Source organism: Onychomys torridus, chromosome 8 (assembly GCF_903995425.1).
Source record: "Onychomys torridus chromosome 8, mOncTor1.1, whole genome shotgun sequence".
NCBI lineage: Eukaryota > Metazoa > Chordata > Mammalia > Rodentia > Cricetidae > Onychomys > Onychomys torridus.
In genome coordinates, this window is record NC_050450.1 from 85,136,575 (window position 1) to 85,203,824 (window position 67,250).

The 67,250-nt window shown below is 51.8% G+C and overlaps 5 protein-coding genes across 8 annotated transcripts; 4 read left to right on the plus strand and 1 right to left on the minus strand.

Moving 5' to 3' along the window:
* Positions 1-10,238: 10,238 nt before the first annotated feature.
* Positions 10,239-15,004, plus strand: Sp6 (Sp6 transcription factor). The gene is made up of 2 exons (XM_036197423.1): positions 10,239-10,348; positions 12,476-15,004. The coding sequence occupies exon 2, from the start codon at positions 12,533-12,535 to the stop codon at positions 13,661-13,663; it is 1,131 nt and encodes a 376-aa protein (XP_036053316.1). The 5' UTR covers positions 10,239-10,348; positions 12,476-12,532; the 3' UTR covers positions 13,664-15,004.
* Positions 15,005-20,689: 5,685 nt separating this feature from the next.
* Scrn2 (secernin 2) lies at positions 20,690-24,646 on the plus strand. 2 transcript variants are annotated; one of them, XM_036196439.1, is made up of 8 exons: positions 20,690-20,799; positions 21,150-21,326; positions 21,618-21,799; positions 22,786-22,985; positions 23,403-23,618; positions 23,714-23,879; positions 23,968-24,148; positions 24,327-24,646. In XM_036196439.1, exons 2-8 carry the CDS (start codon positions 21,153-21,155, stop codon positions 24,483-24,485), a joined length of 1,278 nt encoding a protein of 425 aa, XP_036052332.1. In that variant the 5' UTR covers positions 20,690-20,799; positions 21,150-21,152; the 3' UTR covers positions 24,486-24,646. The 2 variants fall into 2 exon arrangements, with proteins under 2 accessions (XP_036052332.1, XP_036052330.1); XM_036196437.1 differs by having other exon boundaries at positions 21,153-21,326.
* Positions 24,647-25,418: 772 nt separating this feature from the next.
* On the minus strand, positions 25,419-30,822 carry Lrrc46 (leucine rich repeat containing 46). Its single transcript, XM_036197796.1, has 8 exons — positions 30,431-30,822; positions 30,234-30,342; positions 28,734-28,842; positions 27,347-27,393; positions 26,966-27,075; positions 26,736-26,805; positions 26,277-26,431; positions 25,419-25,841 (listed from the first exon to the last, which is right to left on the minus strand). The coding sequence occupies exons 1-8, from the start codon at positions 30,450-30,452 to the stop codon at positions 25,480-25,482; spliced, it is 984 nt and encodes a 327-aa protein (XP_036053689.1). The 5' UTR covers positions 30,453-30,822; the 3' UTR covers positions 25,419-25,479.
* Positions 30,823-30,870: 48 nt separating this feature from the next.
* Mrpl10 (mitochondrial ribosomal protein L10) lies at positions 30,871-37,331 on the plus strand. Its single transcript, XM_036197797.1, has 5 exons — positions 30,871-30,993; positions 33,705-33,874; positions 34,877-35,041; positions 35,271-35,415; positions 36,434-37,331. Exons 1-5 carry the CDS (start codon positions 30,942-30,944, stop codon positions 36,685-36,687), a joined length of 786 nt encoding a protein of 261 aa, XP_036053690.1. The 5' UTR covers positions 30,871-30,941; the 3' UTR covers positions 36,688-37,331.
* A 2,030-nt stretch (positions 37,332-39,361) lies between these two features.
* Positions 39,362-56,734, plus strand: Osbpl7 (oxysterol binding protein like 7). Of its 3 annotated transcripts, none has more exons than XM_036196570.1 (23): positions 39,362-39,532; positions 40,760-40,913; positions 41,020-41,145; positions 41,298-41,351; positions 42,214-42,327; positions 42,668-42,763; positions 42,882-42,999; positions 43,575-43,678; positions 43,897-43,989; positions 44,073-44,205; positions 44,325-44,419; positions 44,609-44,704; positions 45,673-45,810; positions 46,254-46,347; positions 47,602-47,834; positions 48,013-48,150; positions 53,211-53,274; positions 53,372-53,450; positions 54,771-54,915; positions 55,020-55,164; positions 55,247-55,373; positions 55,486-55,608; positions 55,767-56,734. In XM_036196570.1, exons 2-23 carry the CDS (start codon positions 40,839-40,841, stop codon positions 55,873-55,875), a joined length of 2,499 nt encoding a protein of 832 aa, XP_036052463.1. In that variant the 5' UTR covers positions 39,362-39,532; positions 40,760-40,838; the 3' UTR covers positions 55,876-56,734. The 3 variants fall into 3 exon arrangements, with proteins under 3 accessions (XP_036052463.1, XP_036052464.1, XP_036052465.1); XM_036196571.1 differs by having other exon boundaries at positions 40,819-40,913; XM_036196572.1 differs by lacking the exons at positions 39,362-39,532; positions 55,486-55,608; positions 55,767-56,734 and having other exon boundaries at positions 40,819-40,913; positions 55,291-55,367.
* The last annotated feature ends 10,516 nt before the right edge of the window (positions 56,735-67,250 follow it).

Below are 67,250 nucleotides of genomic sequence, written 5' to 3' on the forward strand. Positions count from 1 at the left end.
TTGTCCCAGGTCGTTAGATCCTTCTTTCTGTGACTCTCAGGTTTCCTGAGACTGAACAATAGACCTGACAATGACTAGGAAACATCAACCTCATTTCCCAGAATGGCTGGGAAGTTCTTTGATAAGTCTAACTTCCGTATGCTTTACTAGCTTGTGAGAAATTGCTTGGACTTTTGGGGTTACTTTACTACCCAATTCTCATCTAGCTCCAATTCCTGTTTCAATTCTGCAGGTTAAGGGTCTTCTTGCCGGGCAGTGGTGGTGCACTCGAGAGGCAGAGCCAGGGGGATCTCTGTGAGTTCGAGGCCAGCCTGGGCTACAGAGTGAGATCCAGCAAAGGCGTAAAGCTACACAGAGAAACCCTGTCTCGAAAAAAAAAAAGGGGTGTGTGTGTGTCTTCTTATACTTTGAAGATACTGGGGACCCATTAAATCAGCCCTACAACAGTGTGAATATGTCCATCATGGTATCCATTAAGATGGCTGCCCCGGGGTTGGGGATTTAGCTCAGTGGTAGAGCGCTTGCTAGGCAAGCCCTGGGTTCGGTCCTCAGCTCTGAAAAAAAAAAAAAAAAAAAAAAAAAGATGGCTGCCCCGTGGGTGGTAGGACCCGGGCAGACTCCAGACAGGCCCCCACCCCGGCCAGAGGGGCAGCCTGTGCCACCCCCAGAGCTCCAGGTAATAACCTAGGGGCCACGCCAGGCTCGCCAGCACCTGAGCCACCGGCAGCAGATAATGACGGGGGAGCTGGGCAGGCAGAGCCAACCCCTCAATCAGGAAGCAAATTAAAAAGGGGAGGAATCTCCCAGACAGACCACAACAATGAGGCCGGCCCCCTTTGCAGGGCATTGCCCGCTCTCCCCTCCCTGGCCCATTCTGCCTGCCATCTCTTGATACCCAACTCCTTCCTCTTTAATTGATCTTGCATGGGATCCAGCTCAAGGGGCTCTGAGTGGACCCTGGATGCAGGTTAGCGGCTCTGCCTTGCTGTTGAGGATGGCGGACTCTTACGAAGCCTTGTGTGCCAGACAGGCTTGGGAGTGGGCACCACATGGGATGAAAAACTACGCGTGGCTGACGCTTAAAGAATCATAGAGAGACCGCCAATCTCTGGTTTTGCAGTCTCTTATCCTCTACAAAGGAAGCCATTAAACCCAAAGCAGCTCATAGCCATTAACTACGGACCCAGTATCAGAGTCATTGAGACACCAGGGAAAGCCAATGGTAGCAGAAAAAAAACAAACACTCCAGTCCCTCAAGCTCACTTCTGTCTGATCAGCCATCAGACAGCTCAGAGACTGGAAGACTTCACAGAAGGAGGGTGTATGGGCATGAGTTGAGTTTCAAAGGTTCTACCTAGGCTCATCCAACAGAGATCTGGAGAAAAATGGGGAAGAGCATTTCAGACAAGGGGCAATGCAAGGAACGGAAGCATGTGGTCTGTAAATGTGGAGCCTGTGTTCCCTGTGGCCAGGCACTGGACAATCAGAGGGAATATGACTGGAAAAATAGCCTGGAGGCAGATGGGGGAATGGTACTTAAATTCCAGGCCAGAGAGCATGGCTTTTCTCTTGTAGGTAGTCGGGGGATATTGAATGACATGAACAGGGTATAGGAAAAATTAGGAGAAGAGTTTTAGCTTATCCAGAGGGGGAAAATGATTTTATTTCTGCTTCTGCCTTTTTCTGTGGCTGCTACCCAGCCATCCTTTACCCCAGATCCCATTCCCTCCACTCTTGGCTGAATCAGACCGACAACATGGAAGCTTTCAACTTCCTTCAATTCTCAGCCAATGCTTTCTGCCCCTGAATGCCTCTGACTCCTTCCACCTCCATCAGGTGATACTATCCTGCTAAAGGAGACAGGGAAGCTATTTGTCCACACTCATGATAGATCTTTGGGGTTCAGAACCTCTGCTGTGTCCCCCAGACTTCTAGCTTAACTGCCAGAGGGGCTTTTAGAAGCTTGGGTGGCAAGGAGACCTTTCTCTTTCTCTTGGCCATGGCTTCTCCACTCCCTTCACTAAGGAAGGCCCTGGAAGCAGGCCTGTGTGGTGTAAAGAGATAGTTCTTGCCCCCAAGGAGCTGCAACCAGCCGGGGAGATAAGACAGCAGCCCTGTGGAAACAGAGCATGGGGCAATTCAGCTAGGGAAATTCCAGAAGCAGGCTACTGATGTTTGGATAAGAGCAGATTCCTAGAGAAGCAGAGCCTGGAGCTTGGAGGATGGTCGAGGTAGCCTGAGCCACAGAGCTAAGACCAGGTGCATGGAAGAGCACCAGGGGATCCAGGCAGCTGGGGCCATGGGTTTTTAGAGGAAGCAGAGGAAGCAAAGACTGCAGAGGTTTTAAGGTCAAACCTTAGAGTCTGTGGTGTCACAGCAGAGCAGAGCACTGGCTGGGTTTGTTAGTAGGAAGGGAGTGGCATCTTAGGATGATGAATCTGTTTTTGGTCTGCAGGACAGCTTAGGGTAGGCAAAGAGGTGGCGGAAAACCCATAGGAGGGGTTAGGGTGGTAGCGCAGTGGTTGAGAGTATGATCAGACCTCATGTTCTGTGGGGGTGGGTGGGTGGGCAGACAGACAGACAGACAAACAGACAAAATGACATAGGCAACCAAGAACCCCCCCATCAGGCAACTAAAGTTCTTCTAGCAGCAAGTTGGCACTTCCCTAGAATTTTCCCAGGACAGTGCCCAGTTCTTCTTCATTTGTTCATTTAAAAATAATTAAGAAATACAAAATGCCGGGCACTGTTAGCTTTCTTTACTTCTAGCCATCTGAGACCAGGTGAGAAGACAAAGACTTTCCCCACTCACACCTGGGGGACTTCAGCACATACCCCACTGCCCACCAGCTAATCCAGCAGCTCCTCCTTAGGAGCTGGCCTGTGGAAGAAGCTCTGAGAAGTGCAGGCAGTAGGGAGCTTTGGGGGCAGGAAGCAGTCAGGGCAGGAAAGCAGAAGGGACCGCAGGATGCAGGAAGAACCTGTAGATTGTAGATCATAAGGGCTTGAGAGCAAGGAGAGAGGGGGATGTTAGAGATAGGCCTCTGGGGCTGATGTGGGGGGGGGTTGAAGGGAGGGAGGGGAAGAGGATGGACAAATTAGAGATCTGGAGAAGGAAGCAGAGTCTTAGCAGGTGGGGTGGAGGGAGGGGGACAGGAGGCAAGCTCAGAGGAAATGGGCCCAGGCTCTGGAGACAAGAGTCTGGGTGTCTGAGCTGCCTAGGAGCCACCTGGAAGGTGTAGGCAGCAACATCAAACTTGAGTTGGAGGGTTGGCTCGGGGAGCGAGCTGGGGCTGGCTCCAGTGGGAACTGAAAGCCAGCTCCAGGGACCTGACTAGACCATTAACCATGCTGGTCTTCTAGCTGCTTCTCGGTTCTTTCCTTAAGACCGGGATGGGACTGAGGGTAAGGGCTGACTCCAGGGTATTATCAATGCCTCACTCTATAGCTCTGAGCCCCACGGAGCCCATCCTACCTCATCCCATTGGTGGTGGGAAAGCACATTATTAGGAGTTGAGGATAGAAGTGGGAAGGTAGAGGTCCTCTGACTATCAGGGTCCTGGTTGACTTCACCCCTCGCTCCCCTCCCCACCAGGCAGGCTGGCTTCACACCTCTTCTCCTAGTCCACTGGCCCTGGGGGAAGATAAACAGGCCCTGCAGGTCCACATCCAGAGCTGTGTCCTTTTCCTCTTTCAAATTCCCCCAGCCCCAGATTCTCCTGTCTTCTGGACTGGACCTGCTACCTAAGCATATGGAACCGATTGAAAGAATTTGTATGCTCACCTTATAATTTATGCAAATCAACTCTGTAATTAACTATAATTTGGAGGCATCCTTTGGTATTTCAGACATTTATCCATGAGGAAATGCCCTGGTGATAATACTCCTGTATTAACATTATTTACTCCACCTGTGTGGTCTCCTGAGCGCCATCCCCCCCTCACTGGGATTTTCTGGGCTGGAAGGTGGGGAAGGACAGGGAAGCCCCTCCTGGGAGCCGGCTTGAGTCTCGCCCCACAGTCCCCTCTGAGCCGGCCCTGTCCTCTGCATTTTGTGGAGGACTGAAGGTACGGCTTTGCCTCCCAAGTCCCCCCCCATCACTTTCTTCTCTCCTGCTTGATGGGTGGCTTTCTGCCACCTCAGTTTTCTCATCTCTGAAATGGGGAGAGGAAGAACCTGTTGGGGCCTTTACTCGATAATTACTGAAAAGCTAATGAAAAGCACTGGGAATCCCCAGTCTGGAGATGGCTGGGAGGAGATGGAGGAGGAGTCAGGGTGAAGGTTCCCTGGTTCACCTGTGGGAGGGAGGTAGCAAGCTAGCTTTGAGATACTGGGGGTTCTGTGTGGGGGTGGGGTGCACTGAATGGGGTGCACTGAAGCACCTGTTCTCAATGTTGAGCGCGCGCGCGCGCGTGAGTGTGTGTGTGTGTGTGTGTGTGTGTGTGTGTGTGTGTGTGTGTATACCCTGCATGCCTATTCCCCGTGGTTGGGAATGGGTCATGTCCTATGGTAATGCTCTCCTGTGTGGGTCAGAAGGCCCAGCTTCAGAGACCTTCAGGACGACATCCTTAGGTTTCACACCCATTCATCTTCCTGTCTCTCTGCTCCAGGATGGGCTCCAGTCAGCCAGTGGGGCATCCTAAATCAGGCTCCTCTAAACATCTGGATTCACCTCTGGGCCCTTGCTCCCTTTCCAGTCTCAATCTCTCAGCTCCCCTGTGGATCAGGGCCCACTGTCTGTAAAAGTCTATGGAAGACTTCAGTCTTACTTAGGGGGCCCTTTGTCTATCCCAAGCCACCCAGTCAGTCTATGGGGCCTCTGTCCCCATTTGAGAATGAGAGGTTCCAGGCCCAAAAAGTTTTCCATTGGCTCTTCCTAGGGTCTCCAAGTTGGGATTTGAACAAAACCGATGTAAAACACTGCAGAGGTGTGTGTGGAGGGGATCGGGGAGAACAGGCTCCTAGAGGTGTAAGCAAGACTTGTTGGAGTAACCAGAACTCTGTGGCTAGGAGCTTTTTGGGAAAGCCTGACTTGGAACTCTGTGTGTGTGTGTGTGTGTGTGTGTGTGTGTGTGTGTGTGTGTGTGTGTGTTTCGGGTCTTAAGAAAATGGAACTTCTTTTCTTTCCCACCAAGTCCAAGTCAATGGAAGAAAAACCTCAAAAGCCAGGGAGGCGGGGGTGGGAGGGGGGGGGGGAGAGGCTGGAATTCCGAGAGCCCCAGCCCCACCAGTGTCCTCCCCAGCAATGTGCTCATTCCCTCCATCCCACAAGAACCACTGGGCCCCTCTCCCACTGCCCACCCTGGACCCTGGAGAAGGAAGTCCTGTGCAGCACTCTGCCCCTACCCCCCCCCCCCCAGCTGCCTCTTCCAGCTGCAGCCCTCCGTTTCTGGCAGCCCCGGCAGACTCAGATCTCACTCACTACCACTCCCCCCATGAGAATCAGGCCACTGCTTCCTGGATTATCCTAAAAGCTTCTGAGGCCGTGAGGACTTGGCAGCATCCGCCAGTGCTGCCACCTCCCTCTTTGGCTCTGACTGTCGCCTCCTTTATAAAGCCTGGTTCTCCTGTCACCCCACCTGCCCCTCACTGCTGCTGCCAGCTCTGGGCTCCATGGACGGGTAAGAAAGGCTGTTCCCTGTCTAGCATAGGGGACCTCTGCAAACAAGACCAGGTCTCCACTCTAAAGAGACCATAGAGTCGGGTCTGGAGAGCTTGATACTTTCTCAGCTGAAGAATGGGGATAAAAGGGAGACCTGGGGGGGGGGGGGTGGACCTAAGAGGATCCCTGGGAGGTTTTCAGAATGGGTTGGGCTGAGATCTGGGCAAGATTGTGGGGCTGGGATTCAAGGCTGGGGACTCCAATTTGAAAGAAAGTTAGGAGTATATATGAATAGGCATGCAGGGTACACACACACACACACACACACACACACACACACACACACACGATGTTCTAAGAGGTGCTCATCCTTTAGACTAAAAACAGACGATAGAGGCTAGTGATATTTGAATTTAGCCAAGAATCAGTACCCAGCACACTGGCTGGCCCTACTATACTCTTGATGTCTGTTAAATAAGTGAAGGGTACATAAAACAATTTAACCCATATCTGGACTGTGCCCAGTTTTCAAGGGGTCTGGGAGAGTTGACAGAGACAGAAGGAAAGTGCTGATGTCCCAGGTCACCAGCTTGAAGCTGGGGAGACACGGTCTGGAGTTGGGGGTGAGGAGTAGCAAACAGTGAGCACCTAGGAACCCAGGAGGTAGGTAGGGTCTAGCCTGCTCTGCCTCTAACTTGATGTGTGACTTTGAGCTACATGTTTCCCTGTTGAGGGCTTCAATTTTCCTATCAGTACTTGGATCAGACCATTTTTATTGTTAGAACAACGTTGTTGTCCTTTGAGACAAGGTTTCATGTAGTGCAGGCTGGCCTTAAACTTACTATATAGTTAGGGATGACCTTGGATTCCCCGGAGTTGGGATTCCAGGTGTTCACCACAACATCCAGTTTTATTAAGTGCTGGGGACTGAAGCCAGGGCTCCATTCATGCTAAGTAAGTGCTCTGCTATCTGAACTCCATCTCTAGCCCCTCATGGGGTAATCTCTATAGGCAATATGGTAGTGTGGAAAGGAACACCTGTGTGGAATGTGATTTGTTCAGTAATTCAAGGTAGATCAGTTCACCCTATCAGACATGAGATGTCAGTGACTTGGACCCAGGGATCTGCTAAGGATGCTGCTGTTCCCTTCACCTTAGGGACCTAGGGAGCAACTCCCAGGGCCATCACTTCCGTCTTAGCAAAGCCAGACAGAAGAGCAGGTAGAATGTGGGTTTTGGAGCCTTACCTATCTGGACTCAGTTTCCTCTTTTATCTGTTAATATCGCTGTAATCTTGGGCAGGTCACTTAGCTTCTTTGATCCCTGACTTCCTCATCTGTACAATGGGAATGATAATAATAATTACTTTGTTGCATGCTCATGAGATTAGAGGTATTTGTGGGAAGTGAGTACCTGGACTACACAGAGTAGGTGCTCAATAAAGAAATGCTGCTTCTGATGAACATCCCGACCAAGGAGGCTGCTACGTCACAAAATGGATCCCTTACTATAAAAGAAGTTTGGGATAAGGGCTGGCAGAGACTTGGGAAAATCTGAGACTGAGAGAATGAAAGGAAGGGATGAATCGGACCACCACGTTCTGAGCACACCTTGGTTTGTGTGATGGGCAGTTCATCTGACGGAGTCAGGATGAGCACAGGGCTATGGTGACCTTGGCAATCAAGTCAGTATTGGATCACAGCTATCATTTGGTAGGAAAACATCGAGCAAGTAGGAAATGGAACTAGTTGGAAGCAGAGGAATGAGGTCCAGGTTGTCCGGAAGGAAGAGAGCTAGGCAGGACCTAGCTAAGCCGTCCAGGGTCCAGGGGTAACTTCCCCACAGCTGAAGGTCGGGCAGAGGAGCTGAGGGCAATTGCAGGGTCTCTGCTCCAGGATGGAGCGGTGAAAAGGTGGAACCGAGGTAGGGTTTCTACCATTCCTAGCTGCTTTCCAAGAAAAGGTGGACAGTGCTGGGGAAATAAGGCAGTCAGACACCTGCAAATGGATGTGGGGATTCAGGCTGACCTCAGCTCTAGCTAACGCCTGCCGGGCTGGCGCTAGAAGAACAGTAGAGCAGCGGTTCTCAGCCTTCCTACTGCTTCCATCCTTTAATACAGCTCTTCACGGCGTGGTGACCCTCCCTCCAATCATAAAATTATTTCATTGCTACTTCATAACTGTAATTTTGCTACTGGTATGAGCCATAATGTAAATATCTGATAGTCTAGATATCTGACGTGCAACCACCAAAGGGGTCGAGACCCACAGGTTGAGAACCACGCCCCCCACGCCCCCACGCCGCCCCCCCCCCCCCCCCCCGTCAGCAGCTGCACCGACTCCAGGCAGCTGGGGGGGTGGGGACTGGAATATCAGTCAGGGTCTGATCAGTCTTGCTCCAGGAAGTCTTGCTCCATATTCACCCAAGCCAGGCTCTGAATCCCCCACATTATGAACCCCTAACCCGGCTCTGGAGCCGGCCAGTCAGGATTTGGAGGTTAGTTGAGTGGACCAACCCCGTTGATAAGAAGTCTGAGTCTGGACACAAAGAGCCAAAGGGATTCTTACGAATTTTTGTTATGTAATCCTAAGGGCAGGGAAGGGGGAAGAACAGTAGGTCCCAGCTGATCACCATTCTCCCTAGTATGTCTTCCGCTTCCAAATGCCCATCCTTCAGCCCGCCAGGTCGGCTGAGGAAACCAGGCACAGAACAACCTAATCCTCCAGGGCCAGTGTCAAAGACTAGCGCTCCGGCCAGATTTTAGGTTTGTGAACTTGGTGTTCAAAGATCTTTCTGAACGTGCTTGAATCTGCACGTGTTTCTGGGAACAAATTTATTGTAAAAATGTTGAAGGGTTTATTCTGTTTCTAGCAGGGGCCTCGCGGAATTTGCTCTTTTAGGTACGATTTATTTAAGCCTCAGGAAACCCTCAGAGCTTGTACCCACGATGTCCAGGTGAAGGACTCCAGTTTTGGAAAATACAAAGGTGTTCAAATTGGTACAGCGCTGACCGCTGGGGACACACATTGGTGGTCAGAAGGCGGATGGATTCAGATAAGCAGGATGCTTCAGTGTGTCTCAAAAGGGAACAGAGAGCAGGTAAACTAATCGGAGTGAAATCAGGACTGAAAACTCGGCACTAGTTAACACCCGTGATCCTCGAATTTGGGAGGTTGAGGCAGGAAGATTGGTGCATAGCCGAGGCCAGCAATCGAGAGATTTCCCAGCCAGCCTGGGCTACAGAGTGAGAGCCAGCTTCAAAAAGCCAAGAAAGAAAAAGAAAGAAGAGTCCGTAGCGGAGAGATTAAATCAGTTAAATTACAGAACTCTCGAAAATGGATTGTAAAGAGTGCGGAAGGAAAGCCAGACGGTAATGAAAGAAACAACTGAAAATCGCTCAGAAATTCCGCGTCAAATGGGCCATCAGGGCAGAGAGTTGGGGGACTCTGGTACCCACCTGAGTTCGAGGTAGGGATCTCAGAATTTCCACCAATTCGGATCTTGAGAATTTTGTGTAGGCGAGTGGCGCCGTGGATGCCTTCAAAGAGTGGCTTTGCGTGCGTACGTTTATTTCCTCCAAGGAATCCAAGAGGTTTCTCTAAGCTTACTCAGCTGAGTCCCGTGGCAAAAAGACACGCTCTATCCCTTGCTGCACTGTTCCTTCCCAGGGCCATTCAGGTTCCTGCCCAACCCTCAGATCCAAATGCGCGGCAGCAGCCCCGCGTAAGCGCTGAGCAACCGGGTCTGGGAGGAAGGCGGCGGGTTTCCGCGGTGGACTTCGATGTCGCTAGGCTGGCCGCCTGAGGGACGGTGGAGAGGACACACTGAAAGGATCTAGGGACCAGTGAGAACCGAGATTGGGGAAGACATTGAGGGGATGGTGATCACCCAGAAAGTCCAGTGACCAGATAAAGCGGGAGGATCTCAGGAAAGCGGGAGGGGAAAGTACGGCGCACTGTGGTGGCGGAGGGAAGGCAGCGGCGTAGCCAAAATACACTTCTCATGGCCTAGGCCTGGGGGTGGGCCAGGCAGAAACTTGGTCTTTAAGTTTCCTTTTTTCCACTCAGTTCTACCACTGCGAGGCCAGGACGCGTGTGTCAAAAGCACTGGTAGCCACACGCGCCTTAAGGTAGGCTCGACGATAGCTCTGCCAGGACCCTTGGTCCTTCCTCCCATCCGGGGTCTGAACCGTGTCCCCGGCCGGACCGAACCAGCTGCGGGCTAGATTTCCACGGGATCGCACGGGTCTTTGAACACGGGAAAAACTCTCAACTCTGGCCCCTAACTCGGGGAGTGGTGGGGACCTGGGAGGAGCGAGGGAGAGAGAGGGAAATGGCCTGGTTAGCCATCCTTCTCGCCCGCCCCCTCCTCGCACGGGGCTGGGCCTCGCCTCCAGCCGAGCCAGCAAGGGTTAAAGGCGGCGGCAGGTGAGGTGGGCGGGGCCGCGGGTTCGGGGGGGAAAAAGGAGCGGAGGGGAGAGGATGAGGGCACAGAGCGCGGTGAGTCACGGGCGGAGCTGGCCTCGCTTGCTCGCTAACTCGCTCACCGGCGCCCGCCCGCCCTCCGCCCTCCTGCCGGCTCTCACCGCCTCCACCGCCGCCGATCGCTGGGTCTGGTCGCGGCCCCAGCTTGCCCTCGGCTCCTGTCCCACGTCGCTGAGAACCGGCCAGCGCGCGGGGCCCATGAGCGCCCGTCTGTAGCGCGCCAGCAGACTGCGGTGCCCGGAGTCCGAGCGCGATCGCCAGGTAGGAGCCCGGGTCCGCGCGGCCAGGGGCGCGCGCGCGGCGGAGATCCGAGGGGAAAGGTGCTCGGAATACACCGTAGCCTGCGCTGGCCTGGTGGGGAGGGTGGTCTTAAAGGATCCGAGGGGCTGAGAGCCCAGGCGGAGGAAAAACCGGGAGAACGGGAGGGACTGGAGGGACCAATGGAGTTTGGGAACTGGGGAAACTTGAGCAACTGGGACAACCGGAGGACTGGAACATTGAAAACCATGTTTGAACGGAAGTCCCCACCGCCTGGGCACTGGGAATCGGGAAAGGCAGACGATCCAATAGAACTTAAAGACCTCTCTACCGTCTTTCTCGAATTGGGGAGTTCTGCATTCTTTTAGTGCAACCTTGATTGCAGGCCACTGCACTCTAGGCCTGAGCTCAAGCTCTCTGTCCAGAGAGGCCCCTCTGCAGCCTGGGTCATCTTAGCCTTCCCATCCCCCCAGACCCTGGGGCAGTTCCCAGGCGCCAAAAGCTATTAGGGTCCCAGACCTCACTGCTCCAGCCCAACCCCTTCTGGGCTGCCCCGCCCCGGCCTAAGGCTCCGTTCCTGCTGCTTCACCCTGATCCTTTCTTGTGGTAAGGCTGCCAGAGCCTGAGTAGGCACCTGGGTCCTCCTCTTCCCTGCCTCTCCCGGACTACCAGTGCTACCTCCTTGGTCCCAGAGGCCGGAGATTGGTACGGTCAGCTGAGCCCTGCTTGGGGAAGGCCCTTCCTAAATCATTGGCCTCCTCCACGTCAGCCCACACACATGCAAGATTCCAAGGCTCTAGGGAGAGATGGGAGAGAAGACTGGGACCTTCGGGTCATAGATTTGTGGTGGAGAAAGCGGTGGAGGTTTTAAGGTTTCTTTAATCTATTTTTTTAAAACAAGGTCTCATTTCCGAGCCTAAGCTAAACTCAGAAGCCTTCTGTCTCAGCCTCCTGAGTGCTGGGATTGTTTATTAGATGTCCCCACCATGCTTAGCAGCTTCTCTCTTCTCTTTTTCTTTCATCTCCCTCTCCCTCACCCCTTCTCTCTCTCCCTTCCTTCTTTTGCCACGTAGACCAGGCTGGCCCGGGACTCTGCATTCTTCTGTTTCATTTTCCCAAGTGCTTGCTTAGATTGAAGGCTTGCATCACCACACCCAGGCTAGATCTGTAGGTTTCTAATGTTTTGAGAAAGAGAACTGATTCACAGAGGTACTGCACAGTGTATGCTTGTTGACTGAACGATTAAATAAACATTTTATTCTAATCGCTGCTTCAAGTTTTGCTTTCTTAAATAAGAGCAGACTCAGAACAGTAGCGCTCAACACTTGGCTGGACACTAGAATCTTCTAAGGGAGGGGTTCTATAACCTTTCCAGTGCTTGCCCTTGAGTTCCGGGATGAGGGATGCCCATCTCTTCCAAACTGTGGTACTGCCTTACGTAGGGGAGCAGCGGTTATATTTTTGTGAGTTTCTAACAAGCTCTTCTCTGGGCGATCCCTTTCTCTGGTAATCCCTCCCAGATTGGGTGGGGGACCATCTAATACGAGGGAAAGGAGTGGGTGTTGGGTGAGGGAGTGGGTTTGCTGGGCAGAGTCAATCAAGCTAGGCAGGGAGCCGGGGAGTGTATGGAGAGATTAAATGCTGGTCCACATCCTTACACCAGGTCTGTGATTGGCTTTGGCAAAACGCTCAGGACCTGTTCTGGGCTTTCTGAAGGGCACATCATCTCAAGCAGCCAGAAGCGTATGCCCGTCCTATCCGTGTCCAGAGTTAGACTTGGGCTAAGACGAATCTAGATCATCCATTTAGGTTGGCAGCAGGTCTGCAGGGGGAAATGCCCAGGCACTATGTAGAGATGGTCTGGCGGCATTGGGGCCAAGCCAACTCCTGGAAGAGCTGAGTCCTAGGGGCGGGGTCACTTAGAGGAAAGGCCATTCTGTGCCCTGACCTGGACTTTCACGTTTCTCCTTCCTAGCATTCCCAAGCTCTAACTGATTTGCAGTCTCCTCCCAGAGGCACGCCCCTCTTCCTGTTAGGGGCTCGGAAGGAGCGCTTTGCTGGGAAGGGGTCTGGGTTAGGAGGGAAAGTATGCGGGTCGCCTTCCTTATGTCTCACCTTTGCCTCCACTAGGTCCCACCTGAGGTGCCCTTGACCGTCCCTGCCCTCACCCCACCCCGGATCCCGGCAATGCTAACCGCTGTCTGTGGCTCTCTGGGCAGCCAGCACACCGACGCGCCTCACGCATCACCACCGCGCCTCGACCTGCAGCCTCTCCAGACATACCAGGGTCACACGAGCCCGGAGGTCGGGGACTACCCCTCCCCGCTGCAGCCTGGAGAGCTGCAGAGCCTCCCGCTGGGCCCGGAGGTAGACTTCTCACAGGGCTATGAGTTGCCAGGGGCCTCCTCGCGGGTGACCTGCGAGGACCTGGAAAGCGACAGTCCCTTGGCTCCGGGACCCTTTTCCAAGCTCCTGCAGCCGGACATGTCACATCATTACGAATCGTGGTTCCGGCCGACTCACCCAGGCACGGAGGATGGCTCCTGGTGGGACCTACATCCCGGCACCAGCTGGATGGACCTCCCCCATACTCAAGGAGCGCTGACCTCACCTGGCCACCCGGGGGCGCTTCAGCCCGGTTTGGGAGGATACGTCGGAGACCACCAGCTCTGTGCTCCGCCGCCCCACCCGCACCCGCACCACCTCCTCCCAGCCGCGGGTGGTCAACACCTCCTAGGGCCACCCGACGGGGCTAAGGCCTTGGAAGCGGCGGCGCCAGAGTCCCAAGGGCTGGATTCCAGTCTGGATGCGGCGGCCCGACCCAAAGGCTCCCGGCGGTCTGTGCCCCGCAGCTCAGGGCAGACCGTGTGTCGCTGCCCCAACTGCCTGGAGGCGGAGCGACTGGGGGCTCCGTGCGGGCCCGATGGGGGCAAGAAGAAGCATTTGCACAACTGCCACATCCCCGGCTGCGGGAAAGCCTACGCCAAGACGTCGCATCTGAAGGCGCACCTGCGGTGGCACAGCGGCGACCGTCCCTTCGTGTGCAACTGGCTTTTCTGTGGCAAGCGCTTCACGCGCTCCGACGAGCTGCAGCGTCACCTTCAGACCCACACCGGGACCAAGAAGTTCCCCTGTGCCGTCTGTAGCCGAGTCTTCATGCGCAGCGACCACCTGGCCAAGCACATGAAAACCCACGAGGGCGCCAAAGAGGAGGCTGCGGCGGCGGCCCAGGGCGAGGCCAAGGCCGGCGGCGCGGTGGAGCCGCCCGGGGGCAAAGGCAAACGAGAGGCCGAAGGCAGCTCGGCGGCCTCCAACTGATCCCCGTGGATGTCGCATCCCTGCGGATCTTTTTAGGGGGGGCGGCCTGAGTAAGAGGGGAAGGTGGTTATTTATTGATGGTGAGGGGACAGGGAGAGGGGCGCTAGGGATTTGTTAGTTTCTGGGGCTAGATGGGAGGCTATTTGAATGTTTAGGCTGCCAGGAGCTAAACGTGCCCCTCGCTTCTTTTCTTTCTCACTAGTTCACCCTCCCCTGAGTTGCTGAAGGGTTAGGATGGATCACCCCTACCATGTGGAGGGGTTTGATTGGTAGAAATGGCACGTCCCAGGAGCTGAGGGGAAGGGAGACTGGCTCGGGGCGTTGGGGGTAGCTGTCTGGACATGTCTTTAGCTCCTGGGAACCCGGACATAAAAGCGCCTCGGAGCCGCCCTAAGGCCTAGGCCCCTTTCATCCCCCTTCCAGTACCTTCTCCCTCTAAAATTTCCGGAGAGAGAACAGAGATGAGGTGGGGGAGCCTGGGGTGGTTCCCCTTAAGGGGCTGTGTATCTAGCTTGGAGGGTTGTTACTATAGAATGAACTCCCTTCAATGAATTCCTTATAAACCCTTCCAGATTCAGTCTCCGAGAGCCAGGGAGGGCTCAGCTTCGCAGGCAGACGGAGCTGTGAGCTGAAGGTCAGAGTTACTGGGGGAGAGGAATCCAGCAGAGAGGTCCTCTTACAAAACAGGAAGAAGTTTGGCATGGGGTGGGGGTGAGAGATGGAAGAACTAACCCCTTCTTCCCTTTTCAAACTCTAATTCAATCCTTAACTCTTAGGCCTTTTAAAAGAAATCAGATTCAGTAGCCCCCATTCCCCATCCTACTAGGTAGTTTTCTGAAGTCAACCACCAGCATTAGCTCCGGAGTTGACATGGACACCCCGCCCCCACACTCACACACACAGGTCCCCACCCTTCGCTTTCCCTTTGGGAATGGAAGGGAGAGGGGTCCTTCTGCAGAGGACAGTGGAAGACCCTGCCCCTGTCTGGACTCCCCTGCCCCTCTCTTTTTAGCTTGACCCTTCCATGTTCCTGTAGGGCCCGGTGGGAAATCTTCCACACGAGTGGGCCTCTACTGGAGGGATTATAGGAAGCTGTTTCCTTTGTCCCCTTCTTAGAAGATGCTAGAAAATACATTTGGGTTTTGATCACAGGGTGGGGAGGGCAGATTTCTGCCTGGCAGACCCTGGGGCTGGGGGCACTCTCAGGTTTGAGGTAGAGGCCTTGAGTGCCTCCGACCTCTCTCTTGCTCGCTTCTCTCCACCCAGAACCCTCTGCAGGGAATAGCTGTGTGTTAATTTTTAAGTTATAAGCAAAGGGTATTTTATTTAAGAATTAGGGCGTGAGTGTGTATATGTGTGTTGTCTGTACCTGTATGTATGTATGTATGTATGTGTTTCTCTACTGAGCCTGGGGTCTCTTGAGACCCCATCTTGTTCACCCCATCCAAGGTCTGGGGCCTAGACCCACAGTATCTCTTTCTCCATTGGGGATGCTGGAACCCAGTCCAAGGACTGGGAGCTGTATGGGAAGTAGGGGCTGGGATCTGGGTAGGAATATGTGTTTGTAGAAAGGCTCCTCCTTAAAAGGGACAGGGTGACTCCCTGTGGGACTTAGGGGCCTGAAGTAGTTTAAGAATAAGGTTCTTTCTGTATCCCCCCTCTTTTCCTCACCTCCTGCTAACCTAGCCAGAGGTCCCCTTTCTAACCAAGAGGGCTGAGGGAAGAGCAGAGCTGCCATGCCTGCAGGCTGCCTGGCTAGGTAGAGAGGGGAGAAAGAAGGGCACCGTGGGTGTGTGGTGATTTCTCCTCCACCCATTGAAACCAGCCACCCTTCTCCCCGTGCTACCAAGACAACTTTTTCCAGTGACCATTCTTAGGGGAACTCCTACATGGGTGTGGGGGGATGTGCTGCTCCCCATCATAGACACCCTGAACCCTAAGATTTGCTGGGGGGTGCTTTGGATAGTTTTTGTCTGCCCTGTCCTTTACCAATCTAGGTATCTCAGCTGCCTGCCCTTCTAGGCAGCCCTCCCTAGAGGAAAATGTAGGAATTTTTTTTTTCTTTAACTGCTGTGAACCCACTTGGGGGGGAGGAAAGGAGGAGGCAGAAACAGCCTGTGTTTTTTATGCAACAATAAAGTCATCAACCAACCACATTCTTGCTTTATTTGTCGGCCAGCTCAGCATCCTCTTTTTGACTCTGAACACTCACAGTGACTGGGTAGAGGGGTCCTCAGGCAAGCATCACCTCTATTCAATCGGTTGGGTCAGAGCTTGGATCTGATCCTATCTTGAAGGGGCTAAGGAGAGAAGGGCTGCTTCTGAATCAATAGCCTCTGGTATTCATCTTATAAGATGTCCTCCCTCCCCTGAGATCGCCTCCCCTAGCTGGCCACTTGGATCCCTCTCCCCACCCCCATGGGAGCATGCATGTCAGCCGGTCCCTCTGGCTGGGAGTGAGGTGGGGGTGACTGACAGCGATTTCTTCACCCAGGATGATCCCTATCAGAGACTAGGCGATGAAAGGCAGCCATGGTATCTGATGGGCACCTGCCCAGCTGGAAAGGATGAGGAAAAGGTTGCTTCTACTACTCAGAGCAAGAATCCTGCCAGGGTTGCGCAACCGCCATGTGCACAGACGCACCCTCACGGGACTCACTGGCTTCAGAGAGACCAGAAGTGCCCACCCATAGTTGGTACCTAATTCCTAATTCGTGTCGAGTGAGTGAAAGCCTTATGAAGGTGATAGGGGGGTCAGCTTTTGTTTTGGTTTCCTGTCTCTGAAGGACAAGGTTGGTCATGGGGTCCTTTCACCTTCCCAACTTACCTTTTACTCGTTTTTTTGGGTTTTTTTCCTGCAAATGTATTGTTTTCTTCTCATGCAATTTCTAGCCCTAACTACAACCCCTCACCCAATTTCTCCAGCCGAATCTGGTTCTCAGATTGGCCCATCCTATCAAATGTCTGAGAGATTTTGGGGCCTCCGTGTTTAAGGAACATTGGAAGGGGGCATCAGGATGATTTAGGGTCTGTGGTTGGGGGGCACAGCGCACCTGTTTCCATCTGTTACTGGATTTAACAGCACAGAGCCTTTGTTTACCTGTGGCTTCCTGCCCGAGGCACTCCTGCGGGGCACCTCTTTTGTCTTCCTGGTTCTGGGGGGAATTAGACCCCAGAAACCTGGTGAGTCCCTCCTTTTCCCCATATCTGCCTCCAGGGACAGGAGGGCAGCTGTAGGGCCGGCTTGGCTTGTCTGGGCAGGACCAGGGCCCTGCCTCCTCCCCTTGCGACTCCTCCAGCTGACCTGCATTCTTAGCAGGGGCCTTTGGTGGGGCTCTGATGCATGCTTGATCCTCTGCAATGCTGCCTGGCTGGCCTGGGTCCCTTGAAGGAACCCAGGGTCACCTATGACCCCTCAGAAGTGGCACCCCAGCAGGATTGTAGTGGAGAGGGCGAGAGGGGGGGGGAAATCATCCGGTGTGGATTGACACTCTGTACGACCTCTCTGAGTCTTCTAACCGAAGAAGTGAAGTAGAATACCTCTAGGGCAGGTGAATGAAGTCAAAAGTGGAAACGTGACAAAAAGCAGGCCCGGAACGCACCCTCCACCGCCTCCTGCTCTTCCGGCTGCCTCCTTCTCCTTCGGCCTGTCCCGCCCCCCAGCGGACATCTGGGGAAGTGCAGAAGCTGTGGGCAGGTTCAGTCCCATGGCAACCTCCTACCTCTCCTCCAAGACGCCCCGAAGCAGCTTTTATACCCCCAATAATCCTTTATTGCCTATGGATAATACCAGCAATGTAAAGTTAAAATTATCTTAGGAACAAAACCAAAGAACTGTCAAACTAATCAAATAATAAAGTCACAGAAAACAGTCAACAGACAATAAGAAATGATTTCTTTAAAAAAAATTTTTTAATGTGCCTTTTAATCCTAGCACTTGGCCAGGCAGATCTCTGTGAGTTCAAGGCCAGTCTGATCTACAAAGTGAGTCCCAGGACAGCTATAAAGAAAAACTATTATTATTATTATTATTATTATTATTATATTGTACGAATGTTTTGTCTGTGTATATATGTATACAACACATGAATGCAGTGCCCTTTTGAGACTAAAAGAAGGCGTCAGATCCCTGGAACTGACTGGAGCTACAGATGATTGTGGTATCTGAAGATTAGGAAAAAACTCAGCTGCATCCTGGTTTGAATTCCAAAGATGTAATCCTAGTGAGGCAGGATGGGAAGCCAGGAGCCATGAGGATAATTTAAGTTACTTAGCTGTATTGTTTGTTTTATTTTTCTAAAGTTTTATTTTTATTTAGTAATTATATGTATAGTGTGCACTTGACTGCAGGTACCCACTGAGGCCAGAAGAGAGCGTTCCCTGGATCTGGAGTTACAGACTGATGTGAACTACGTGATCTAGGTGCTGGGAACCAACTTTGGTTCTCTTTGCAAGAGGAGCAAGTTCTCTTAACCAGTGAGCTATCTCTCCAGCTCCTGAGAAATATTTCTAGTCCCGTGGTTCGTGATGCACACCTTTTAATCTCAACACTCAGGAACCAGAGGCAGGCGGGTCTCCTAGTTCCAAGCCAGCCTGGTATACAGAGTGAGTTCGGGACAGCCAGAACTACACAGAGAAACTTTGTCTTGAAAAACCAAGGTGTGTGTGTGTGTGGGAGTGGGGGTTGGCTGGAGAGATGGCTCAAAGGTTAAGAGCACTGGCTACTCTTTCAGAGGCCCTGAGTTTGATTCCCAGCAACCACAGAGAGGTGCACAACTATCTGTAATGGGATTTGATACCCTCTTCTGGAATAAAGTTGTACATGCAGATAGAGCACTCATATACATAAAATAAATAAATCTTTTTTAAAAAGACAAGAAAAACCAAGTGGGGGAGATTTCCATATACTACCACCAAAATACTCAAAAAGGGAAATCAGAAAGCAATGCCTTTTACCCACAAAAAAAAAAAAAAAAAAAAAAAAAGTACAAAGGAATTGAAGAGGGAAAATGTGTACACTGAAAAACAAATTTGTTTTGATTCAGAGACTGCTGCCCAGGATGACATTGAACTCCCTGTGTAACCAAGGATACTCATGAACTTCTGATCCTCCTGGAATTGCAGGTGTTCTCCACCACACCCAGTTTATGCAATGCCTGGGACTGCATAAATTTACATGCTAAGGCAAATACTCTACCACCTGAGCTCCATTCCCAGGCCCAGATATGAAAAACAGATTAAAGAAATTGAAGAATGCACACGAACACACACACACACACACACACACACACACACACACACACACACCTGTGTTTTTTGTATTGCAAGAATTAAGGTTGTTGAGGTATTACAGACTGACAGTATGTAACCCCTAGAAGTAATTCCCAGAGGTCATAGGAGCATAAATGTATGAGATGTATTTTCTTCAGAGCTGCCTACAGAGATGATTCATAGAGGAAAAGGGAACTGAAAACCCAAAATATTTGAGTTCAGAATATGGCTCCACACCACTGTACATCCCTATTAACCCAATTTCTCCTTTGCTATCTCATTTTCTTAGCATGTAAAAGGATTTGGAATAGAAATTTCTAAATTTTCTTTCAAAGTTATCTTTCTATAACCTTAAGCACATGTGGGGCAGAACAGAACTTGGGTTTTTGGAGACAGGAGGGTTTTGTGTGTGTCGTCTTGTGACATGGGGGTATATGGGGGCTAGGGAGATAAGGTTCAAACAATAAAGTGACTGCCATATGAACATGAAGGCCTGAGTTCTGTCCCCAGAAGCACAGGCACTTACAACCCCAGCCCCGGGAGGGTGGAGACAGGAGACTCACTGGGCTCACTGGCCGGCCAGTGGAGCAGAATCAACAAGATTAAGGTTTAATCAGAGGTCCTGTCTCAAAAACTAAGATGGAGAGCCACTGAGAAAAACACCCATGTTGACCTCTAGTCTGCACAGGCACGCACATACATGTGCATGTACACTTGCACACATGAATACACACAAATAATCTTCCAAAGTCAAATTGTAAAATATACTAAAAGACAACAACAAGCTGGACTTCTCCTAAGATGACAGCTAAGGTTGAAAATAAAAGGAGAGATGCTTCAGCAGTTGAGTGAGTGCTGGCCGGATGGTGGTGGTGCACACCTTTGATCCCAGCACTCGGGAGGCAGAGGAGGTGGATCTCTGTGAGTTCAAGGCCAGCCTGGTCTACAGAGCGAGATCCAGGACAGCCAAGGCTGTTACACAGAGAAACCATCTCAACAACAACAAAAAGTGAATACTGATCTTGTAGAAGACCTGATTGTGGTTTTCCTGCCAGGTGGCTCACAACCACCTGTAATTCTAGCTTCAAGGATGGACACTCTTCTGGCTCCCTTGGGCATATACCCTCCCATACACATAATCCACAAACACACACAATTACAAAATTAAACATTTTAATGTATGTGTGTGGATGTTTTGCCAGTGTGTGTGTCTGTGCACCACATATGTGCCTGGTGTCCATGGAGGCCAGAAGGCATCCGATTTCCTGGAAGCAGAATTACAGAGGGCTATGAGCCACTGTGTGGGTGCTGGGAATCAAACCCAGATCCTCTGCAAGAGCAGCCAGTGCCCTTAAGCGCTAAGCTATCTCTCTAGCCCCTGAAAATAATTTGTAAAATAAACAATACTTAACTTAAGCTATCCCTATGCCTCCTGTATTGTGCTGTTTCACTAGGATTGAGTCTTTGGAATTCTAGTCAGAATTCGGGCAGCTCAAGTTCTCCCTTACTCTCCAGAACCCCCAGCAGCGTTGGCTATTTTATGAATACTCTATTTTCACTCAGGCTTCTTTTCTCCTTCAGCTCCACCTCCTAATAGTGACTCTCTCTGATAAGTCCGAACTGGAAGTCCAGGACATCCAGGCAGCAGGATTTGGAAAACCAGCCACTTGGTTCCAAGAAGTAGTGCTAGCTAGCGCGCACCCTCGTGGGAAACGGTGGGATTGCAGGTGTTCTGTTCCGGCTCCGCCCCCGGGGACAAAGGCCTTCCTGGTCACCTGGGAATCTGGGTCCAGAGGAACAGATCTGTCCTGAAACGGAGGACGTGGCGCCCAGAACTGAGTTTGGGGGTCTTGGAGGCAGAGAGGGTGAGAGGTGGAGGTACTGAGGACTTGGAAGTGGTTGGACGGAAGAGGAGCGCGAATGTGGACATGCGCAGGAGCGTGGGATTCTTGGAGAGGGCGTTAGTGCCTAGAAACTACCCTTCCAGCTTGGAAGGGCTAAGGCTACAAGGCGGACGCTCTGCATTGTCTGCTGACTCGTTTAGTGCATACTGCACTCTGAGTGTGCGTCCAGTGCTGTTGTCCCGGACCGGAGCGTCTGGCATGGACTCTGTCTTCTCTGAGTGCACATGTGGGAGGGAGCGTCCTAGGCCCCACAGGTGGCCAGGATTGTGGAGAGGTGTTACTGGAGGGACCTGATCATCCCTACCTCTTAGCAGATGGCCTCCTCGAGCCCGGAAGCCCCTTGTTCCTGCGACTGCTTTGTCTCTGTGCCTCCGGCCTCAGCCATCCCGGCTGTGATCTTTGCAAAGAACTCGGACCGCCCCCGAGATGAGGTGCAGGAGGTGGTGTTTATACCAGCAGGCACTCACACCCCTGGAAGCCGGCTCCAGGTGGGTTAGGAATTAAAAGGAATAGGAAGGTTTAGACATTGTTCCTAGACCTTCGCTTTCTTGCACCTCGGATGTTGGCAGATGCTGTGAAGAGTACGGACTTCAAGTCCACCAACCTGGACCTTGAGTCTCGTTAGCCTCTGCTAACGCAGTTTACACATGTGTGACCTTAGAACAAGCCCTTTCTTAAGGCCATTATATTAAAGTGCCTGACAAAGTGCCGGAGCAATGCAGATTCTGGATCTTTTTTTTTTTTCCCTGTGAATTCCCTTTTCTCTTCTTTACCTCCAGTGCACCTACATCGAGGTGGAACAGGTGTGGAAGACACATGCTGTCATTCTGAGCCGCCCTTCCTGGCTGTGGGGGGCTGAGATGGGAGCCAATGAACATGGTGTCTGCATTGGCAACGAAGCAGTGTGGACCAAGGAGCCTGTTGCGGAGGGGGAAGCCCTCCTGGGTATGGATCTTCTCAGGTACAGACCCGCTCTTCATGCCCCCACCCTCTGCCCCTAACACTCAGGTTCATTGGCCTTGCCTCTCTCTTGGCCTTGACCCGTGGCCTCTCTAAGAAGGCTGCTGTTCACCTTCTATCATAATCATTATGATGATGATGATGATCATCATCATCATCATCATCTCCTCCTCCTCCTCCTTTGATTTTTCAAGACAGGGTTTCAGCCGGGCGGTGGTGGTGCTCGCCTTTAATCCCAGCACTTGGGAGGCAGAGTCAGGAGGATCTCTGTGAGTTCGAGGCCAGCCTGGGTTACCTGGAACTTTGTAGAGCAGACTGGCCTTGAAACCAAAGGTCCACCTGCCTCTGCTTCCTAAGAGCTGGGATTAAAGTCGTAGGCCACCAAGCCTGATAAAAAGCCTCTTTTGGCCCAGAATGGTTTAATTTTTTTTTCAGTACTTTTTTGTTAACTGAAATCTCCCATAGAATTCTGGTTTATAGAAACTGATAAAGGTGCAGCTCTGACTGAGAAGTCCAGGCACTTCTTCCTTGGAAATAGTGTTCCAGACCTTTCCATGGAACTCTCAGTTCTAAGCTTGGAAACCATTGGCATATGGCTTTTTCTTTTTTCTTTTTTCTTAATTGTTGTTTTAAGACAGCTTCTCATTGTGTATCCCTGATTGGCCTAGAATTCACTATGTAGGCCAGGCTGTCCTTGAACTCAGAGAAATCCACCTGTCTCTGCCTCCCAAGTGCTGGGGTTAGAGGTGTTTACCATCACATCTGGCTGGTTTTTCATTTTGCCTTGGAATTTTTGTCTGTTTTGAGATAAGGAATCTTGTAGTATGTTTCTGAGTGTGGAGTTGAACTTCTGATCCTCCTGTCTCCACCTCCTTGTTGGGCTCACAGGCCTGTGCCGCATACCATCATTGCTGCTGGGTTTGCTGTGTAATATGGGCTTTCGTCAAACCTCTCTGGATCACTTCTGTCCTCTGACCTCTCTGCTAGGCTGGCTTTGGAACGGAGCAGTACTGCCCAGGAGGCTGTGTGCGTGATTGCAGGCTTGCTAGAACGCTACGGGCAGGGGGGCAGCTGCCGGGAGGATCCTGTGCCATTCTGCTATCACAACACCTTCCTACTGGCGGACCGCACAGAGGCATGGGTGCTGGAGACAGCTGGCAGGCTGTGGGCTGCTCAGCGGATCCAGGGTAGGAGTCTAGTGTGGAGCCTGCCTCCGAGAGGGAACCTAGACGTCCCCAGCTACTGCCCTCCACTTCTGGAGGCCCCCACTTTTGTCTCCCCGACAGCCTTGGGCATTGGGACACTCCAGAAAACTGGAAATGAACCCACTTAGGAACTTCCTCCTTCCCCTGGCCAGGTGCTCCCCTGCTTCAGCCTGCCCCTTCCTCTGGAAAGCCTTCCTGGGGTCATGTGCAAGCGACTACCACTTTGCCATCCTGTCCATCCCTATGACATAGCTCTGATTGATTTGTCTGTCTCCTCCTCACCGGAGGCCCCTTGAGGACAGGTTGAGCTTTTTAAAACCGTAATCTAAGCTCCTTACCCAGGACCTGGCATATAGTGGGTGCTCCGTGATACATGAATAAGTTCCTCTTCTTCTGCAGGGGGTGCCCGAAACATTTCTAACCAACTGAGCATTGGCACGGACATCTCAGCAGAACACCCAGAGCTCCGAAGCCACGCCAAGGCCCAGGGTTGGTGGACCGGACAGGGCACCTTTAACTTTGCAGAGGTCTTCTCCTTGGCCCAGCAGCCTGTGCGAATGGAAGCTGCCAAGGCCCGCTTCCGGGCTGGGTGTGAGCTGCTACAGCAACAGCAAGGTCTGGGAGTGGTGGGCGAGAGGGCCACAGCACCCTAGCCTGGAGTCTCTCTCACACTCTTATTTGCTGGGTCCCCACCACTTCCTCCTTTGCAGGAAGTATCACAGCAGAGGTGATGATGGACATCCTCAGGAACAAGGAGAGCGGCATCTGCATGGACTCCGGAGGCTTCCGAACCACAGCCAGCATGGTGTCGGTCCTGCCCCAGGATCCTACAAAGCCCTGTGTCCACTTCCTCACTGCCACACCAGACCCGTCCAGGTGAGGGTGGAGAGGACGTACTGGCCAGGGGACATGACCAGACATGTCCCCTGCTACTACTTCAGTCCTCCAACCTGTGTCTCTTTAGGTCGGTATTCAAGCCCTTCATTTTTGAAGTGGGGGTGGCCCAGGCCCCCCAGGTGCTGTCTCCCACTTTTGGAGCCCAGGACCCTGTTCAGATCCTCCCCCGGTTCCAGACTCAGGTGGATCGTCGACACTTACTCTATCGTGGACACCAGGCAGCCCTGGAGCTGATGGAGGATAAGCAGGTAGCCCTAGGGGACTATGCTGAGGGCAGGTAGGAAATACCTTTACCTTCTCGATATTCTAGGGCCTGTGGCTAGAGGAGACTGCAGAGCTGGGGGCAGGTGGGACCTTCAGCTAGTCTTGGGTTTCTCCTGCCTGGAGGAGAGGGTCCACATTCCTCACCTCTGCCTTGCCTGGCAGGATCAGAGAAAACAGATCCGGCAGAAGCAGCAGAGCCTGGAACAGGAAGGCCTGGAGGCTCTCCGAGGACTACTTACTGGTGACCAGACCGTCCCTCCCCGGGGGCTGGGCAGCCTCTTCCAGGCCTTTGTGGAGAAGGAGCAGCAGGCCTATGCTTAAGCATGCAGCACCTCTTGGCCCACTGGATACAGGAGCTCTGGGCCAGCTGCTGTGAGCTGTGGTGGTAGTGGTGGCTGAAGTTACAGGCATCCTTCACACCGCTCATCCAGGGTCTGGGTGGCTGGTATAGCCTTTGACTTAATAAATGTTTTATTTCCTTATTCAATGAACTGGATCTCAGGTCATCCGGGGAGAGCTGAGCCAGGACAAAAGGCAGCTCCCGGCAGGCTGGTTGCTAGAGCTATGGTACCATAAACCCTAATGATGAGTGTTTGGTTGAAGACCCAAGATCATGCTTCATGAGAGCTGGCTGCCAAATGGGGACAATCAGGATCCCAAGGTTTTAGTCCTTAGCTTGACTGAATGGTGGCATGTCTTTGATCCAATTACTCAGGAGGCAGGGGCTAGTGGATTTCTGTGAGTCCCAGGCTAGCCTGGTCTAAATAGCGAGTTCCAGGACAGCCAGGATTACACAGAAAATCACTATCTTAAAAACAAAACAATAAGCCAAGTGGTGGTGGTGGTGGTGGTGGTGGTGGTGGTGGTGGTGGTGGTGCACACCTTTAATCTCAGCACTTGGGAGGCAGAGCCAGGCAGATCTCTGTGAGGCCAGCCTGGTCTACAGAGTGAGATCCAGGACAGGCACCAAAACTACACAGAGAAACCCTGTCTCAAAAAAAAAAAAAAGAAAAAAAAAAAAAAAAAGAAAAAGAAAGAAAGAAAGAAACCAAAACTATCTCACCATGAGACAGCATCCTTTGTGAGGTGGTCCCCACTTGTTGCCCACCTGAGGCCCAGCAAGCCATCTGGGGACCCAGAGAGATGCCAGCCCTTTGGGTCATTCCTGAAAAGTTAAGCTGCTTTTGGGGATTGTGTTTTTGACTTCTGGTTTTGGTTTCTTTCCTTGACTTACCCCATGGGACATGAAAAGCATTCCAAGCCCAAAGATACTTTATTGGGGGTGGGGCTCCTGCCACAGGTGAGGGGCTGCACACTACTTCGTGTTCCTTTTGGCTGTAGTTTTTGTCATGCTGGGGGCTGCAGCTGGAGAGGTCTTGGAGGCTGCGGCTGCTGGGGCCCCCTTCCTTGCCGGGGCAGAGCTTTTCTGGCTCTTGGGAACTGGTTTCTTGGTAGAAGAGGAGGTCTGGGTGGAGGAGGTGGCCTGAGCAACTGCCTCTTTCTCAGGCTGCTCGGTGACAGCAGGGCTGCAGTCTCCAGCCATGGGCACTGCAGGCAGCAGGGGCAGGTCGGTGAGGACAGGCTGTATCTCCATCCTTGACAAGTGCTCTTCCAGGACCGTCTGCTGCCTTTGCTCTTGATGCTGCTGCAGTTCCTGGTCCAAGTCCTTGAAGAACCCTGGGGAGGAGAGGGCAGCCCTGGGCTTGGCAGGAGGGCCTTGGGCCGGGGATGTCTCTGGTGAACCTACCAGCATCCCTAGTAGAATACATATTGGGCTGGGGCAGGGAAGAGACGGGTCACCTGCATCCTCTCATTAGATCCTGCTGATTCCAGACTGAGGTGGGTCATTGACACTCACTCTGTCATGAGTGGCAGGTGGCCCTGAGGCTGATGGAAAGTGATCATGTAACCCCAGGGACTGAGCCAGCCTGGGAAGATGTCACCTTCCACCTGACTGGCACTCTGGAAACACAAAGGGCCTGGAGTGGAGGAGACCACAGAGCTGGAGAGAAGGTCACGGCAGAGCTAGCTGCCTAGGACAGTGACAATGTCATTCCCATCTCCAAGGGCAATGTAAGCCGAGGGAAGCTATAAGGTGTGAACAGTAATCACTTCGCTCTGTGCAGAATGGGCCATTCAGCTCCGGGAATTCCTCCTCCTCATCCAAGGACTCATTGTCATCATCGCCATCATCCGAGGTCCAGCGCTCCAATATAGGCTGCTTGTCTAGGTCCAAGAGCAGTGGCAGAGCTCCTGTCACCATCTTCCTGTAAGGCAGAGGAGCAGAGGTTACCCCTGAGGGCATCCCTAATGGGGAACCTGGGAGGATATGGTGACATATGCTTCAGTGCCCATACCTGGGTGGGTATGACTCAGACTAGGAGATGGGCCTGGGGTCAGCCCTAAGAGCAAAAGGCTGGCTCCTATGAGGTGCTGGATGTGGGACTGGGACAGGCTCAGTCTAGGGCACCATGGATGAACCAATCAGGGTTGCAGGCTGATAGTGGCTTTCTGGAGCAGTGGGTGATGCTCATCCAGCACTTCTTTACCCCACCTTCAGCCCCTCCTCACCTGTAGCCATTTTGGTTGGTGCAGGTGTTTCCCAACAGATTGAGGATGAGAAGGCTCTGGGGGAGCTCATCTGTGCAGTAGAAAGAATGAGTGAGGGTTCCCTGCTTGCTCTGCCCTCCCTCCACCCCAGCCGGGGGAGAGAAAGAAGCAAGATCACAAGGAGCTTGGAGCCAAGAGGAGGGAGGACACCACATGGGACCCACTGCAAGAGCCAGGGCACGTATTCCTACCTAGCTTCAGCACGTCTATCAGGTTGTCAGAAAGGTCCAGAAACTGGAGGTACTGGAGGTCAAGGAGGTTTTCCACCTGCCTGATTTGGTTTCCTGCCAGAGACAGGAAGCTGCCGGGGGAAAGGGAGGGATGGAGATAAGATACAGGACTGCTGGAGGAGGGGGCAGGCAGGAGGGAGGAGGGTACCAGGTCCCCAGCCAGGCTCCTCCGTGTAGTCAGCTGGCTAAGTGGGGACACAAAGCCTTGTGGGGTGAGGAGAGCAGAGCTAGATATCTCACCTGACAAAGAGCCAGGCTTAGAGAGCCCCAAGACAGTTCTAGGGGTGTAGCCAGTTTCTCACTACCCACTCCTTACTCCTTTGTTGCCTTGGTGCCACATACCGCAGAGAGGTGATGCATGCCAAGTTCTCAATTCGCTGGATCTTATTCTGTGGGAAGAAACCAAGTTTAAGTCAGCTGGGTGGAGAGTCTTTTTAAGGAGACGAAGCCCTAAGACCATGTCTGTTCTCAGCTGCAGCCAGTGTAGGTGGAGGATGACCACTCAACCTGACTGTGGCTGGCTGCCATCGCCTTGGGGAAGATGATTTGTCTTCTCTGGTCAATGGTTAATGTGTGAACTTGGAGCTAGTCCAATGAGCAGAACCAAAGGGCTGCAGACTCAAAAGAAGGAAACCAAGGGGCCAATAGAGAAATGGGAATGGCCTCATTGGTGGCGAGTGTGCGTGCGTGCGTGCACCCGTGTATGTGTGTGTGTGTGTGTGTGTGAACACATATGTCAAGGATGTGTGTGGAGGTCAGGGAACAGCCTGACAGAGACAGTTCTCTCCTACTGTGTGGGTCCTAGGAGTGAACTCAGGTCACCAGGCTCGGCAGCAAGCACTTTAACCTACAGAGTCATCTTTCCAGCCCTATTTTTTAATTTTATTATTTATATATTTATTTTTATTTTTTATTTTTTGAGACACAGTCACACTAAGTAGCCTTGGCTGGCCTGGAAATCATAGACCAAGCTGACCTCCAACTCACAGAGATCTGCCTGCCTCTGCTTCCCCAAGTGATGGGACCAAAAGCATGCACCATCATCACACCTGGATCTCTCTCTCTATATATATATATCTATATCTCTCTATATAGATATTTTTCTAAGATCTATTTATTATGTATTCTATCTGCATGTATCCCTGCAGGCCAGAAGAGGGCACCAGATCTCATTACAGATGGTTGTGAGCCATCATGTGGTTGCTGGGACTTGAACCCAGATCCTCTGGAAGAGCAGCCAGTGCTCTTAACCGCTAAGCCATCTCTCTAGCCCCTTAAATCTATATTTTTAAGACAGGGTTTTGTGTAGGGCAGGCTGCCTGGAACTTCCTCTGTAGCCCAGGCTGACCTCAATCTTGTGATCCTTCAGCTTCAGCCTCTTGGGTACTCAAGAGACTGGCATATGCCACTGTGCCCAACTGGAATGGTGGAACGGCAACTCAAGAGCATGTTCAGGAGCTCTTTGTGGGGTTGGGGTAGGAAATCAGTCTTTTTGTTTGTTTTGTTTTCTCAAGACAGGGTTTCTCTGTGTAGCCATGACTGTCTTGTCTTGTAACTTGCTTTGTAGAACAGACTGGCCTCGAACTCACGAGATCCACTTGCCTCTACCTCCCAAGTGCTGGGATTAAAGGCAATCCCAGGTTTTTCAAGTTAGACAGACTAGGTTCACAACAGGGAGGGGACAGGAGGCATGGGGGGGGGGTCAGGAGGCATGGGGGCAAGACTTTACCGACTGCAGGTAGAGGCTGTGAATATTCCGGAGGCACTCCAAATTCCTGATAGAAGTAATCCCTTCCCGATCCAAGCGGACAGTCTCCAGTTCATCGAGAGTATGAAACCTGGAGAGAGTAAGCAAAACGGGTCGATAGGGCCTGCATCTGTGGCCTCTTAGTGGCCGAGGGGGGGGGGGGAGAAGAAGACATGTCTCAAGGAAAAGAAGGGGACTAAATGGTTTTGATGAGATGTCTAGAACAGCTGCTTGACCCAGGTAGTGGTGTCTAGGTCATGAGACTGGCTAGTCTCAGACACATGGTTCTCTTGGTGGAAGTGAGAAAGAATAGAGAGGAAGCCGACAAGGGCCCTCTGGACAGCTGGTGGGTGGTGGCCATGGTCCCTGGAGATTCAGGACAAGATCAGTTTGGATGGTGGAGGCAGGGTGGGGATAGATGCAGAAATACTCTCATTTCTTCTGGAAGAATCTTCCTCACTCCCTTGTGAGTCACCCACGGAGGGGAAATCACTTGTTCCATCCATACCTTCACTATTTCCAAATTTACTAAGTATCCTCCAGACAAATGACATAGGTCCTTGCCCATCATTATCAGGGAAGCCAGGCAAATATCTGTGACCAAGTGGATGCCAAAGGCAGGTACAAGAAATGAAAGTGGTTACATGGGCTATGTACCAACTCCAGAGTGGAGGAGTCAAGGGCATCTTCCTAGAGGTGACCAGTGAGCAGGCCATGGGGAAGGGATAGGGACAGGGCATTTCAAGCAGAACATGCGTGTGCTAATCTAGTCTGCTTTGAACTTGAATGTGCCTGTGAATCCTTTGGGTACCGGAAGATGCAGATTCTAATTCAGTAGGTCTGAGATGGGTATCTTTTTTTCTTTCTCTTAAAGCCAGGGCTTCATGTAGCCCAGGGTGGCCTCAGGCTCACTATGTAGCTGAGAAGGATCGAACTTCTGATCTTCTGGCCTCTACCTCTTGAGTGCTGAGGTAAAAACCAAGGCCAGTTTTACGTGGTGCTTAGCACTCTGTCAAGCGAGCTACATCCCCAGTGGAAAGTCTTCATATCTAACAAGCTCTTGGGTGATGTCAAGCTGCTCTCTCTTCTGAGTAACAAGGGGCAAGAATGCAGTGTGAGAAACTGCACACTTTTAGAGTGTGGAAAGATTTTTGGTTCTTGCTGGGAGGCCAGACTGAACAGAGAATTTCTGAGTTTGCTATAGCATTCTCTAAGGCAGCTGAGGATGATGAGAAAAGAGCCATCTTTAAGAAGTAAAAACTGGGGTTGGGGATTTAGCTCAGTGGTAGAGTGCTTGCCTAACAAGCACAAGGTCCTGGGTTTGGTCCTCAGCTCCCGAAAATTAAAAAAAAAAAAAAAAGTAAGGAAAACCAAGTGAGAAGGACTGCTGATTGAAGTGTGGAGTAACTAAAGAGACAGACACGATTTACAAAATCATATAGCTCAGCAAACTGAACATCTGTGCTTTCCTTCTCCACTCACATCTTTTCTGACAGGTCTTCATCCTCAGGGAAGGCCAAGTTCCTCTTGGTGATCAGGGCTTCGGTAATGCAGACTTCGCCTTCCTCTGTACCCTGGGCAGCATTCTTAGCTGTGAAAAGACAGGCTCCTTTTCATTTGCCTTCATTCTCGGGGGACCTGACCTGACTGTCGTCCAGTTGTTCTATACACCAACTCACCTTCCTGCTCGCCTCCTGGCATGACCTAAAAGAAACAGCGGCGGTTTGCGGCAGGAGACAGACTAAGGGGAGCAGAGAAGCTTATTGCCGGCCCGTTGGGATGACTGCACCCAGCTTGGAGAGAAGACGGGAGGGAAGACTGAGGAGACAGGGACAGGGGTGGTTGGTGCAGAGTCGGTTGCTGGCGGTGCGGTGGGAGACAGGAGTAAATCAGAGCGAAGGATCTGGAGTTAGAGGTGTGTGGCGGGGCTTTACTGGTCGCAAACTGAAGAGACCGGAAGAAAGAGAAGAACGGTCCCTTGCAGTCTCGCGTCGTTGCTAGGAGACCGGACGCCAGCTCCGACGGACCGGTAGGAGTGGGGGCGGGCACTACAGGCCCGACTCTACGCATGCGGATAGCGGCTCCATCCGGTGGCTCTCCTACTGTTTCCGGCCCTGGGTTTTCCTTGCTGCCCCACAATCCTCAGCTCCTTCCGTCTCCGCGCGGCGCTCGCGGGGACTTCCTGTAGCGATGGCCGCGGCGGTGGCGGGGATACTTCGAGGAGGTCTCCCGCCCCGGGCGGGTAAGGAGAGGCCCAGGGCCTCACGGCGCACAGGCCGGCGCTCTCTAGCCCTCGCTCCCTCCTTTCCCTCTGACCTCTCCCGTAATCTGACAGCTCTCGGTGACCCTGCCACTGGCCGGGTCTCTGACTTGATTGGGTCCAGTGCCCTGTGACATCCCCTCCATCCCCATACACACCCTGGTAATGACAGCAACGATGTCGCGAACACTTTTCTAACCCCTCGCTCACTTCTTGTCCCCGACCCCGCAGAGTCCTTGCTGGGATTTTAATGTATTGTTTCTTGAGGTCAGCGTAAACTCAGCCTCCTCGGGTCTTCTCCCCCAACCCTCGCGTTATAAAGCAGGTTCCTCAGTGAAATCTTTTGCTTGTATCCTGTTAATTGACACCCCCCCCCCCCCCCCCCCCGCTCAGTCAATTCACAATCTAGTTTTACATTTGCCCAGGCGCCTGTCTCGTCTGCTAAACCCCACGGAGGGTCGCAGTGTCCATTCATCTTAGCTAGTCAGTGGCATGGTGCCTGACGTTAGTAGGCACTCGTTAGGCATTTATTCACCGTACTGTAGTCCAGGGATTGTGGTTATTGTTTTACATTCATTGCCTGGTTTACATCTTACAGCAAACGCACCTTGGGAAGAAGGCATTATTAACTGTTCTTTACAGATAAGCACACTGAAGTTTGGATCAGTTCAGTGCCAGGGCAAAAAAACAAAACAAAAAAAAACACTAATAATCTGCAAATCAGGGCTTAAAATCCAGTTCCATCTCATTCCCCAGACACTCTTAACCGGTCTTGTGGCTATTAACCATAAAACCTCTCTCCCTGGTGAACCTCCATAGTCTCCCAAGAGTCTTCTAGCTGATCCTTTTCCAGCCGTACCTGGAAACTACAGTGTTGGTCTTTATGTTGGGGATGAAAGAGTCAGTTTGGCTCAGGGATTGGGAGTGTTTCTTTGGTTTCTGAGAGAACCTTTCAAGCTTTTCCTTGTCATCAGAATGTGCCATTGGGCACACAAAGTTCAGAGGGCATCTTGCATGAATCTTTTTTCCACTCTAGGGGCACTCGGGGGATTGAGCCCAAGTCATCAGGCTTGGCAGTAAGTGCATTTACTGTACTGGGTGAATCATCTCCCAGGCCCTTAATTTTGCTTTTTGAGTCAGGGTCTCACATTGCTGAAGTTGGCCTTGAATTCATAATCCTCCTGCCTCTACTTCCTAGGAGCTTGGATTACTAGCGTTTACCACCATATCTGACCCAAAGAAAGACTTGTTTGAGAGGGTCGTGAGGATGGTGTGATGTGTTTCTCCTTCCTCTTGCTTCAAGTCCTAGGAGCAGACCTCAGCGCTCGGGGATGAAGCCATGCATTATCACCAGAAGGGCTTCTTAAAACACGACTAGCTGGACTCTGCTCCAGAGTTTCTGATTTCAAAGGTCTAGGGCAGGCATGAGAGTGTGTATTTCCAACAAGTTCCCTGATGAAGCTGATGTTGTCTTGATCCAGGGCTTTGTCCTTCAAGAACTGCCACTAAGACCTAGGATTAACATTCACAGTAGAGCTGGTCACAGGGTTGCTTTCTTCTGTCATTTGTTCCTTTTTTTTTTTTTTTCCTTACTTGCTTTCTGGGGATGGGACCTAGGGCTTGGCACCTAGACCAGTTCTGTATCTCCCAGCTGCTGTCCCAGCCCCTGATGACTGTTTTATGAGCAAAGTTTTACTGGAGCATAGGCTCATCCGTTTACGTATTATTTGTGACCTTGCTGGTTTTGGTTGCTTGGTGGGTTTTTTTTTTTTTTTTTTTTTTTTTGTGCATCTTATTTTTTATCTTGGGACTGGGTCTCACTGTGTATCCCCAGCTGGCTTGGAACTCGCAGAAAATCCACCTGCTTCTGCCTCCCAAGCCCTAGGAGTAAAGATGTACACTACCTTGCCCAGCTTCCTTTCTTTCTTTCTTCCTTCCTTCCTTCCTTCCTTCCTTCCTTCCTTCCTTCCTTTGTTTTTTATTTCTTTCTTGCTTTCTCTTCTTCTTCTTCTTCTTCTTCTTCTTCTTCTTCTTCTCCTCCTCCTCCTCCTCCTCCTCCTCCTCCCCCTCCTCCTCCTTTTTTTGAGACAAGTTTTCTCTGAATAACAGCTCTGGCTGTCCTGGAACCCACATTGTAGACCAGGCTGGCCTCAGACTCACAGAGACCCGCCCGCCTCTGCCTCCCGAGTGCTGGGAGTAAAGGAGTGTAACATTATCACCCAATTAAATACATACATAATCTTTTAAACTTCTAGCACTGCACATAAGAAGGACTTGTAGAGAGCTGGGTCTGTAGTCTACTTGGTAGACTTGCCTAGCATGCATAAAATCCCTGCATTTAATCCAAAACACACTTAAACCAGACACAGTGGCAAACACCTGTAATCCTAACCACAGCACTCAGGTGGAGTGGGCGGACCAGAAGGTGATCTTCAGTTACTCTGTGAGTTCAAGGCCGCCTGGGCTCTGAGAGGCCCTGTCTAAAAACAAGCAAAAGCAGCAGCAGTAACAAGCCTGGAGAAATGAGTCATGAGGTAGTGAGCCCTGATACCCCTAAAAGAGAGGGGACTTGTGCCGCATTTAGTTCTGTGAGCCGCGTCTCTCTGTGGGAGAGGGGTGTTCTTTTGTCCGTCGGAGATAGGCTGGGTCCTCCATGGGGCTGTCTCTTACTGTGCTGCCATCTCCCCTTCCAGCTTGGCTGCCCACCCTCCAGACTGTGCGCCATGGCTCCAAGGCTGTGACCCGCCACCGCCGCGTCATGCACTTTGAGCGGCAGAAGCTAATGGCTCTAACTGAGTATATTCCTCCTAAGCCTGCCATCAACCCTAGATGCCTGCCACCTCCTCCCAAGCCCCCCAAGGAGGTAAGGAGACTTGCTTATGTTACTCGGTGGTAGGCTGGTAAAGTTGGACTCCAAGCCATGCAGTTTCTTACATCATTAGTAAGTTCACTTTCCCACTTAGTTGTCAAATGCCTTTACCCACTGAGACACCTTTTTTTTTTTTTTTTTTCCGAGACTGTTTCTCTGTGTAGCTTTGTGCTTGGAACTCATTCTGTAGACCAGGCTGGCCTCGAACTCACAGAGATCCGCCTGGCTCTGCCTCCCGAGTGCTGGGATTAAGGCGTGTGCCACCACCGCCTGGCCCTACTGAGACATCTTTCAGCCTCCACCACAGATCTAAAGTTGGTCAAATAAACTGGGCAGTGGATCATAGCACTCGGGAGGCAGAGGCAGGTGGATCTCTGAGTTCGAAGCCAGCCTGGTCTACAGAGTGAGTTCCAGGATAGCCAGGACTAAACGGAGAAACCTTGTTTAGAAAAACAGCAACAACAAAAAATAATAAAGTTGGTAAAATAATTCACCATTAGTACAGTGTGAGATTGATAATTGAAGTCATTGTGTGTGTGTGGTACTGGGAAGTGGATGTGGTTTGTTGCCTATACTAGTGTTCTGCCACTAAACTCTGTCCCGAGCCTTTATTTTAACTTTTACTAAGTTTCAAAATTTAGCCTTAAACTCACTTTTCAGTTCAAGCCTAAACTTTTGATCTCCTGCCTCAGCCTCCTGAGTAGCTGGAGTTAATTTTACAGGCTTGTTTTACCACAGCCTGTAATTGAAGTAATCTTTGTTAACTGTGATAACTCAGGTTGTCTGCCAAGGTGTCTGGAGAAGGGCAGGCGCTCTCAGGTGCTCTGAAACCTGCAGTCTCCAGTGGACGTAGAACATTCCTGAAGATGGGGGTGTTCCACCTGTTCTCCAGTCCATTACACATTCTGGCATCACTGACCACTCCAGTGCCTATGTGGGGGAAGGGAGGGGACCAGGAGACCTTCATATCTCCTCAGCCATCCTGTCCTGCCACAGGAGTCAGGCCTCATCCAGCTCCTGCGTCGGGATATAGCAGCAGTTTTTCGAGATAACCGAATGATAGCTGTGTGCCAGAACGTGGCCATGAGTGCAGAGGACAAGCTCCTCCTGCGGCACCAGTTGCGGAAACACAAGATCTTGATAAAAGTCTTCCCCAACCAGGTAGGGTTGCCCTGGCTCAGGCCTGTCTTCTTCCCATGCCCTGCTGAAGGCTGCTTCCAACTTCTGTTCTAGTCAGCCTAGACATGCTGCCCTAGTCTGGTGCCTAAACTGTGGGTAGGGACTGAGGGGACCCTAAGCGTGACCTTTCATCTTGGTACAGCCTGTGACTAAGGCATGTGGCTTTTCCCTCCTCTTGTCCCCCATTAGCCATTCTTTCCTGCAATCATAGGTCCTGAAGCCTTTTATAGAAGATTCAAAATACCAAAACCTGCTACCCCTTTTTATTGGGCACAATCTGCTACTGGTCAGTGAAGAGCCCAAGGTCAAGGAAATGGTTCGGATCTTAAAGAGTGTTCCTTTCCTGCCACTGCTGGGTGAGTGGGCAGCCCTGACAGTTAGAGCCGGGCTGAGGTAGGTGGGTGGCACAGAGCCTCTGGTGGATGAGGCCTGAGTCAGCATGTTTACTGGGGACTGACTCTGTCACTCAGCGCCTGTGCTGTATGACTGCCACACATCCTTTCTGTACTAGAGGAAAGGGAGCAGAGGGGCATCTCCCACTGAGGAGACGGGAGGGGACATCAGGCCTTCTGAATCTTACCTATCAGATAGTGGGTACTGGTGAGGGTATCGGTATCTCTTGGACCAGCAATATGGCTCAGCAGGTAAATGTCCTGCTGCCAGAGCTGAGGATCTGAGATCAATTGCCATGACCCACATAGTGGGAGGAGAGAACTGAGTCCCAGAAGTTGTTTGTGGTATGTGCATACTCCCCCCAATAAATAAATAAAACCATTTAAAAATAATAAAACAAGTATCTCAAATAAAGAGGGCCAAGGGCCAGTGCTGTGATGTTTTGGGGTTCATTCTGTGGAGGAGACTGCCTGTGCCCACAGAAAATTCCTATTTCCTAGGAACTTAGATTTATAGTCATACACACCCCCTTACACTCCAGGATTGTCTTTCCCTGGCATTGCATTGCAAAATACACATAGCATGCGACCCCGTCCTCTGTCTGTCTGTGTTTAGTTGAGTGGTGACAGATCTGTAGCGCTGTCACATGACACCTCCATCCATCCCCACCTTTGTGCATCTGCGTCATTTAGATGGCAGCTCCATTTCTTCACTCCAAGAGCCTGTCGTCAAAGAAGTTTAAGAGCCACTGACTTTAGGGTGTTTGAGATTAGGTGCACATCTTATGCATGTTTTCAGGGAAAGAGAGGAGAGGGGTTGATGCCCAACAATGGGAATGGGGTGAGGCACAAGTGTGACCCTGATTTTAGGACCAACTGGGAGGGGAGAAGGGCACTGGACAGGAGGTTCTTGGGTTGGGATGATGCCTCTCAAGAAGAGGAACATTTGCAGGGAACCCAGCTGACCCTTCCGTTCTTCTAGGTGGCTGCGTTGATGACACCATTCTCAGTAGGCAGGGCTTCGTAGAGTATGCCAAGCTGCCCGGCCTGGACCTGCTGCAGGGGGAGCTAGTAGGAGGGCTTACTCGCCTCATGGCCCAGACCCGCTTCCTGCTTCAGCACCAGCCTTCCCAGCTGACTTCCCTGCTGGATCAGTATGTCAGACAGCAGCAGGAGAAGTCTGCCACGTCAGCCACTGGAGATCCACATCCTCCTGACCCTGCTCCAGATTCCTAGCCCACCTGCTTTACCCGGCTCTGCCCAGAAATACACTCTGTCCCTGTTGTCTGGCCAAGATCTAAAAGAATGTGGGGTGTGGGAGTGGCATGTGTCATTTGGCTCTCATTCACAATGACCCCCTTGGAGACAGGCCTCCTGAAGACACAGAAATTCCATTTCAGAGGGAGGCTGTCCACTAGTCACTCAGTTGTCTTTAGCTATCCCAACCAGGCACCTGATAGGAACACTCAGTCTCCTTCGGCTCTCCAGGCACAAAGCAGAGGGGATGGAGATTATCCTGCCCAGCCTTCTCGTCCACTGCCCCTTGCTCTGTGACTTCCCAGCCACCCTCTCAGTTCTTCTGCGTGCTGTAGTGGACCTTGTGAATGGTACCTGCTGTGTCATGTGCCAAGCACTGTACTAAACACAAATGCCAGCTCCTTTATCCCTTACCATTCAGGAAAGGGCAGAGTTTGAAGTCTTGCACAAGGCCTTGAACTTGATTCTTTGAAGCCTCAAATTTCCATAGTAGAACTTTATAAAGTTACCCAGGAGTGGGTCCTGAGTGGGCTCAGAGGTTAGTGGTCCACCCTGGGGTGTGCTGGGTTGTGGAAGGAATGGGAAAAACTTCTTCATGATAAAAATAAAATACATTTTATGGACTCTTGTCTTGTTTTTTAAGATTTATGTATAAAAATGGGCCAGAGAGATGGCTCAGCAGTTAAGAGCACATGCTGCTCTTCCAGAGGTTCCTGAGTTCCATTCCCAGCACCCACATGGTAGCTCATAACCATCTATAGTGGGATCTGATGCCCTCTTCTGGCATGAAATCTATAGAGCACTCATGTACATTTAACAACAACAACAAAAGATTTATGTGTAAAACTATGCCTACATTTACATCTGTGTACCACGTTTGTGCCTCATACCCACAGAGGTCAGAAGGGGCATCAGACCTGGAACTAGAGTTGGTGATGGTGGTGAGCCACCATGTGGGTGGGAAATTGAACCTGAGTCCTCCAGAAGAGCAGCAAGTGCTTACAGCATCTCCAGCCCTGGACTCTTGATCTTACACTTATTCTCTGGGTTATCTCAAGTCATCTCTAATTTTTCTGTTGTTGGTTGTTTGTTTTGGTTTTGGTTTTTCGAGACAGGGTTTCTCTGTAGCTTTGGAGCCTGTCCTGGAACTCACTCTGTAGCCCAGGCTGGCCTCGAACTTACAGAGATCCGCCTGGCTCTGCCTCCCGAGTGCTGGATTAAAGGCGTGCGCCACCACCGCCCGGCTCAAGTCATCTCTAAATTCTCGCTCTCCTTCCTAAAAATCCTCTTCCCTAGTCACCTGCCCTTACAGATACCATGCCTTCATGCTTTTCCTTATGAAGGCTGTGGCAGGTAGCACAGAAGATCTAGGAGAACCAGAATTCTCTTTTAATATGGCTCTGGGGACTGTCACAGGAGGCCTTCCCTGGGTCTTAGAGAACAGGAAGATGCTTAGCCTGTGGCCTGTGTTGTCCTTGATTGGAACACATCTTAGGTGAATGGGGTTGAATGAGGAGTGACTCCTCAGCATTCCTGCCCAGACTTGGAGCAATGCCACCATCTTTAGTCCTGGACACACACTGGTGTTAAGGATCTGCAGCAGCTATCCTCTGGCCTGGGCCCGGACCAACTTCTTACTGTGCCCAGCTCTGCGGATGCCCAGGGATGCTCCATCATTTAAAAAGCCCTTGGGGCTCTGGATGTCAAACAGTGGCCCGGTGCTTCCAGGGGCCTGCCTGCTACCTGCTCACAGCATTCTTCCCTCCTGGAAGACTCTGTCTGTGCTGAGGTTCTGAAGGGAGCCCAGACAGCAGGTATCCCCGAGGTGTGTAAGACCATGAAGTCTGACAAAGTTGGGTAGACAAGTGGCCCACATCATTTCTGAGGCTGTACAAGAGTCTTCATGGCCACAGCCTGCTGGAGCCACCATGTCTCAGGCACCAAACCTGTCACTCGGTGCACATCCATTTGGATGAATTGTAAGTATTTCTCAAGAGCCAATTCTTAATTACTTCGGCAAGTGAGCATAGTGCTCCAACAGTGGGTGAAGGTGTCTGAGGGTCCGGGGAGGGACCCCTAAGTTGGCTTTCCTTTCTAACAGCCACCTGGTGACTGCCCCAGAGCTGCTCCCACCCCAGAGACTCACTGCACAGGCATTTCCTGATCCCCACAGCCGACCTGATGGTCCCTCACTCGGGGTGAATAGCCTCTGTGGGGCTTCAGCTGTCCCTCCCTCCCTTGAGTGCTCTGCTGACTATGCTTCTGGCAGTCTGTCATGTCCCAGAGTATGCAGGGGTGGTGTGAGGTGGGAGGGTGTCTCTGTCCCTTTCCAGTCAACTTGATATCTTTGCTAGTCCAAAATGTGCCATCTATTTCAGGTGTAAACTGAGAGGCAGGGTGAATAAGAAAATGGCCTCGAGTGCTCACCGGGGTCAAGGCCACACTGTCTAGAATAAACCCTTTGCCTCCAATGGCTTGAACCAGCAGTTTTCCTGTCCTCTGGTCCGTGTGGAACGATGCCCAGTGGGGTCTGTGCCCCTCACTTCCAAGTCATGAGATGCCACTCCGTCTTTAGTCCTCCCGGGAGCAGGGGGGCAGAGCTGAGCGGCAGCCCAGAGCTTGGCGGGAGGAGGTGATGGGGGAGGGGCAGGTGGGGAGATCCGGCTGGAGGGGAGGCTCCGACGTCTCCTTCCTTCCTGGTTCCTGCAGCAGCTGCTGCCACTGCTCAGCTCTGTGAAGAAGAGGTAGCCGGTGACTCGGGGACAGTGACTCAGAGGCGGATCAGTGTACGGACCAAGAAGCACTGGCGTCCATGGACCTTGGGGTAAGGGGACCTTGCTGGCACCACCTGACAATCCTTGGAGGGCTTCCTCTCCTCTGCAGCTGGTGGGTCAGCTCCTCCAGGAAAGAGGCTGAGAATGGTGGTGGTTAGGAAGATACCTGGAAGATACCTGGCTCATCTGACTCTCCTTCCTACTGGCAGACACCTCCCACCTCTGCAGGGGGCCAGCATCGAATAACCCGAGCCCTAGGGGCCCGGACAAGGCCATAGAAATACCCCAAAACCAGAAGAGTTTGGAAACTTTGAATGGCTGAATGCAGGAGTTTCCCCTTGGGTGAGCTTCTTGCAGCCTGGGTCCTTCGCCTGGGTCCTTCTGCTGTGACCTCCTGGCCACACTGACACTGTCACTTCCCTGTCCCTTCTGGGCCTCAACTCCTCAGGTGCTTGCTAGCTGCATAAGCTCTGAGCCTTCCCCCCCGACACAGGGCAACATCACCCCTCCAGTCCCCTCCCCCTTCTCACACACACATAGAGCCTCATGCATTATTGATCTCCTGGCGGAGCCAGGATGGCCAAAGCCAGTGCCAAGGGCGCCTGTGAGTACTGCTGCGGGACCTGGACATGTTCCTGGTCACCTCTTCTCCCACCCACAGTGTCTCAGCCAGCCAGTGTCCTGCTCCTTCTGGGTGGAAGGTGCTTCTCAGGAGCACAGAGGACATTGGAGAAAGGGGCAGGGGGGGAAAATCCAAGGTGGGTATCCTCCAGGCATGTGAAAATGGGACTGTCTCAAACCTCAGTTTCCCCATGCAGAAAATGGGAGCACAAGAACTGGCCGTTAAGAGGCCAATTAGTAAAAGTTGGAGGGGTGGTCTGCAGGGCAGTTGTAGCAGAGGAGTTGCCAAGCCATGGAGACAGGCAAAGAGATCCCAGAGGAAAAGGCAGCTGGGCTGAGGAGTGCTTGCCTGCCTAGACTGAGTCCTCTCATCCCTTCTTGGATCCGCTTCTTCTTCCCTGCCCTGCCTCAAGAAAACAGCATTTCTTGGATCCCTGGGGTATATGCTTACCCCTCCTGGGCTAGCTTACCCCTCCTGGCAGTGGCCACAGTGGGGGTTGAGTTGGGTGCTGCTGCCTAGGCTCATGGTGGTGTCAGGGCATCCTGGGGGTGTGGGGATGGTGTGTGAGTGCAGGATGTGTATCTTAGTGCAGGAGGGACCAAAGGTGGGGACATGACAGCAGGGGAGTATTCATGGGTCTTTCTTCTGCTTCAAGGGCTCCCACAGGACAAAGTGACTCCTTCCCTGTCCACCTTGCTCTACTCTCCTCTTCAGGAAGTACCCTCTCCTTCCTCATGGACTTCCAAGAAAGGGACACTCCCTCCCTGGCTGAGAGTACTCAATCATCAAAGCCCAGTAGTACCCAGCAGGTCTGAGCAGAAAAGCAGTGACGGGTGGGCCTAGCTCGGGTCCCTGGGGGATGGATTGAGGTAGTGGGCTCACCAGCTGCTGCCCTCCATCTATGCTGGATTTCAGGCCTCCGAGCTGTGGGAGGTGGTGGAGGAGCCTCGGGGCAGACTGGGAGCAGAGGACATCATGCCTGAGAGACAGGAAGGACACCTGCTCAAGAAGAGGAAGTGGCCTCTTAAGGGCTGGCACAAGGTAGGATGTCAGGCCAAGGGAGGAGCTCCATGTGGGAGACTGCTAGACAGCCCTGGCATTCATGTGTGCTGAAGGAGAAGAAAAACGTGTGTTTGTTTGCTCTCTCCCTATCCCATGCTCTTGGCTGCCTGGTCCTGTCCCCTCCCATACAGAGGTACTTTGTGCTCGAGGATGGGGTCCTCCACTATGCCACCACTCGACAAGATGTAAGTCAGGTTTGGGGTGTGGGAGGAGCCTGCCCCAGAATGTTCTGAGCAGGTGGGGGGAATCTTGAGTTAACCAGAGCAGGGTCTGACTCTCACTCAGTTCCACTTTCAGCAACCTCTGTCAAGTTACTTTTGGCTTTCTGCAGCCTTAGGCTCCACATCTGCAGATTCAACAATTTAGACACACACACGCACACACACACACACTCACACACACACATTTGAAAGTATGCCTGTACTGAACACAAACAGGTTTTTTCTCCCCATGATTCCCTGGAGTCACAGTTCCCACAGCAGTCCATAGCATTAGGTCTTAGAAGTCACCCAGAGATGGCTGAAGGAAACAGAGATGGTATATAGGTTGTGTGTAGAAACTGGACCTTTTACGGTTAGAGATGAGCATGTGTGCATTTGGGTTTCCTTTGTGACTCCTAGAACCCAAAATACCATGAGACAATTGCTTCCCAGGGCCTCAATCTCCTTCCTGCTGATGCAGGGTGGGGACATACTTAGCCACCTGTGCACTTATCTGGATGATGCCCCCAAAGTGAGAACTTTGTCACCCTGTCCTTGTCATCCTCTTGTGCTGGGGACAAGAAACAAGGCTGAACGCTCAGGTTCCTCAAAGGGTGTTCTTTCTCCCACCACATAGAGTTCCAGGGGTGCTGGTATTTTTTTCTTGCTTGCTGACTTCTCAGACCTACAAGAAGTTGGACATGCAGATGAGATGATGAACAAGCCCCTCTATATGTGATTTGAGGTGCTTGGCCCTTGAGTCTACAGTGGCCTCTAGAAGGTGGTGACTCTGTGCTTCTGGGACCCTCAAACCTGTCCCCTGTCTCCCACCAACCCCCCACTCCAGATCGCCAAGGGGAAGCTCCATGGTTCCATCGATGTCCGGCTATCAGTCATGTCCATCAACAAAAAGGCCCAGCGCATTGACCTTGACACAGAAGACAATATCTACCACCTAAAGGTGACATCTGTGGGGACAAAGTATTCTGGGCACTAGCCTGGCAGAAGTGTCAGGGCATACATGTAGGAGCTGAGGGGTCTTCTCTGAGTCTGACAAGAAGAAAGTTTCCATTGTCTGAAACAGTCAGGAGTGGACCCACTCTCACGGTGGACTGTTACATGAATAGATACAGAGCTCGGAGCTCTGATGCTTGGGGCATCATACTGTCTGTCTGCAATAGGGTTTTGTACAAACTGGGTGCTCTAGGGAAATTCCGTGCTTGCCTAGAGATCAGAGACCTGGCATTTTTGTTCCTGGAAAGCAAACCCTCCAGTCTTATTTCTCTCCGTCATTTCTACAGATCAAATCCCAGGACCTGTTCCAAAGCTGGGTGGCCCAGCTCCGAGCCCATCGCTTGGCCCAGCGTCTGGACATGCCCGGTGCCACTCATCGAAAGGTAAGGTGGGCCCTGGAGTGAGGGCAGGTGATGTGAAGATTTATGAATCGAGGCTGTGGGGAACTGAGACCCAGAGAGCTGGGCACCATCTTTCCTGACCCTTGGCTTACCCCCACAGGTTCCTGGTACCCAGATGCTAACAGCAGGTAGTGCCTCAGCCTTACCTGGGGTTGGCCCTCGAGAGAAAGTGTCATCCTGGCTGAGGGACAGTGATGGGCTAGACCGCTGTTCTCATGGTAAGGGTCCCTGGCCCAGAGCCTCTGTGGGTAGGGCCCTTGTTCTTAGATCTGGGCAGGGAACACCAAGGAAAATGTTACCTCCATCACCTTCTCAGAGGAACTCCCTCTGCTGGGGAAGATACTCTTTGCCTCCAAGATGATCAAATCTCAGTGCCCTGAGGAGCCCCAACTTACAGAAGAGAGTAGGCTCATCATGCCCTAGGCACAGAGCAGGAACAGAGACTCCTGCCTGAGGCCAATACAGTAAAATTCTAGAATTGTGACCAGGACAGTGGCCCAGAGAGAGCAGTGTGTGGAAATAAGGAGAGACAGATAGGACACCCAGCCTGGGCACAGGCAGAAGAGGTGAGGGGTAGCCTGTGAATAGGGTGGGGTAGGCTACTGGCCTCCCAGAAAATCAGAAGCGGCCACGCCACAGGACTGGAAATGCTCTGGGCTCCTGAACAGAGAGGAGACAGTGTCAGGCTCTCCTTGGCCGTCAGCTTTATCTTTGGATGTAAAGAAGCTGAGGGGACAGTCCAGAAACCTTGGTACCTCCCAGAGAGCAATGCCCCTCCTTCCTTCTCCCCCAGCGCTCTCGGAATGCCAGGGTAAGCTCCAGGAGTTACACAGACTCCTTCAGAGCCTGGAGTCCCTACACCGAATCCCCTCCGCCCCCGTGATCCCCACACACCAGGTAAGGGTCAAGGGAGGAAGCAGGGACTGCTCAGGGCCCCTCATCCCCACCCCATCGTGGGGCCGGCCTGCTTGCCCCCTACAGCAGACTCCAGGCTGTCTCTTTGCTCCTTTTATCTGGGTCACAGCATGCCACACCCATGTGCTTGCACGATCTGTGCTCTCCGCCATGGTTTTTCCCAACCCGGTGAGTGAAATTACTCTTCCTCAATTTGCCAGGCCTCAGTGACAACTGAGAGACCCAAGAAGGGGAAACGGACCAGTCGCATGTGGTGCACACAGGGCTTTGCCAAGGATGACACCATTGGACGGGTGAGCTGGGGTGCAAGCCCGAAGTTGCAGGGATGCCATGCCCTGGGGGAAGCTGTCCCTTGACCCCTCATGTTCACCGACAGGTTGGTCGTCTCCATGGCTCTGTTCCCAACCTATCCCGGTACCTGGAGTCTCGGGACTCTTCCGGCCACCGTGGGCTGCCACCTCCAGACTATGCCCACCTGCAGCGCAGTTTCTGGGCCCTGGCCCAGAAGGGTAAGTATAGGCTAGGTGGTGGTCAGGAGTGGGTCAAGAAGTCAGAGAGAGAGAGAGAGAGAGAGAGAGAGAGAGAGAGAGAGAGAGAAGGGTCTGACCATCTGGCCTGCCCCTGCCAGTGCACAACTCCCTCAGCAGCGTCCTGGTTGCCCTCACCACAGAACGGGATCGACTGAGAGACCTGCATCAGGGCTCAGAGCTGTCAAGGATGGCGGTGAGCCTCAGGGACATGGCAGCTGATCAGAGGGAGGGCCTGAGACTGAGGACTGCAGGTCCCATCGGCAAATCTGTGCCAGGGCTCAGGGTTGACAGAGGCTGTCCCTTCCCTGAGTGGGTGAGGGTGGCAGGTGTGGGGGGGTGGGATTTCACCTTCCCACACCTAGTCCCTCACCCTCTGCCTTAGGTCTCTGAGGCCCCAGATGGTCAGAGACGCCTCCACTCACTATCCATCTCCTCAGACACCACAGCGGACTCCTTCAGTTCCCTCAACCCGGAGGAGGTAAGGATCTAGGATGGACAGTGGGTGCTTGCTAACTTCCCGGGGCTTTCTCTCCAAGGTGAGGGTCAGAGGCAGGGCGCAGGGTTGATGTGGAGTCTAGAGGTAGGTGGCGGAAAGGGATCCAGCTTGCTTTTCTCTCACATAGCATCACAGCCCTCTTGACGGGTCCTGCAGATGGCTTGTACCTCACGTCTTGTTCTGTTTGCTGTACTAAGGCTTGACCCCGGGGCCTTGACATGCGAGGCAAGCAGGCTACCCTGAGCCCCATGTCCAGCCTCTGAGAACTTTTGCTTTTGCTTCAGAGCCCATGAGGCATTGGTTCTTACCCTCCACCAGGCCTGCCCAGCCTTTGACATTGCAATGTGGCATTGTCGTGTACAAAATTCACACTCAAGAACCACATCACCGAGTTAACAACCACAACAAAAACAATTGTTTTCAATAATGTTTTCAGTAAGTTTATGACTTTGTATTGAGCTGCGTTCATAGCTACCCTTGGCTACATTTAGTTGTGTACAGCTCATGGACTACAGGTTGGACATGCCTGCATCATGAAACTAAAGCCCAGAGAATCTAATCGATGGGCTCGTGGTCCCGCAGTCATAACCAGGCTGAACTAGAGTCTGAGTGTGGTGCCACTGCATGCCAGCTGTGTGTTCCAAGCCCCAGGCTTCTAATCTTCATGGTGGGGACACAGTTGTACCTGTCCACGGCGGGGTGCGTGGGGGTTGGGGGGTGGTCCTGACTTAGTGGGCCCGTACAGGAAAAGGGTTTGGAGCCAGGCTCCGTTGGTGCCCACCACCTCTTCCAAGTCCAAATTTTCCCCTGTCCCTCAACCCTTCTCTTCCCCTCTGCTGCTCCTCCTGCGTGGCGGGCGTCAAGTCTGGTGGGGGAGGTGGGGTGGCTTGCCTCTCCAGGAACCCACCCCCAGTGGCCTCTGAGGTCTCACGTCCATCTGGCTCCCACAGCAAGAAGCTCTGTACATGAAAGGCCGAGAGCTGACCCCCCAGCTGTCCCAGAGCAGTGTGTTGTCCCTCGCTGACTCCCACACAGAGTTCTTCGACGCCTGTGAGGTTCTCCTTTCCGCTAGCTCTTCTGAGAATGAGGTGAGGGAGGAGGAAGCCGGCAGCAGGAGGGAGGGACCTGGGAAAGATGGGCTTGGGTTCCAGAGGTTTCTCTCCCCCTTAGCAGCTATCTGAGAGCATACCCGTTGTGTGACTCTTCAGAAACCACTCCTCTCCGCTTGACACGCCTCACCTTACTGTGGTCTCTGACGTCATCTTCTTCCCACGACCCCATCTCATCTTTCTTGCTCATTTGACCCTGCTCCCCAGACCCTGGATCTTAGCACCCCTAAGCTTCCCTGTCTTGCCAAGTTCCCCAAGCTCTTTCCTACAAGTCAAGTACCAGTCACGACAGGACGCTATCTTGGGGACCAAAGTCCTTGCCCAGTCTTTCTTCTTTCCATCGAGGGCTAGCTGGTCATATTCTTGCCAGGTCCCGGGCACTGCCATTCCGTCTACCCTACCTATCCACTCTCCCTGATCAGGGCTCTGAGGAAGAGGAGTCATGTACCAGTGAGATCACCACCAGCCTGTCTGAGGAGGTGTTGGACCTCAGGGGAGCCGACTGCTATCAAAAAGGTACCAATGGGATGAGTGGGGAGTGGGGCAAGGGTGAAGCTGAGGTCCCATGTAGAGATGCTGTTTGCTCATGGCCCGGGTCCCGTGTAGAGGCAGTCCTTTGTGTCTGGTGGGCTTTGGGTAATGATTCCAGAATTGACCTTGGAACCATGAGCTGGGGAATATTTGGAGGACAGTTCTGGGAGGTTGACCAGGCTTGGGAATGGTGCTGACTTTCATTCCAGTAGGCTGCAGTGGGGGAGGCTTAATAGGGTATGACATGTCCCTTAAGAGGGACAGACAGTTCTGCTTGAGCACTTTATTAGCAGAGTAGCTTTGGGTCTGCCATTTTACTTTCTAGAGCACATTTCCTTTCCTTTCTTTCTTTTTCTCTTTTTATTTTCTGTTTTTTTGAGACATGGTTTCTCTGTATAGCCCTGGCTGTTCTAGAACACCTCTGTAGATCAGGCTGGCTTCGAACTCAAGAGATTCTCCTTCCTCTGCCTCCCGAGTGCTGGGATTCAAGGCATGGGCCACTGGGCGGTGGTGGCGCACACTTTTAAACCCAGCACTCAGGAGGCAGAGGCAGGCGGATCACTGGGAGTTCAAGGTCAGCCTGGTCTACAGAGTGAGTTCCAGGAAAGGTGCAAAGCTACACAGAGAAACTCTGTCTCGAAAAAACAAAAAACAACAACAAAAAAGACATGGGCCACCACTGCCTGGTTTATTTCTTCTTCTATAAAGCTGACTGAGGACAGGAGGTGTAGCTGGGTCTGTAGAGTGTTTGCCTCATGCACAAAGCCCTGGGTTCAGTCCCCAGCACTGCATAAACCGAGAATGGTGTGGCACTGGCCTGTCATCCCAGCACTCAGGAGGTGGAGGCGGGAGGATCAGATCAAGATTATCCTCAGCTACATAGTGAGCTCCAACCCAATGAGACCCTGTCCCTGTACAAAATAGTGAGGAGACAGTGGATGATCTGCATCCCAGCGTCTGTTTGTCCATGAGAGGCCAGGATGAGACTCAGGCCCAACTTCTGAGCACGTGTGCATGGCAGTGAAACTGTCCTGCCTGGGCGGTTCTTAGCTCTGCTGCTCGTCCAAATCCCCAGGAGCTCACAAGCAGTCAGATCCTCAGTCACCTCCCATAGTGGGCGATGCTGGGATGCCTGAGGAGGTTAGGAGGTAGTCCTGTGCAGTGGGCCTGGCATGTCTGGAAACCAGTGTCCAGAGGGAGACGGAAGTGACTGCATTGGCCTAGGGGTGTGTGTTCCAGGGATCGCTGTAGGGCCCCCTCGCCGCCGCTGCCTGCCAGCTGCCAGTGGGCCCGGAATGGACGTGAGCCTGTGGAACATCCTCCGCAACAACATCGGCAAAGACCTGTCCAAGGTGTCCATGCCTGTGCAGCTCAACGAGCCGCTCAACACGCTGCAGAGGCTCTGTGAGGAGCTGGAGTATAGCAGCCTCCTGGACCAGGCCAGCCGCATGGCTGACCCCTGCGAGCGCATGGTACCCACCCAGGGTCACTGGTCCTCCCCAGGGTTCTGTCTGTCTTTCCGATCCTGGCTGGGTGGGTCCCTGCTGCTGAAGCACCGCATCAAACCCCCCCGACTTAGCTTGCGATGGGCTGCGGTCCCCTTCCTGGGGCCTCCCGGCACCTGTGGCACTGTCCTCGGCCTTGCCGCAGGTGTACATTGCAGCCTTTGCCGTGTCTGCCTACTCCTCCACCTACCACCGGGCTGGATGCAAACCCTTCAACCCGGTCCTGGGAGAGACCTACGAGTGTGAGCGGCCTGACCGGGGTTTCCGTTTTATCAGCGAGCAGGTGTGAGCCCCGAGGTGGGAGGGCTGTTTCCACTGCTGGGGCAGGGGAAGGCCTGGGTTTGGGGACCAGAAGGTGGGCCAGCGGGGCCAGAGGATGGAGGAGAGCAGGAAGCGGTGGCCCTGTGCCAGGCACATGCTAATGGGGCAAAGCTCTGCTCTGCAGATGCGAGGGGGTGCTGAAAGCCACAGCCCAAGGTGTTCTGTGCGGGGCAACGCTGCTAGGTAAGGTCTTGAAGGGTGGGTGAGAGAAAGTCCAGGTAAAGAGCTAAAAGATTGGTTTGTTTCATGTGTGTAGGATAGGGTGAATCACGTTCAGCAAAGTTTCAGACGGCTGAAGGCAGGTCAGGCTTGTAGGTGAAGGTGAGATGCATTCTGGGGTTTTATTTGCTTCTAAGTCTGAAGGCAGTGGGAGGCATGGGGAACACAGGGAAGCGGTGTGCTCACAGTGGCACTCTGTAAAGAGCACTCAGGCTGCGGTGTGCAACAGTTGGCAGAGGCCATTATCAGGCCATTAAAGTCTTCTGCCCAGGAGCCGAGGACAACATGCACTTAGCCTGTGGCACGCTGAATTCAAGAGCTGTGTATGTGCCACCATTGACAGAACTCAGCAGCCGGGTGGATGGAGAAGAGCATGGGGAGTGACCGTGTGCCAGGCACTATGACATGTGATGGCGTGGAGGGCTGGCTGCCCCAAGGAGCTGCCAGCCTTGTGTGGGCAGCAGACTGGAAGGAGTGGGGAGGGGCCCCTTGCAGTGTTGGGAAATGAGGCTGGTGAGGCTGAGGGAGAAAGCTGCGTGGTCTTGTCTTCCTAGCTGAGGAGATGCCTGGGTGCTGATGCCACCTAGCAAGAGAGAAGGTGGGAGGGAAGAAAGGAGCTAGCAGCATATTGCCCCCGATGGGACTTCCTCAGGGAAATGTCCTGTCTTAAAGGAAATGTCCTTTAAGGCCTGTAGACCTGGGGCTGGGAAAAGGTGACAGATCAGTGGGGTCCCAGCTTAGAGGGTGGGAAAAATCAGGAACCCCTGTGGGATGTGTCACTAGGACCTGGGACCTGGGGTTGCCAGTGACTTCTTGAGTGAAGGACAGAAAGGACAGGGAGAGATGAAATTATACAGAGTGTTGCAGGTATACCCAGCTTGCAGCCCATTGGCTGAGATTGCAGCCTGACATATTTGTAGATGACAACATGATATTGCCACATCAAAAGGTTGGAAAAGGCTGGGTGTGGTGGTATATGCCTTTAATCCAGTACTGGGGAAGTAAAGGCAGAAGGAACTCTGTGAGTTTGAGACCAGTCTGGTCTACATAGTGAGTTCTAGGACAGCTAGGACTATAAAGAGAGACCCTGTCTCAAAAAAAAGGGGGGGGAGGGAGTGGAAACCCCCAATAAGAGTGAAAATTTAAAAAAATAAATAAATAAAGCCTGGTTGGGAGATAGAGGCAGGGGTATCTATCTCTGAGTTCCAGGCCAGGCTGGCCTACAGAGCGAGTTCTGGGACAGTCAGGGCGACACAGAGAAACCCTGTCTCAAAAAAAAAAAAGACCAGTGTGATGGCTCAGCATGTAAGCATGCTTGCCACTAAGCCTGATGATCTGAGTTCAAGCCCATGATCTACATGGTGGAAAGAGAGAACCAATTCCTGAAAATTGTCCTCTGACCTCCACATACATGCCGTGGTACACATGCTCCCATGCATATACATACATAAAATAAACACACACGTATGTAGATATGTATGCATATATATTAAATTTTATATGTGTAGGTGTTTTGCCTGCATGTATGTCTGTACAGTACTTGCATACATGGTGCTGTACAGAACAAAAGAGGACATCAGGTCCCCTGAAACTGGAGTAACAGATGTGTGTGAGCTGCCATATGGGTACTGGAAATGGAACTTGGATTTATTTACTTGCTTAGTAAGACCCCCTAGGAAAGCAACCAGTGCTCTTAACTGCTGTGAAAACCCTCCAGCACCACCCCATTTACACTTTTAAAAAGTGTATGTATATAAAAAAAAATGTGTGTATATATGTGTGCGTGTGCGTGTGCGTGTGTGTGTGTGTGTGTGTGTGTGTGAGCATGTGAATGCAGAACCCTGGGAGGCCAGAAGGAGGTGCTGGATTTCTTTGGAGCTGTAGCTGCAGGATGTTTTGGGAGCTGCCCAGTACATGCTCTTAACTGTTGATCCATCTTTCTACCTGAGTGTGTGTATGTGTGTGCGTGCGTGCGTGCGTGCGTGTGTGTGTGTGTGTGTGTGTGTGTGTTAAACTAGGGACTGGAAAAATGGCTCAGGAGTTAGGAGTACTCACTGCTCTTGTAGAGGACCCAGGTTCAGTTTCTAACACCACAATGTGGCTTACAACCCACTATAACTCCAGTTCCAGGAGATCTGATTCCCTCTTCTGTTCTTTAGAGGCATATGGTGCATATACCTACATACAGACAAACATACATCTACATAATTTTTTGTTGTTGTTTGTTTGTTTGTTTGTTTTTTGAGGCAGAGTGTCTCTGTGTAACCCTGGCTGTCTTAGAACTTGCCCTGTAGACCAGGCTGGCCTCGAACTCACAGAGATCTAGGCAGATCTAGGCACTCTGCCTCCTGAGTGCTGGTATTAAAGGTGTGTTGCACCACTGCGCAGCAGTTAAATTTTTAAGAAAAAAAAATTTATTTCAAAACTAGAAAAAAATGGAGACTATTTTTAAGAAATGTTATCACAAGGGAAAGAGGAGAAAAGGGTGGTCACCAGAGGGACTGTGGGGGCTGAAACAATTTGTTCATTTGTTTAGTTTGTGTTGATGTTGTCTTGCTTTGTTTTTTGAGACACGGTCTTACTGGGTAACCCTGGCTGGCCTTGAACTTGCTATGTAGACATGCCTGTGCCTCCTGAGATCAGGGCTTAAAGAAGGTGGAAATTTTACACAGCAGAATAATGTGTACACTAGGAAGAATCCTCCCATTCTGACCTACAGAGGGGGCTTCTGTACTAGTACCCTGCCAGAAATGAAGGGCACAGATGCCAGCAGAGACGTGCATATCTAGAAGGGGGAAGCTTAAAACGCACTCATGGAGTGTGTACTCATGGGTGGCTCCCTTCACTCAGCATAAAGCCTTATTCATATTGTTGAGTGTGCCAATAGTTTATTCCCTTTATTAATGAATATCCCTTTGTGTGGAGGGACAACAACTGGCTTATTTCCCTTTTGATTGGCATTTGAATTGTTTCCTGTTTGGGGTCTTATGAATAAAAGTGCTATGAATGTTTATGTGGAACATTAAAGGAAGGCTTGCTGCTTAGGATGGGAGGAACAGGAAATCCTTTTGTTCATAGAGAAAGGGCCACATAGAAGGGAAGACTGGAGAGGAGTGGTGTGAGAGGGCTGTGGAGCCATGGAGGAAGAGCTTCTGCTCCGGGCAGGGGAGCCAGCCTGGAGGGCGAGGAGGGAGCCGGGAGCCGGAATGAGGCAGAGTGGAGGAGTTGCCTTTTCCTGCTCTGTTCTCCCTCCGACTACAAGGACAAAAGGGTATGACAGAGTTGGCTCAGGTTAGGACCTTAGAGGATTTCTGAGTGCTCAAGGCCTAGATTTAGAACTGTGTGGAATTGGCTGTTCCCTCTGTGGGTTGTGTGTCCAGGTGAGGTCAAAGCCAGAGGTACACAGAGTGGCTGTGTTGCCATTTTTAAAAAGATTTATTCATTTTATTATGTGTGTGTTTGCCTGCATTGTGCCTATGCACGTGTTTATAAAGTGCCAGTGGAGGCCAGAAGAGGGCGACAGAGCTCCTGGAACTTGGAGTTACAGGCTGTTGTGAGCCTCCATGTGGGTGCTGAGAACCGAAACTAGGTTCTCTGAAAGGACAACCAGTGCTTTTAACTACTGAGACGTCTCCCCAGTCCCCAAGATTTATTTATTATTTTTATTTATGGTGTCTGTGTGTGCCCCAGGTGTGCAGGTAGCCACGAAGGCCCTTGGAGCTAGAGTTACAGGTGGTTGTGAACTATTGATGTGAGTTCTGGGAACTGAGTTCAGGTCCTCTGCAAGAGCTTTTAACTGCCGAGCCATCTCTGCAGCCCCTCATGTCAAAAAATGTTTATTCCATTTATTTACATGTATATGTGTATGTATGAGCACATGTGCTCAGCACAAATATGGAGGTCAGAGGACAGCTTGTGAAGTCTGTTCTCTCCCACCATGTAGAATCCAGAAACTCAGGTTGTCATGGTTGGTGAAGAACACATTTACCCACCTAGCCATGCACACTGACATTTCTGGCTCGTGGTGGGAGCAAGCGGCTGAGGGTGCTGGGTGAGAGGGTAGAACTGCTGGGCAGAAGGGAGGGAAGCCAGGATGGTGTCTGCAGACCACAAGAAAGCAGACTAGTGAGAAGTCCTGGCTGCAGCTAGAGATAGAATGACAGGGAACTGGGAGGCATGGAGGCCAGGCTGCGGGAATGTCCGAGTTGAAGGTCTCAGATGTGGAGACATTCCAAGTGAGGATAAGGCCGAGAGTTCCCGAGAGTGTGAAGGAGAGCCAGCAGGAAGTGATCAGCTGTCTGAGGAGGAGGCAGATGGAGAGGGTCCTTGGGGAGGGCTGGGTTTCAGGGCAGAGGTTGGAGGCCTTGTTTGGTATGTTGCGGGGAATGCCTGGCCAAAGCTGCTTATGGCTCCATCACCAGGGTGGGTCGGTGGCCAGCAAGGCAGATGAACAAGGAGAACACAGGGTGTGTGTGTGTGGGGGGGAATAATGGACTTGGATGGTGCCTGGAGATTGCAGGAACGAATGACTTGGAAATAACTGACAAGCTGGACAGTGGTGGCGCAGGCCTTTAATCTCCGCACTTGGGAGGCAGGTCAACCTGGTCTACAGAGAGTTCCAGGACAGCAGAGAGGTTATATAGAGACACGCTGTCTCAAAAACAAAAGCAAGCAAACAAACAAACAAGAATTAACTGATTCCTCTGAAATTAGGTAGGAATCAGAGAATTGGAGGTGGGGGGAGGTTAGGAGAAGACCCCAAGCTCCTCAGGGGCAGTGTTAAGGACGTCTTTGCTCATCAAGGTCTCCCATCATCCCCCGATCTCCGCATGTCACGCAGAATCTGAGAACTTCATCTTCTGGCAAGGTAAGGGGGGGTGGGGCTGGATGGGCACCAGGGTCACGGGCAGCAGGATGGGGGTGGCTGGAACACTCTGGCCTTATCTCTGCCCCTCCACCCCCAGACATGAAGTGGCAGAACAAATTCTGGGGCAAATCCCTGGAGATTGTGCCTGTGGGGACAGTCAACGTCAGCCTGCCCAGGTGAGTACTGTAAGCCCCAGTGGCCAGGCCTGCCCTTCTCCTGGCTGCCAGTGGGCCTGTGCTGTGGCAGGGTAGAAGGGTCGAGTCTAGCCTGAAGCTGCTGGAGCTGACAGCAGGCTGTGTTTGTACATTTTACACCTACATTTGCTTCAGTTACTGTAAAGAAGGTGAGGTGTCTGAGAACCGGGGTGGTGGGGGCCTAACGAGGTCATCTGACTAAGTGTCTTTCACAACTTTTTGATCATCACTCGAATTAAGAAATGCACTTGAGACTTCAAACCCACATGCATGCGAGGTAACCCCCACCCCCAGACACACATACAGAAACCTAAATGGATGCTGGGACTAATGGATCACACACCATGTTTGAAAACCCTCATCTCATCTGGGTGTGGCAGGGCATGCCTTGAATCCCAGCACTCGGGGAGCAGAGTCAGCCCTGTCTACAAAATGAGTTCCAGGATAGCAAGGGCTACACAGAGAAACCCTGTCTCCAAAAACCAAAAGCCAAAAACAAGCTAACAAACAAGAAAAGAAAAAAAAAGAAAATCTTCGTCTGAGTTCATCTTGCAGATGGGCCGCCGAAGCTGAAAGGGATAAGGGCCTTTTACTAAGAGTGGCAGGGGCAAGGGTTGGGGATTTAGCTCAGTGGTAGAGTGCTTGCCTAGCAAGCTCAAGGCCCTGGGTTCGAGCCTCAGCTCAAAAAAAAGAAAAGAGTGGCAGGGGGTTGGTGTGATGGTGCATACTGATTTTAATCCCAGCGCTTGAAAGGCTGAAACAAGTGGATATCTGTGGGTTCAAGGCAGCCTGGGCTACACAGTGAGACCCTGTCTAAAAAAAAAAACAAAAAACAAAAAACAAACAAACAAAAAAAACCAGAACTAGCCAGGCAGTGGTGGCACACACTTTTAATCCCAGCACTCAAGAGGCAGAGACAGGCAGATCTGTGAGCTGGAAGCTAGCCTGGGCTACAGACTGAGTTTCAGAAAAGGATCTAAAGCCACACAGAGAAACCCTGTCTCAAAAACAAAAGCAACCCAGAACTAAGGTGTGTCAGTGACCCTCTCTTAGTCTCATGTCCGTGACATAGGCACTCAGGAACTTTGTTGTGGAATCCAGACATGCTCAGTGGAGCGTCCTGTGATGGCAACTCCACTTGACGAACAAGAGTCATGCCTCAGAGAGCTGGTGCCAGGACTCGGTGGTATTCCTTTGAGGCCTGTGAGACTTGATACAGGAAGATGGGAGCATTTCCCTCCACAGCCCACTTGTTTCCCAGGGCTAGCTGACTGCTGCCTTCATGTGCCCCGTCTCTCTCAGGTTTGGGGACCACTTTCAGTGGAACAAGGTGACGTCCTGTATTCACAACATCCTGAGTGGCCAGCGCTGGATTGAGCATTATGGAGAGGTGCTTATCCGAAACACACAGGATAGCTCCTGTCACTGCAAGATCACCTTCTGCAAGGTAGGCGTGTCCCCCCCCCCCCCCCCCAGCCCACCCGGACCCGCCTCTCCACCCTCGGGGAAGAGGGGCAGCCCCTCACTCAGGCCCTGCCTTCTCCACCCTAGGCCAAGTACTGGAGCTCCAACATCCACGAGGTACAAGGTGCCGTGCTTAGCCGGAGTGGTCGCGTCCTCCACCGCCTCTTCGGGAAGTGGCATGAGGGTCTGTACCGCGGCCCCCCACCGGCTGGGCAGTGCATCTGGAAACCCAGTAAGTGGGGTATCCAGACCGGGGTGGGGAGGGGGAGGATGTCTGACACAGTCCACCTGCCCCAGCCCCTTGCCTCCCCCAGATTCAATGCCCCCAGACCATGAGCGAAACTTCGGCTTCACTCAGTTCGCCTTGGAGCTGAATGAGCTGACGGCCGAGCTCAAACGGACACTGCCTTCCACCGACACGCGGCTCCGGCCTGACCAGAGGTCAGTGCCTGGCTGACCTCCCCAGGAACTCCTTAAAATGGGGGTGGGGCAGGGGCCTCAGCTTTGGGGAGCCCTGACTAGCCAGCGCACTGACTGATGCCCGGATCATCAGGTATCTGGAGGAGGGGAACATCCAGGCCGCGGAGGCCCAGAAGAGAAGGATAGAGCAGCTGCAGCGAGACAGGAGACGAGTGATGGAGGAGAACAACATCGTGCACCAGGCACGCTTCTTCAGGTGCTTCAGCCCCGCCCGCCCCTCTGGGTCCCCTGCAGCCCCGCTCCTCACTACCGGCTTAGGCTTTGACTAGGGTGATTGTGGGAGGCAGCACCCCACCGGGAACTAGCCTGCATCCTACAGGCCTCAACCCACACCTACTGCTGCTCTTCCCCCAGGAGGCAGACGGACAGCAGCGGCAAGGAGTGGTGGGTGACCAACCATACGTACTGGAGGCTGCGCGCTGAGCCAGGCTATGGGAACCTGGATGGGGCTGTGCTCTGGTAGCCCTGGCCTCGGGGCAGGAGACTCTGGGTCCTTACTCCTGCTCCCATTCCTACCGTGGACATATGGGTGAGGTCAGGCTCCCGCTCACTGCCCTTGAGGGCAAAGGGGCCGCCAAGCCTCCCGCCCTCTCCCCTCTGCGGGCCAGAGGGGCTGTATCTCAGCCCACTCCCATTCCACCATTTGGGGTGGAAGTGGGATCTGCTTCCCAGTCTTGTTACCCCAGCAGCTGGCATGTCAGACCCTGCTCGCTCAGCCATCCTCCTCGTCTGGGAGTGTTTTGGGGAGATGCCAGGTTCCTCAGATTTGCTCCCCACTTTAGTGCCTTCCTAGGACACAGGGGGGGGGCCCTTGATGCCACCCAGACTTTCTGTGCCCAGAGCGCTGGCCGTGCTGCAAGGTTGAGTGAAGGAGAGGAGATGCCCTCCTTCCCATCTGTCCTCTCTTCAGCATCTTCCCTCTGTCCTGACCCGTCCGTCCCTTGCCCTGCATCCCCTTCTCCAAAACTGCAAAGCACCTGCAGCTCCCAGCTGCTTCACCCCAGGCCCACGACTGGTCCCTTCAGGCCCAGCTTAGCAGATGCCCCAGAGTGGACGAGCCTCTCCAAGAGGTGTGGAACAGGCTGAGGTGCCTGGCCTCAGACTCACCCAGGAGGGACTGAGCCAGTGTGAGTGTGAGTTTGTGTAGGAGTGTGTGTGTGTGTGTGTGTGTGTCCTGCTTGCCGGCGAGCAGGATTCCTAATGTAGCCAGGACACCCCCGCTGCTGGTGTCTGCCACTGTTGCTGCTCATTTTCTCTGTTTGCCTGAGTCAGGTGAATTGCTCTAACATTCCAAGCTCCAATAAAGACTGTCCTACACTTTGGCCTGTGTCCACTCATTGAAAAATATAGTTCTGGGGAAGGCTCCTAGCCACTGCTGTGTGTTGACTCCTGTCGCTCCAAAAGGTCCATTTCCAAAGGAGTAGGGATGTAGCTCAAGGGTAGAGTGCTTGCCTAGAGTGCAGAAGGCCAATCCTGGGTTCAGTCCTCAGCACTGACCAAGAACTGGGGGAAGAGCTTGACAAAAGTTAACTTATTTGGCTAGCAAGTAAAGACATGTCACCTTGCAACTGATGACCTGAGACAGATCCCTGGAGCCCATGTAAAGATGGATGGAGCTGACTCCATAAGGTTGTCCTCTATCATCCATGTGTCATGGCATGACACATGTGCAAACACACACACACACACACACAGGATGTTCCTTGTTCCTGGAACTGTGGTCTTATTCGGAAGCAGGGACTTGGCAGATTCAACTGGTTCCTTGTGAGAACAAGAAGGGACGTCGGGCACAGGGAAGAGGGAAGAGCACTATGGCAAGTATGCCCTCTGGGAGGTGTGCAAACTGGCTGGCCGCCCCCCACAGCCGGGAAGGTCCAGAATGCTGTAAGCCAGCAGAAGCAGAGGGTGGCTCTGAGCTCCTGAGAAGGAGTAGGACCTGCTGACATGCCGGCTTCCAGACCTCTGGCCTCAGCTGTGTGGTTTTGTTTGCCTGGTTTTTGTATGTGCATGTTCGTGTGGGTGTGGGGTGTGGATGGGTGTGGGTGTGCACACGTGTATTTTCCTGTGGAGATCAGAGGACAGCCTCAAGTGTCCTTCCTCTGGCACCTTCCATCTTTTCATTTGTTTGAGACAGGGTCTCTTGTTGGCCTGGCATGTCGCTAAGAAGGGTGTAGGCTAGTATTGGTGAAATCATTAAGGCCACTCCACGCAGTTAAAAGGGAGGTTTATTTTGTGGGGTAACTTACAAATGAAGGGATAGGTTGCAGGGTCTGAGAAAGGTATGGCACAGTCCGGCGGTGTTCTTTGGAGAACTCTGCTCGGTCTACCTCCTGTGTCCAGGGTCCCAGAACCAAGAGAGTGAGACCTCCTCTCGATCCTGGGTCTTTCATTTCCTCCTCCGCCCCGCCTTGTGGGCATGACCATTACCGAAGCCTCAATGGGGGTTGGAACTTCCAGGCCAATGCTGGGATGGCTACCCACTACAGGCTAGCTGGCTGGTGAAGTCCATGACATTCCCTGTACCCATCTCCCATCTTGTCAGTGAGATGACAACATGCATTTTCTTTTCTTTTTAAAAATAATTTATTTAACTTTATTTTATGTGCATTGGTGTGAAGGTGTTGGATCCCCTGGAATTGGAGTCACAGACAGTTGTGAACTGCCACATGGGTGCTGGGAATTGAACCCAGGTCCTCTGAAAGAGAAGCCAGTGCTCTTAACCTCTGAGGCATCTCTCCAGCCCCAACAACATGCATTTTCATAGGGTTCTGGGAATTCAAACTCAGGTCCTTGGCACTTGAGAAGCAAGCAATTTAGTTACTGAGCTCTCTGTCTCTGTCTGTCTGTCTGTCTCCTTTCTCTGTGTGTGTCTCCAGTTTGTTTTTTTTTTGTTTTTGTTTTTGTTTTGTTTTTTTTGAGACAGAGTGTTTATACTATACCCAGGCTCCCTGGACCACCCTATGTAGCCCAGCCTGGCCTTGAATGTTCAATGTTCAGCAATCCTTTTGTCTCAGCCTCTTAAGCACTGATATTACCTGAGCCACCACACCCAGCTACAGGGTGATGTTTCAAAAGTAGCATGTTTCATGCTTTTAAAATGCCTCCATCTGCTGGGTGGTGGTGGCACACACCTTTAATTCTAGCACTGGGGAGGTGGAGACAGGCAGATCTCTGTGAGTTCGAGGCCAGTCTGGTCTACAGAGCAAGTTCCAGGTCAGGCTCCAAAGCTACACAATGAAACCCTGTCTCAACCCCCCGCCCCCAAAAAAGCCCCTATCACCTCCCGGTTCCCAGAAGCAGCTGTTTGCCCGAAGCAGAGGAGGGTTGTCTTGTGTCCATGTTCAGACCCTCCCTTCTTTCACGGGGCTTCTTCAGCGTCTCAGAGAAGAATGCTGGGAAGCAGCTTGGCCTCTCACTTTCTTCTTCCTCTCCTCCACTGTAACAACAGCCTCCAAGTCCTTGCTCTGTGTCTGTAAATGTCCCAAGAGGAAGTTCCTGGGGTGCCAAGATCAGGAGACCCTCAACTGTGGCTACTTCTGATCACAGGCTTTTTCTCCTCTGGTCTCAAGGAATGAGTGGAATCTGCATTTCCAGGGGCTTTTAGTGGTAGTGGAGGATTTTGTTTGGATCTGTTTTAAGAGATGGTCTACTGTTGCCAAGGATGGCCTAGAACTCACTATGTAGCCCAGGCTAGTCTTGAACTCAGAGCAGCCCTCCTACCTCAGCCTACCAAATCTTGGTGTCACAAGCAAAGCTACTACGCCTGGCTTTTGTCTGTGTGGTGGTCATTTGCTCAGTCCTGTTTTGCTGTTGTCGAATTAGACAGTCTTGCTATATGGCCTGGCCTTGAACTTGTGATCCTCCTGCCTCACATCTCCAGTTTATTTACGGAGACTATTAACATGAACACACTTGACCTAGCACCATATGCCAGAAATAACTTCAACCCATCCCCCAAGCCAGCTGAGGCCTACATACATCAGGACCTTTTTATAACAGCGAGCACACCCTCCCCCACCACCTTCCCAGCACAGCAGCAGGAAGACCAGCCTGTGCTCACCCTCCCCCATAGCCAAAGGGCTGAAGTTTGAGATAGACCCAATGTTAAATTCCCTGCAGACACAGGGACCAGGCCCTCTATGGTTTATGTTATCTCCACTGTGTGTCCTCTCTCAGCCTAATGCCGGGGCCAACCGGACAGGGGCCGGTGGGGAGAGGGGAGATAAGATTATGGCCGTTTCTGCTGGTTCCACAAGACCATTCCCTTCCGAAAGGCTCTTTTCTTTCTTTCTCAACTGCCTTTGGAGACAGCGTTGCTGTGTACCTCGGGCTGGACTTCAGCTTGCAGTCCTCTGGCCTCGGCCTGCCAAATGCTGACAGGCACTGCAGCCTCAGAATTGAGCTATAGTGGGGCTTCTCCACGCCCTTTTTTGAGACAGGGTTTTGTTAGATAGCCCAGGCTAGCAGTCCTACTGTCTCAGCTTCCCAAATGCTGAGTAATAGATGTGTGGAACTACACCACCCAGATCCAGCCAGGGTCTAGTGGGTTGGGAGGCTCAGGCTAGCTCAAGGAAAGTTGATGGTTTGGCTCTTGGATGGGCTCTGTGGACAGTGTCGAGGGCCTAGGCAGCCATTCAAATGAAGGTTGACTGGTCTTTACTCCAACAGGAAGGAACGGTGGACTCCACGCTCAGGCTCCCGTCAGTCTGGTCCAGGAGGCACTCTTAACTGCTGGGCCTCAGGGCAGACCTGAAGATTTGACTGGCTGGAAGACAGGGAGGGCCAGTTGGGGCAAAAAGAAAGAATGTGGACTTAACAATCTAAAATCTTGACTCGGCTTGAAGCAAAGCTGTGAATTAAGCCAGGTCTCCCATGGATGGACAACAGGAAGAGAGGATGACTGGCCATCAGGGGAAGTGCCTGGGCAAACCATGGGGGGGGGGGGATAGGCACAGGGGTCAGCGCTGCCTTGGGACTTCCAACCCCACACAGCTTTACCTGGAGACACGATTATCATTTTGAATTTAGTTATTGGAAAGATGATGGAGATACCACAATTGCATTGGGGGGAAAATGCCAAAAGTATCCTAAGTGGAAGGGATGTTTCACACAGGTAATTCCAAATCAGTGGTACCAAAGCCTTCTGGTGCCAGGACAAGGTCTGGTGCATACTGGATCCTCAATATGAGAGGCAGCTCAAAATGAAGACTGTCTACACACACACACACACACACACACACACACACACACACACACACACACACACACACACACACACACACACACACACACACACACACACACACACACACACACACACACACACACACACACACACACACGGTGCAATTCTCCAAGAATCCTCAAGAGGGCGCCTGGCACTCTAGAAAAGAACAATTCCACCACACGCTGAGTCTCAAGGTCCTCCAAGACCAGCACTGCTGAAAGACGGTAAACAGGAACTGCAGACAGCCCTCATTCCTACAAATGCCCAGTCAGACCACTTCTGCCCTATCACAACCCAGAGCACTCAAGAGTTAGGAAAGCTCCTGGTCTTGTAGGCAGGGGTGACCCCAACTACATCTAGAAGCTGCAGGAGGGTAGTTAGGGCCTCTGGGACAGGCTGGGACAGGGACCTTCCACCCACGGAGCCCTCAGAAGACTTTTCTCTAAGTTGGAGGAGCAACTTTCCCGAGCCACAGAACCTGTCCCATACTTTGATTGGGACCCTAAGTTGAACCTTGTACCTTAATTTTGGACTTCTTTTGGGAAGGCAGATAAAGCAGGACATGCTTCTGCCCCAAGAGTGCTCCAAGTTAACTAGACTTTTAGGTCACAATCTCTTGCCCCAGCAAGCTTAACAGGCTGTGCTTTGGCCACTCATCCCAATGAGAGGGATGAACAATAGGGGGGTGGTGGGAGGAGGAGGGGAGGGGATTTAATCAGTGCACACACTGAGAAACAGAACAGACAAAGTGGTCCAGCGATCCCCAAGTTCAACTTCATGAACTGACATGAGCTTTTTTGGGTTAAAGCAGAAGAATTGGGGAGTGAGCAAGATGTATGCACAGCTAAGCCTCCCTGGCCAAGGTGGCCTAGCTGATCACGGTTTCCAAGTAGTGGATGAGAAGTCCTCATCGCCTGAGGGGACAATCTGATCTTCCGGAGCTAATTACTCTGACTCCAGGTGCAGCGTCCCTATGGCAGTATATAATTGCCCTTCTTGGGGACCTCATGGGGTAGTGGTCTGTCCTTCAGGGCTCTACTGTTCTCAGAATCTAAGCTGTACTGCAGCTTTGGGATGGTGGTTAGAGACCTTTAGGCGCCTTTTGGGATCTGAAACAAGACAGTGTAAGATGCCTGAGTCGTTCTTATCTTTGTGCCTTCAGCCTTTAGGAAGAATGAGGTTAGGTGTGATCTGTTTCTAGAGGACAGTTCCTGAGAGATAAAGGAGGACATCAGATAACCCTGAGGAAAGGTCACAAGGAGACTCCAGGCTTTCATTCTTCAAGTTACCTGTGGACCCAAAAAAAGAGGGTTTGTGTGTGTGTGTGTGTGTGTGTGTGTGTGTGTGTGTGTGTGTGTGTGTGTTTTGTTTCTGGGGGTTTTTTTTGTTTTTTTTGTTTTTTGTTTTTTTTTTTTAATGTGGAGCTGAGGATCAAACCCAGGGCCTTACGCTTGCTAGGCAAGCGCTCTACCACTGGGCTAAATCCCCAACCCCTGTTTTTTTTTTTTTTTTTTTTTTTTTTTTTTTTTCAAAAGTTGTTTCAAGGTACTTGTACAAGGAGATAGAAAGTTCCAGAAGGACAAGAAGATCCCAGCTGTCAAAGATGGTAGTTAAAGCCGGACAGAAATGGACCTGTGCACCATCACCCTATCACCTTCATCTGTCACTCTCTAGGTTGGATGTAGCTGGAGTCTGTGTCTGGGTAGAGACACCCCTCTGTTGCAGTCACCTTTGTTAGACACCTCCTTTAGAGGCACCCCCTCTGTTGCAGCCTGCTGCAGGAACGGAGAGAGTGGGACCTGGGGACCAAAGACTCTACAAGGGACCTGACTATGGTCTTTGCTTCTTTGCTGGCTCCATGCCTGTGTGTGCAGCATTGACCCCAAGGCCCCTGAGGTTACCGGTCTCTGGGCATGCCAGGAAGGCATGAAGTCCATGTACACACACTCAGTACCTGCTAGAAAGGACAATTATTGTGATCCCAGAGGAAGGGCATCACTGGCCTGGACCAGGACCAAGGGAGAGTCACTCCAGGAGCCCTGGGCCCTGACCTATTCCCTTGCAGAGAGTAGGGGACACCCCAATTTCATAGGGATTACCTCCAGCCCCCACAGGGAGTGGGGACTGAGAAGGCTATCTGACAGGTGAAGCCATGGTTCAGACCAGGAAACCAGCAAAAGCATCTTTTTTCTGGGGGAACTTGTCATGTGGGAAGTTGAGTTTTTTCTTCTTTTCCTTTTCCTTTTTTTTTTTTTTTTTTTTTTTTTTGAGACAGGATCTCACTATGTAACGTTGGCTGACCTCGAACTCACAGAAGTCCATCTGTCTCTGGAGTGCTGGGATAAAAGTGGGTACCACTGTGCCCAGCATCCTTTCTTCCTTTGAGATAAAGCCTGGCCTCACTATTTAGTGTGTGAGGGTGGCCTTGAACTCCTGCCCCCTTGTCTCAACCACCTCCTAGATGCTGGGATTATGAGCTTGTACCACTGTGTCCCCGTCCCCATCTCTCCTCCTCTTGAAGAATTCTCCTTTTTCTCCTCTTAATCCTGGAGTTCAAACTCAGGGCCTGCTGTGTGTGGGGAGCTGGCCATGACTGAGCATTATCCCAGCCTTCTCTTTCTGTTTGCATTGCCTTACACTGACTAAATCTTCCAGCATATGAACATGACTATAAAACACCATGCACTTTTTTTTTGAGGTCTTGCTATGGAGCCCCCACCAACCTTGAGCTCATTATCTTCCTGTCTCCCCAGTGCTGGGATTACAGGCGATTTTTTTTTTACAAGATTTGAAATAAAAGCGACCTATTGTAATTGTCACTGACAGCACTAGAGTGAACCAAGAGCATAAAAGCATTTTAGCCAAAACAAGCATGAGATGTTTGTTAATACCTTCGTTTTCTGAGGGCATTTCGAGGTACTGTTTATTCTGAATTAGGCAAACAGGGAATTACATGCTGTGGGACTGGGAGTAGGTTTCCAGTTCTTGAAAAAACATCAAGTTAGGAGCTGAAGATGGAGCTTAGTGAGAGAATGCTTGCCTAGCACCTGCAAAGCCCCGGATTCCAGCCACAGCACTGAATAAACCAGGCATGATGGCACAGGCTTGTAGTCTCAGCATTCAGGAAGTAGAGGCAGGGGGATCAGAAGTTCAAGGTCATCCTCAACTCCATAGTGAGTCTGAGGACACCCTGGGCTACATGAGACTCTGACTTGAACAAATCAACAAAAGCTGTCAGATTAACAGAATCCACTGACTCACTGTCTCCCACAGCCCACCAATTCCTTGGGCTAGGATGTCAATATTTCTCCCATTTAAAATGACAGCTAGGGGGCTGGAGAGAAGGCTCAGCAGGTGAGAGCACTGGTTGCTCTTGCGGAGGACCCGGGTTCAATTCCCTGCACTCACACGGCAGCTCACAACTGTCTGTAACTCCAGTGCCAGTGGATCCAACACCTTCAAACAGACATGCATGCAGGCAAAACGTCAGTGCACATAAATTTTTAAAAAAGTGTTTTTTTTAATGACATCTATTACAGAATTCCTATAGACATATTTTCTCAGGGTCAGAGCGTTCTTGGAGCTGGTAGCTACTCAGAAGGCAAGAGCAGCTAGAGTGCTGTTCCCAGCAGCTCACAGCCACTTGTACTCCGGCTTCAGGGGATTCAACACCCTCGTCTAGCCTCCATGGGCACCCACATACATGTACACGTAAGCACATACACATACATATAAATAAACATGAAATTAATCTTTAAAAACTGTTTTTCTGGGGCTGGGGATTTAGCTCAGTGGTAGAGCGCTTGCCTAGCAAGCACAAGGCCCTGGGTTCGGTCCTTAGCTCTGGAAAAAACAAAAAACAAAAAACAAAAAACCAAAAAACTGTTTTTCTATATAAGCACTAAGAAGTTGTTTCCTTCACCATTATCTTGGCCTCCTTTCCTAGTGCTGGAGATCAAAGTTGGGGCCTTGTGTATGCTAGGCAGGCACTCTACCATTGAGATGTATTCCAAGCCAGAGTGTTGTTTCTTTCTCTTTTCAAATTTTTTTATTAATTGCTGGGCGGTGGTGGCACATGACTTTAATCCTAGCACTCAGGAGGCAGAGCCAGGCAGATCTCTGTGAGTTCGAAGCCAGCCTGGTCTCCAACACGAATTCCAGGAAAGGCACAAAGCGACACAGAGAAACCCTGTCTCGGAAAAAAAATTAATTTTCCCAGCCCTATCACAATTTCCCCTCCCTCCCTCCTCTCCTCTCTGTCCCCCCCCCCCCCCCCACACACACTCCTCCTTTCTCTTCAGAAAAGTGCAGGCCTCCCATGTGTACCAGCCAGTCATGGTATATCCATTTGCAGTGAGACTAGGCACCTCCTCTCCTATTAAGGCTGGAGGAGGCAACTCAGCAGGAGGAAAGGGTCCCAAGAGCAGGCAACAGAGTCAGATTCGGCCCCTGTTCCCTCTGCCAGGAGTCCTACGAGAAGACCAAGCCACACAACTGCAACACACGTGCAGAGGGCCCAGGTCAGTCCTGTGCAAGTTCTCGGGTTGGTGATTCAGTCTCTGTGAGCCACTATGAACCCAGGTTATTGGATTCTGTGGGTTTTCTTACTGTATCCTTGGCCCCTCTGGCTCCCATAATCCTTCCTTCCCCTCTTCTGCAGGATTCTCCACACTCCGGCTAATGTCTGGCTGTGAATGTCTGGGTTTGTTTCCATCAGGTGCTGGGTGAAGCCTCTCTGACGACAACTGGGCTGGGCAACGATCTATGAATATCGCAGAATATCCTTAGAAATCATTTCATTGACTTTTTTTTTCTTCTTTACCAGTCATGTTTGGTTCTATCCTGGGTCTCTGGGCTGTCCAGCCTCTGGGTCCTGACCCTCCAGGCAGTGTCAGGGGTGGGTTCCCTCTCATAGTATGGATCTCAAGCTGGACCAGTTGGCCACTCCCATAATTTCTACACCACCTTTGTCCCAGCATGCCTTGTAGGCAGGGAAAGTGTTGCTTCTTAAAAACACAAATTAACATTGAACTGAAGAATATTCCTCTGCATCTATGGAGCTGACCATGATTTTGCTCTGAGGAAGAAGGATTTTGTACCATTTTATCATTTCAAGTTCAACTCTAAGTATTTCAAAAATTCCACTCTGCTTTCTTCTTTGACCCATGAATTATTCAGAGTTGTCCTCATTTTCAAATATATGGTGACTGACATTTGTCTTCAATATTAAAATGTTAACGTAATTGGATTGTGGTCAGGAAGTGAGATGAGAAGGACCCCTGTTCTTTGAAGTCCGTTGGCACTCTCTGCTTTGGTCTTATGGGTAATTGACTCACCTCTCCATCAAGTTCAGCCCAGTGTGTGACTCTCAGGATGATGCATCTCAGTGAGATACTGAAGTTTGTGTGGCGGCCTAGAAGAAGACAAAGTCTCCCCTGGGTTCTTGGTCGTTGGGCCTCATGTTATACTTGGAGACACAGCTCTGGGTGAGCCAGAACCATGGACAGCAGACATACCAAGCTGGGGTCCCCAGTCAGTGCACAGTTCCGGCTCATGTGTTCCCTTTGTTCCTGTTCTGGCATCATTGCCAGTGACTTGGGACTCTCCAGGGATGACCTGAGTAAAAGCCTCAGTGATGGCCTGGGCCATCGCTTCTCTGGTGCTCTTTTTCTGGTGGCCCTTGATCTTTTGTTTTTTCCCCAAATAGGTTCTTGGACCCAAAACTCTCCAGAGCATGTGGGAAGTGGACAGTGTGAGTGTGGTTTAGAGGTGGATACTGATGATGCTCCATTTCTCCAGTCTTCTGGAAACAGCGAAGATAGCAGCAGTCTCTCCCTGCCAGATACTGATGTTCCTCAACAATCAGATCACGTGGGCTGCCCACCAGTGTCCACCTCCTGAGGGCAAGTGGAGTGTGCACCATAAGGAGCTTTGAAAATGGAGTTTTGGAACAGGCAGTTGGTGGTGCATGACTTTCGTCCCAGTGCTTGGGAGGCAGAGGCAGGTGGATCTCTGTGAATTCAAGGACAGCAGGACTGCTACCCAGAGAAACCTTGTCTTGAAACCCCACTGCCACCCAAAGAAAGAAAACACAGGTCTGCTTAGGTTTTGCTGTGTCCTGGGAGGATTGGGCCTTGAATCTAGGGCCTTGTGTTGGGATTAAGGGCATGCACCACCATGCCCAGCCCTTATTTTTTAATGTTTGAGGCAGGGTCTTAACAAGCCTCACATTTCTCCTCTGTAACAGGGATCATATTCATTTGGAAAAGAGGTATAAGGACCAGGGGAAAGACTCCTGGAATATTGTAGGTCATAGCTCCTGAGACAATGACCAACCCCTGAAGCTCCCTTGACACTCTAACTCCAGGGACCTAAAATGTGATGGCCGACCACTGAATTAGGAGCTGTGCCGATGTGTGAGGCTGCTAGTCTTGACTGAGGGAGAACTCGTCCTTGGGGTTCACCGAGGAGGTCAGCAGGGCTGGGGCAGAGTTTCTGCTAACCCTGTGCCAGACTTCCTGTTACACAAAGTCATCTCTTTTTAGCAAAAAGTAAAAGCCAAGACCCCTGATGTCCAGGCCAAGGCTTGTCCCAGCCTAGGACTCCATTTA

Bases quoted from the DNA above. Each gene is read 5' to 3' on its own strand.
- Lrrc46 (XM_036197796.1), bottom strand. From the start codon at position 30,452: ATGCCAGGAGGCGAGCAGGAAG. The intron at 28,843-30,233 runs GTGAGTGGAGAA...TACTCTCTCCAG, and splicing joins GAAGACCTGTCAGAAAAGAT to GTTTCATACTCTCGATGAAC. The intron at 25,842-26,276 runs GTGATTACTGTT...TCTCCTCCCCAG, and splicing joins CCCATTCTGCACAGAGCGAA to GGTTCTTCAAGGACTTGGAC.
- Osbpl7 (XM_036196570.1), top strand. From the start codon at position 40,839: ATGGACTTCCAAGAAAGGGACACTCCCTCCCTGGCTGAGAGTACTCAA. The intron at 44,420-44,608 runs GTGAGCCTCAGG...CCTCTGCCTTAG, and splicing joins CAGAGCTGTCAAGGATGGCG to GTCTCTGAGGCCCCAGATGG. The intron at 46,348-47,601 runs GTACCAATGGGA...TGTGTGTTCCAG, and splicing joins AGCCGACTGCTATCAAAAAG to GGATCGCTGTAGGGCCCCCT.
- Sp6 (XM_036197423.1), top strand. From the start codon at position 12,533: ATGCTAACCGCTGTCTGTGGCTCTCTGGGCAGCCAGCACACCGACGCG.
- Scrn2 (XM_036196439.1), top strand. From the start codon at position 21,153: ATGGCCTCCTCGAGCCCGGAAGCCCCTTGTTCCTGCGACTGCTTTGTC. The intron at 21,800-22,785 runs GTACAGACCCGC...CCTCTCTGCTAG, and splicing joins CTGGGTATGGATCTTCTCAG to GCTGGCTTTGGAACGGAGCA. The intron at 22,986-23,402 runs GTAGGAGTCTAG...CTTCTTCTGCAG, and splicing joins GGCTGCTCAGCGGATCCAGG to GGGGTGCCCGAAACATTTCT.
- Mrpl10 (XM_036197797.1), top strand. From the start codon at position 30,942: ATGGCCGCGGCGGTGGCGGGGATACTTCGAGGAGGTCTCCCGCCCCGG. The intron at 35,042-35,270 runs GTAGGGTTGCCC...CTGCAATCATAG, and splicing joins TAAAAGTCTTCCCCAACCAG to GTCCTGAAGCCTTTTATAGA. The intron at 35,416-36,433 runs GTGAGTGGGCAG...CCGTTCTTCTAG, and splicing joins TCCTTTCCTGCCACTGCTGG to GTGGCTGCGTTGATGACACC.